The 69,738-nt window shown below is 49.6% G+C and overlaps 5 protein-coding genes and 3 pseudogenes across 7 annotated transcripts; 2 read left to right on the top strand and 6 right to left on the bottom strand.

Annotated features, from left to right (window-relative positions):
* Positions 1–491: 491 nt before the first annotated feature.
* Positions 492–3,442, top strand: LOC133927093 (uncharacterized). 3 transcript variants are annotated; one of them, XM_062373384.1, is made up of 5 exons: positions 492–913; positions 1,691–1,847; positions 2,156–2,379; positions 2,495–2,668; positions 3,242–3,442. In XM_062373384.1, exons 1-5 carry the CDS (start codon positions 707–709, stop codon positions 3,296–3,298), a joined length of 819 nt encoding a protein of 272 aa, XP_062229368.1. In that variant the 5' UTR covers positions 492–706; the 3' UTR covers positions 3,299–3,442. The 3 variants fall into 3 exon arrangements, with proteins under 3 accessions (XP_062229368.1, XP_062229369.1, XP_062229367.1); XM_062373385.1 differs by lacking the exon at positions 3,242–3,442 and adding an exon at positions 2,756–3,028 and having other exon boundaries at positions 1,691–1,814; XM_062373383.1 differs by lacking the exon at positions 3,242–3,442 and adding an exon at positions 2,756–3,028 and having other exon boundaries at positions 502–913.
* A 160-nt stretch (positions 3,443–3,602) lies between these two features.
* Positions 3,603–5,243, bottom strand: LOC133927751 (desmethyl-deoxy-podophyllotoxin synthase-like; annotated as a pseudogene).
* A 926-nt stretch (positions 5,244–6,169) lies between these two features.
* Positions 6,170–8,723, bottom strand: LOC133927750 (uncharacterized; annotated as a pseudogene).
* A 2,824-nt stretch (positions 8,724–11,547) lies between these two features.
* LOC133927749 (desmethyl-deoxy-podophyllotoxin synthase-like) lies at positions 11,548–16,582 on the top strand (annotated as a pseudogene).
* Positions 16,583–28,012: 11,430 nt separating this feature from the next.
* On the bottom strand, positions 28,013–30,127 carry LOC133927091 (desmethyl-deoxy-podophyllotoxin synthase-like). The gene is made up of 2 exons (XM_062373381.1): positions 29,143–30,127; positions 28,013–29,044 (listed from the first exon to the last, which is right to left on the bottom strand). The coding sequence occupies exons 1-2, from the start codon at positions 30,040–30,042 to the stop codon at positions 28,418–28,420; spliced, it is 1,527 nt and encodes a 508-aa protein (XP_062229365.1). The 5' UTR covers positions 30,043–30,127; the 3' UTR covers positions 28,013–28,417.
* A 12,775-nt stretch (positions 30,128–42,902) lies between these two features.
* On the bottom strand, positions 42,903–45,820 carry LOC133925968 (zealexin A1 synthase-like). The gene is made up of 2 exons (XM_062371703.1): positions 44,742–45,820; positions 42,903–43,752 (listed from the first exon to the last, which is right to left on the bottom strand). The coding sequence occupies exons 1-2, from the start codon at positions 45,633–45,635 to the stop codon at positions 43,117–43,119; spliced, it is 1,530 nt and encodes a 509-aa protein (XP_062227687.1). The 5' UTR covers positions 45,636–45,820; the 3' UTR covers positions 42,903–43,116.
* Positions 45,821–51,003: 5,183 nt separating this feature from the next.
* On the bottom strand, positions 51,004–52,430 carry LOC133927748 (uncharacterized). The gene is made up of 2 exons (XM_062374156.1): positions 52,195–52,430; positions 51,004–52,123 (listed from the first exon to the last, which is right to left on the bottom strand). Exons 1-2 carry the CDS (start codon positions 52,428–52,430, stop codon positions 51,004–51,006), a joined length of 1,356 nt encoding a protein of 451 aa, XP_062230140.1.
* Positions 52,431–55,006: 2,576 nt separating this feature from the next.
* Positions 55,007–57,998, bottom strand: LOC133925967 (zealexin A1 synthase-like). Its single transcript, XM_062371701.1, has 2 exons — positions 56,975–57,998; positions 55,007–55,917 (listed from the first exon to the last, which is right to left on the bottom strand). Exons 1-2 carry the CDS (start codon positions 57,866–57,868, stop codon positions 55,282–55,284), a joined length of 1,530 nt encoding a protein of 509 aa, XP_062227685.1. The 5' UTR covers positions 57,869–57,998; the 3' UTR covers positions 55,007–55,281.
* Positions 57,999–69,738: the final 11,740 nt, after the last annotated feature.

The raw sequence follows: 69,738 nt of genomic DNA, 5'->3' as shown, positions 1-69,738 counted from the left end.
TAAAGATGCTGGTCGCTACCAGAAAGATTTGAGGTCGTTTTCTCATACGTAGTATCATCTATCACCTCCTGGTCAAATAATGCTGAGCAAACGCATTGTACTGAAGTCCAGCTGCAGTACGTGACGAGCCAAAGCGTTGGAAAGGGCAGGGCGGTCTTTTTACAAATCACAGTTCCTGCTGCTCCAACAGCGGAACCTTTTCCACCCCAGAAATGGAATCGACCCTTGTCCCCGGCACGAGACCGAGACGGTCAGATAAAAGGCGCTCGTGGGCCCCACGTTGCCGCGGAAAAAGCTCCATCCGGGTCCACCTGTCCGCCAACAGCACGCAAGAAAGCTGCCGTGCGAGCGCACACACGTTCCAGTGCCAAAAAAGAAGAAGGCAACGAATCGCAATTCACGCGGCGAGAGATCAGAGGCAGGGAAAGAAAAATGACAGCCCAACGGAAACAAGAGGAGACGGCGAGGTAAATACCCTCACACGGCTCGGAGGTCGGAGCACGAAGGCGTCACGAACCCAACACACCAGGACCCGAGCCAATCCGGGCGGCGACCAGGACGCGGAGGAGGGTCGAAACCCAGCTGTGGACCGACAGGGGAGAGCGGCCGGAGCGCGTACCGGATGGCCGGCGGCGGCGGGGAGTAGGACGACGGCGGGGATCGGCTGCGGCGGCGCGAGGAGGCGGCGGCGGGGGAGGGCGACACCATGTCTGCGGTAGTCTGTGGCAAGAGGTCCTCCTCCATCTTCGCCGACGAGCTCCTCCCGCCGTCCCCTCCCTCCCCTCACTCCTCCCACCACCACCACCCGGCGGCCAAGAGGTCCCGCCGCTCCCCGCACCGCGCCTTCGACGGCCGCCGCCGGGAGGCGCTCCTGCATCAGCTCCTCACCCATTTCCCCGACATGGATCCCCAGGTTCGCCCCCCTTTATCTCTCTCCCCCCCCCCCCCCCACCCCCATGAGTTTTAAGGTGGTAGACGACGAGATGCGGTTTGGTCTCTCCATGATAAGCGATCATTTTGGGTGGGTTTGGTACTCCGATGAGGAGATGCGGTTTTCTTGTTGGTAAATTTTTGATCCCATCGATCTTATAAGTTGCTGATCTTGGGTGCGTAGAAGCTGAAATGCGGCTCCTTTGGTTGGATTAACATCTTTTACTTCCATACTTGTTATGAAACTATGAGATGATAAACTGAAGTCTCTGCGTTTTCGTTGGATTAATATATTTTACTGTCATGCTTATATGCTTGCTTAGATGTTTGTGATTCTGTGAATGGCCTGCCATTATTGCACATTTGATGGCTTTGGGGCATGTTGGCAATAAAAACAATTTGTTTGATAGGATTTTATCTACTGTTATCCTGTGTATGTTTTCTTCACAATGCTGATTTGCCGTAGTTAATGTATGTTGTGGGGTCAAATACATGGATCCACACTTTTAAAAAGTTCCGCAAAGTGTTTAGTGTAGCCGCACTCCAAGCCTGCGATGTCCCCAGCACACAAAATGAATTTCTTGAATCTGTAAGGCTTCCTTGATAGAAGAAAATTTACCCTCCTGCTGGCACCTGATAGGCTGAATTACTTCTGTGCAGTATGAGCTAGGTCTTATTTGTACTAGATATATAGTCATTTACTTTTCCTACTAGTATTATGTGCAACACAGCTGACTATGGTTGTGCGAAATAATTGTAGTTGCTTGAAAGAGCTCTAGAAGCATCTGGAGATGACTTGGATTCTGCAATAAAGAGTTTGAATGAGCTACGCTTGGAGTCAGCAGAGGCTATCTTGTCATCTACTGGTTTGAAATCCGAAAATGGTCAGCGTACAGCAATTCACTCATCTGTTGAAGGTTCATTTTCTACCAAAGACTGTTGTTTTCCTTTAATGCAATCATACAGCAATAGTTATACGTCCTCATTCATTTTTAGTTCTAGTTGTATTAACTTCACCTTGATATAGCTTCAAGCTGTCAAGCTCTTGTGTTGCATTTGGTGGTTAACATAATTTTGTATCAGCTATATGGTATTACTACCATAGTAGGTGAATTGGTTGTATCATACTTATTTTCTAATGCGTTTTATTAATTTCTGGAAAGCAATAGAGTGGTTTTCCAGATTGCATTGCTGACAGTAGAAGCAATTTTACATTCGTTGGCAGGTATTCCCAATGGTGGTGTGGATACAGCTACAGAACACCCACCTGCTGTAGATAATTACGAGACAAGTAATAATGGCTCCGAATGGGTTGAGCTATTTGTCAGAGAGATGACAAATGCTTCTGACATAAATGATGCACGGGCTCGTGCATCGAGAGCTCTGGAAGCTTTGGAGAAGTCAATTGTAGAGCGTGCAGGAGCTGAAGCCACACAAAACTTGCATACGGTACCCATGCGTGACTATAACTTCTAGTTGCCTGTAGTATGTGACTAATTTGTAGAAAACTTGATTAGTGAGGAAGGCTTGTTTAAAAGATATATATGTTTTCCTTGCTATATAGGAAAACATGGTGCTTAAGGAGCAATTGACAGTCGTTCTGAGAGAGAATGCTGTCTTGAAGCGGGCGGTTGCCATTCAACATGAGCGGCAAAAGGAGTTTGATGAGAGGTCTCAGGAAGTCCAAAGCTTGAAGCAACTTGTTTTGCAGTACCAGGAGCAAGTCAGAACTCTAGAGGTAATAATCCTAGTCCTTTTTTCAACTATGCTCCTTTTCTGTGTAACATATCAACTGAAAAAACTAGGGTTTCACCTTACATTGCAGATAAACAATTATGCTCTCACAATGCATCTCAAGCAGGCTCAGCAGAGCAACTCTATGCCTGGGCGTTATAATCCTGATGTATTTTAGCTTAAGCTCCAGGACGGCCCCCTGCCAATTAATAATCTAAGAATTATTTTACACTATTGCCCTGGGGATGGGGGTGTGGGATAGGTGGATTAACCACCCATAGGTCCAAATTTTTCATGTTATGTTGTTTGAAATGTGTTGCTCATACAATTTGCTATCTATTATATAATGTTCTTTTCCCTGTTATAGTGTATGGTTCATAAGATTTCAGAAATGGTCCATGATATGCGTATTTGTCGATGTGATATACACAAATGTTTCTGTGCATCATGGTAATTCAGATGAATCATTACTTCCGAAGTTTCAAAACTGGTAAGCGGTATTATTCGGTCACGCAGCTAGCAGTGATCAGGCAGTCAACTAGCCCTATGCAATCTAACCAGTGATTTTGTTGTATAGGCCGTGTTTTCGGGAAGCTTTCGTCAGGCTAAGTTCAAACTAAAGCTCCCGCAATAAGGGATTGCCTCTGCTTAAACTTTGTTTGGAACACTGGAATATTTGCAAACTTAATTGGTATTGAACTATTTCATGTGATTTTTGCAAACTGTATTCCAAACAAGTAATTAAAGGCGATGGAAATAGAAGGGATTTTTAATATTACGGTCTTGGTATGGGCTTTCTATTCTCCACAAATTAACAGGGACAACGTAATGAACTATACTTTTCTTTTTGAAAAATTGAAATTCAGTCAAAGAGCTCGTGGGTGGTCAACCCCTGGCTCGTTTTTCAGCAAGCCCCAAGCATGAAAGACATCTACACATCAGGAACAGGTACGTCGTACGTGCACGGTGGCGTGCAGCCACAAGTCGCTCTGCCTCCTCGCCGTGATCCCGAGCGCCTCGGCCATGTCCAGATCCTCCGGCACAGCGCCGCGGGGTTCCCAGTCGAAACGGAAGAGTAGACTTGTGAGGCTGAGAGCTATACCGGGACAAATCCTCCGGCCGCGTTGATACTTATTCATTTATTGATTTTTTTATCTATTTATAATTTTTTTACTTATCTCTTTAGTACAAATCACAATGTCAATAAATTGTTCTAATAAGCCATAAGTCATGGGTTCGCATGCTCTCATGGAATTTTTGTGTTTTCCGCCGCCCCACCAGCGCCGTCCTCGAACCGCTGGCCTGAACTCCTCGGCGTCGGGGCGCCAGCTCGCGGTGTCGCGGCCGATCGCCCACGCGTTGACGAGCACCATGACGATCCTTGGGCACGTCGAAGCCGAGGACGCCGCGCGTCTGCTCTTGGCACTCACGCGGGAGGAGCAGCGGCACCGCGTGCGTGCAGACGAAGCGTCTCCTTGATGACCTGCTGCAGGTAGCGCAGCTCCGGCAGCGCGTCCTCCGGCACGCGGCTCTGGCCGGAGAGCGCGCGCCGCACCTCGTCCTGCGCTCTGCGCAGCGCTGCCGGGTGACGGATGAGCTCCGCCATGGCCCACTGCAGCGTCGTCGCCGTCGTCGTCTCGCTCCCCCGCGCTGAAAGATCCTAAGTGCGCGACACAGCATGCGAAAAAATACTATCTCTCAGTGTCATCGAACACTTTGGAGAGAGCTGAGTGCTGAGTCTAATACGATGATCACGGCGCGGATTCTGCCCATGTCGAGCGGAACCTGCAGGCCGCCGTCCTTCTGGATCCTGAGCGGCACATCCAGGAGGTCCTTCTCCTCGTTGCCGCCTTGCCGACGCTGGCCACCCTCCTCTCCCTGTGCTCCTCCGCGCGGCGCGCCACCCCGCTGAACGACCGCGAGAGCCGGGACGACGGGAACACGTCGGCGAGGCTGAATCCGGCGGCCACCTTGACGCCCTCCTCCAGCCTCTCCAGGACGCAACGCGGTCCCTGATCCGGTCGCCCACCACGGCGCGCACGACCGCGTCGGTGACGTATGTGGCAAGGATGGCGCTGACGTTCACGGGCTCAGCCGGCGACAACGACGACAGCGACGCGACGGAGGCGACGAGGTTTGCGGCCTCGGCCTCCCGTCCCAGCCGTAGCGACCGGACGCGCCGCGCGCTGAGCATCTCGGTGACTCAGAGCTTGCGGAGCTCGCGCCAGTGGGCGCCCTGCAGCGCGAACGCAATGCCGACGCCGTCCCGTGTGAGCTCCCGGATGGTGGCGGTCCTGGGGCGCGTCGCGAACGCGGCGTCGTGGGTCCTCATCACCTCCCGGGCCGCGTCGGGGCGACGACGCCACGATGACGGGGAGCTCCCCGAGGCGGAGCATCATGAGCGGGCCGTGCCAGCGGCCGATGTCCCGCATATTGAGGTGAGGGAGCGCTCCCACGAGGTGGTGCAGGCTGCCGATCACCGGCAGTTGCCATGGCCCGGGAGGTGGGTTCTTGCCGTGGCTGCACGGCCGGAGTTTGACGAAGAGGAAATGGTAGGGGAATTCGAGTTCTTGGTCCATGGTTTGGCTGCAATCTCTGCACCTAAAATTTGAATGTTTTATTTATTTTTATTATTCATTCTCATTCTCGTCTTGTTAAAGGTTACGGATGAAACATGTTTTATTAATAAAAATAAATAAATTTTTTTGAGAGAAATTAGCGGATAATCTTTTCTTTTTTCGAATCTCATCTAAAATCAAATTACGATATCGCTCTCGACGTATTCATTCGACGGTATTTTTATAACGTATTCATATCTCCATACCTGAGTTTGTAGTTAATATTATCACGTTCAATATTTGCACGTCTAGAATAAAAAAATACACATTGTTTATTATGTGATCCCTGCAGTGTGGGTAGCAAAGGGGTGTATCATAAGTTCTATCAGCAGTACGAGTAGCAGAAAGGTCGGCTTTCAGAATTTATATCGCACCAATTTGCTAGCAAAGGAGTGGCATCGGTGCATCATCAAGTGTCGATGAGACAAGATAAGCACCTCCTCGATCGTACGTGGCAAAACTGCCAAGCACCCATCGAAGCATCTCTATCCTGATAATCACCGATTCCCAACAGGCATATCGAAGCTGACAGTGCCAATTCTCAACAAATCAGATCTGGAAGTAATAGTTTCACAGTAGGGAACATGGTACAGAACAACTTCAATTTGCTACCATAATTTAGAACAAAATGATTCATGAAGTTTTGAACTCACTCAAATTTTGCTCACTTTAACAAGAGGAAGTGAGCAACTATGGTTTACACAGAATCCAGATGAACACAAACTCATTGCAATAACGTATGAACATGTCCTTTCTTTGACTGTCTTTTTCTTTGGCTGAAAAAGGTTTCTCGTAGTTTCAGGGTCTGGTGGGTTCAACTCAAAGCTTGAACCATATAAATTGCAGCAGCAGTTCTCATTAGAGGTCTTTTACAACAACAGTACTGGTTAGAAGATGTCTGGATTGCGATGCCCGTAGATGTTGCTGTGTTGGTTCCCTTGCTGAAGATGGAATGACAAGACACATTCTTCTCCTGCATGACAATGGATGAGAGGGTCAGTACAGAATTAAAACTAAGCATTATAGCAATAGTTTCACAAACATACCTCTAGTGCCTTTATTTTCTCCTGATATTTCTCAACGATCTGCTTGATTTGAGACCGCTCCTGCTCCATCTCTTCATAATCCTTTAGTCGATTATGCTGTAAAAGGAATGCTCGCTTCCGAACGCCGTTTTGGTGAAGCAGGGCTCCCAAGTCCCAACAGCTGCTTCACTACCTTGTGCTCCTGGATTGACTTTGCATCATGGCTAATCTTCGGAGTAGATTTCTCAAACAATTCGAGTATCCTGAATGCACGTGTTTTGGCGTCTATCAAATCTGAAGCGGAGGAAATCTCCTTGATAACTAGCTCTGCCCATTCAGAGCCATTGGTGGGAATTGTTGCCACTGGCGCATCACTTGCAATGACCATTGACATATCAGAGGTAAGGTGATAAATGATTTAACGATATCAGAGGTAAGGTTAAAGTTAACGATAAATGATTTAACGACCACATGGTTAAACTAACACTTTGATACTGTGTTTCTATTTGCCAGGTGATCTTTGAATGCTCTGAGTGCAGCATCCAAGACATTTCCTGATGCTTCTAAATAGTTTCACAGAACCTGCAAATTCGGGGGGGGGGGGGGGGGGGGACATCAGGCGTACACACCTTAACCGGTACCCATTTGCTTGGTTAAATACGTGTGAACCTTCCACTGACAAATAGAGTACATTCAATGTTTTTTTGGGAATTGAAATTGGTACAGGTTAAGATGTGTATTGGTACCAATCAGTTAAGATACGTCCGAGGGAATTATGCTCGTTGGATGAACTGAAATCCAAAGACATCGAATAATCCGATGATGTGGCGCTCTCTCTTGTGCCTCCCTTTGCACTCAACTTTATTAGTGATCAAAGATTCCAGGCTAATTTCTGCGCTCCTTAATTGCACGAGTGTAATTAGATCGGGTTCGGGTACGAACGGATATAGCTTATTTTGTATTTTATCCTATATGTTTTTTAAGATAAAGTTGAATACGAATAGTATCATATAATTATTTCTTGATCATGTATTATATCCTATATATTTTTTAGTTAAAACAGATAGTGGCGCAAGCTTTCAGTTAGTCAGATAGATAATTTTTTTATTTCATTTGTATCTACACACAACATATTAAATAATATAAAGGTATAGTCAAAGTGAACATTAAGATAATGATTGTTAAGATATGAAAAAAAGAGTATTAAGTATTATCAATCTATAAATATGTAACAATCTACATATATGTTATTATGTTTTTAAGTAAAACCATAATAGACTTTCTTATAACATCTGACATTCGTATATTTCGGACGTATCAATCATTCTGTAACATATTTTTTTTATCCGAAATCAGACACGAATAGTATTGGATGTTCTTTTTACATCTTATATTTACTTTATAAGCCTTCGGTCGGTCGGATGAACGGAAAATATTCATTTTATTTTTACCTTTGGTAGCGGTTTCCCGGGTGTACCTTGAGCCCCTTTAATTTTTGACAGGGAAGAGGAAGAAAAAAAAGGACGAGGAGAAAGAGGGAGAGTACTCTGCTTAATACCGCTGGATTGGTCACTAATTAGACGCCGACTCGATCGCGACCGTCCTCGAGACCGGGTCCCAGCTCGGATTTGTAAGCCAAAATTGGACTCGCGCATAACAACGGTTCCGTCTCAGAATTTCTTTTCGGTCCAAAACTTGGCGCTCGTCTCGCGGAAAGCCCGTCGCTCCCTGGTGCGCAGCCCTCGGCTCGCTGGGCCATCCAGCCCTCAGCTCAAATTGATGCATATGGAGCCCGGCCCAAGTCCTACTAGCCGTGTATTCCCGTGTCTATGAACATGTTTAACTTTTTTTAAGAGGAGGTCTACAGCATATGAGTTGTACGAACGTCTTTGCGAGAAGCGTCGAGACTCGAACCCAGATCACTTCCCTAAGAACTGCCTTCAGGAACCAATGAACATGTCTAACTAGGAGATAAAAAGCTTACAAGGCGGAAGTCTCGCTTTCATGAACAATCACATAGTGATCAGAAGGAGAGTGGCCAAGCGAGGGAGAGGAATGATAAGGACGATTATATTCTTGCATGAGGCGATAAGAGAGATTAGAAGATGGGCTCAAAATAAAGAGGTAATTACAGTCCTCAACAAACACATTTCCAAATTTAAGAAAATATATAGAGTTAACGTAATTCATATGTCACCAATCATCTAGCAAATATATTTATTCTTTGCTCTGCAACTTCTTGCATCAGGAGAATAGGAGAATATTCTCGGTCATTAAGACATAAACTTTTTTTTTTGCTATTCTTTCTGTTCTCCATGCTCGTCTGCTCACCTCCACACCACTCGTCTCCACCATCTGCTACCATCTCCATAGCCAAATCTGTCACCACCGACCGCTCCCGCGCTAACCAGGCCATCTTTGTTGCCCCTGCCTGAACCCTTCTCAATTGGCGGTGCTACACCTCCCCGCACCTGATGGTGGCATCCACGCACACCCCACTGCCCTACCCTCGCATATGCTACCACCACTGGTTGTCATGCTACCCTAGACATCTCTCAGCCCGAGGAACTACACCATCGAACCTTGGCCCCAAACCCTCATCTCGAACTCAAATCGCAAAGAAACCTGCTGGAATATTCGTGGATGGTAAGGAATCGAATTTTCAGTCGCTTGGAAGACCGGAAGCATGAAGAAATATTTAGAATCTAGAGTTTTCTTAATTTGTTAAGATAGTTTACTGATTTTATTTGCTCTAGGTCATTGATATTTGCTTTTGCAATTTCCCTACAATTATATCTTCACAAGTATGCATTGCCGATTATTTATATAGGAGCGTTTTTATAAATGCCCGTGAAAACTCTGTTATCAGTTTTCTTTAAATGAACTCTGTTATCAGCTAGGAGATGATATTTGCAGCCTCAAAGAGTAGGACGCTCTACGTGCTCAAATGTGAAGGCAGGCAGGCAGCAAAACCTTGGTCTGCACACCTTCAGTAGATTTTATTTTCTCCATGTGCTCTTGAAGACTGCCCTTGGGCACACGTTTCTAAGTATCAAAGCTGGTCGAGTGGTTTCGGCCCGGTCCAAGCACACCACGCCACAATTAAACAGGTTGAGCTGGCACAGCACGATAAGTAGGGACATATCTGGATCGAGGCCTCAGCACGGTAGGTATATTACATGTTGCAAGAAAAGATATGAAATTCCTAGTGCTACTGTGTAATTTTTAAAGTATAGGTTGTATTTTTTTTTCCTTTTAGAGTTTTATGTATTTTCCATATTTTTTGTGATTTTTTTTTTTTGCATTTTTAAGCTATTGTTTTTGAATTTTTCTATTTTTGAGGAAAACTTTCAAATACAGGACGCACCAAGCCTGTCGTGCCCGAGTCAACTCGACATGGCATGATGCCTCACGGGTCGTGTCATGAGTGAACCTTTTAACATACGGGTCGATATGACATGACTGGTTACGTAGCCAAGCCTGATAGGCTATGCCTAGACGTCCCTATACCGATTTCAGTTGTGAGACCCACTTAATCATCACTAACTTCTAACACTCTGTTAGGCTTTGTCCAGATATTATACCCAATTCCAGCTCCATACACTTGGGTGAGCCCAGAATTTAGCTCAAATTCCTGGTCCATCGAGACAGTTCCAAATTGGCCCTTATAGTGGTATTGATTGATAATACGAAGGGATGTTGTACTGTTGTTTATGAATAGAGTGGCATAATAAACCACTTTTTGGTGTGGTGGTGGAGGCACATTAGAATTTAAATCCTGATGCCAATAATTTATACACACGTGAATGCTTTCAGCAGTATTTCTCGTAGACATGTGACAAAGACGCACTCGTTTACGTGTGAATATAGTGTAGGTGCATAGTGATGTGTCTACGTTTGAGTTGCCTTGTAATCGGAAAAAAAAAAAGAGAATAGAATAGTATAGACAGGGTGACTAAGTTTTGGTGTTATTTATTGGTACCAGCTCAAACTATGGGCCGACCGGTTCCAATTCTACCGATCTTAAGGCTACGGTCAACGGTTTTCCTTTGAGGATGAAAATCTCGTTGGGAAGGGATTTTCGTTCTCTTCGACGCTCTAACAGTTTCACTTTACGGTTCCCGTCACGAAGGGATTTTTAAGGTCATCCTCTTCAGGACGTGATTCTCTATTTTTTTCTCTTCACGATTCTCCTCAAGAAAATAAAAGAAATGAGAAAAAAAAAAGAGAATTTATAAGGAAATAAAATGAAATGAATATGATTGAAGATAATCTAATTTCGAGGGTAGCTAGCGAGTTTTCAACTCATCAGCTCCTGTAAGCATCGTGCCGTAATTCTTGGCGTCGTGCCACCTTCCAAGTACCCTCTTTGTGCTGCCCCCAGATCCACACTAGTCGTCGTCGGGCGCGCGTTCGCGAGAATCACGCGCACGTTCGGCCGTCCTGCACCCACGTTGATTGAGCCTAACTCCAGTTGACCAACGGAGGGTGCTTTGACCCTGTTTGGATACAAAATATTTCTGAAGTTTTTAAAAATGCTACAATTTTACAAAATACTTTGATTTTGAAAGGTGTTTGGAAGCAACAGATCTTAAAGTTTTGAAAGCCATAGTAGTGCCAAAACTATTATCTTTTTGAGTTTTAAAAACTCCACTCGAGACATCTTTTTTTCTCTAAACTATGATATTGTAGAGCTCTGATGTCTAAAAGATTAAAACTCCACTGAGACATCTTTTTTTCCCTAAACCATGATATTGTAGAGCTCTGATAGCTAAAACTGTAATTTATTAACATCATAGTTTTTTTTTAAAAGTACATCATCCAAACATAAATGAACACAATGATACTTTGTAGTCTATAGTAGGTAGATGGATAACATCATACGCTCTAATTGGTCGATTGTGATTGGTGAATTCAATAGGTATGAAGATAACGTCATACGCTCTAATTGGTCGATTGTGATCGGTGAATTCAATAGGTACGAAGATGACATCATACATTATAATTGGTCGATTGTGATTGGTGAATCAGACGTAGATAAATTACTCAAGCGATACGCGATACGACAAAAGACAACTAACAGAAAGGGATGCAATAATCTAACTAAAACCAGCAAAAATAACACTATAAACTATCTTGTCCTCAATGTTAAGTAGTACAACAAACTTGTCCTGTCTCAATGTTAGGTAGGTAGATATCATCGGCTAGTTGTTGACTTTTGGACTGCGATCGCGCAAAGCATGCAGAGGCACCCAAGAAACACATGCACGCTATCTGCAGTAGTTCACTTTGTGCCCTATTTTTTACTTCCATCGACTCACCGTGGCCGCAGCCATGGCGGCACTTCCGGTCTACTGCTCCTTGTCCCTCTCCTGGCCATTGTCCCCTTCCTGTGCCTCATCCGCGCGCCGACGTGCCGACGATATGCCAGTAGCGACGCCCGGCTGCCTCCGTCGCCGTGGGTGTTCCCGGTGATCGGCCACTTGCACCACTTCGTGGGCGTGCCCCTCACCACACCATGCATGACCTCGTGCGGCGCCACGGCCCGCTCATGCTGCTCCGTCTCCGTGGGCTCCCCGTCGTTGTGGCATCCTCCACGGACGCGTCCCGGGGGTGATGAGGACGTGAGACCTCGAGTTCGCGACGCGCCCCATCAGCCAGATGATCTGGCTGGCCATCCCCGAGGGTGCCGAGGGCATCATCTTTGTAATGAGTTCAGACCCGTCGGATAATACCACATTATACTCATATCTATCTTAAACAAACACGTCCGTTAAAATACTCATACTCACTCACATATACAATATTTACCTATATCCGTACCCGAGCGGATAACGGGTACCTGACAAATTACCCAAACCCACTTTAACAGACAGCAACACAATAACGCAAGGCAGCAGCACAATAACAATAACAGGTAAACAACATAAAAAAGAAGAACAGTTTTGACACTCTATTTTAAACCGGAGTGAGTTTGAAAGCCGGTACAACAGTTAGTCGAAAGAACAAAAAAATTATCCATACATCAAAATCTTGCTAGAATCAGTAAGTATGCTCTTGGCCAACTAGATTACACATTACTGCACAACATCTGCAAATTGACCCTACAAAAGATTTCAGCATGCAGTTCTAAGGCATGCCTAGAAGGCCTACATGACTGAACGATCATGATCTCAGTCAAACAAGGCAGCAGCTCCTAGTCATCTAATGGCAACTCACAATTCGCAAGCACCTTGCAAAGGCCAGATCCTCAAGAATATAGGCAAACCGTAAAATTGCAATCATCTATGACCAACAAAACACTGCACACGACTGGATCTGAAACATATGCACTCGACCAGATTAGACACCCAAACATCAAAGACATAGTGATGTGTCGTTGTGTCTACGTGTGCATTACCTTGTGATGAAAAAAAATGGTATAGACAGGGGTGACAAGTTTTGGTGTTATTTATTGGTACCACCTCAAGCTATGGGCCAACCTGGTTCCAATTCTACAGATCTTAATTTCCATTGCAGCTAGCGAGCTTGCCCAGTCGTCACATCTAATCGATCATCAACTCATCAGCTCCTGTAAGCATCGTGCCGTAATTCTTGGCGTCGTGCCATCTTCCAAGTCTCCTCTCACGCGCACGTTCTTAACTCCAGTTGACCAACGGAGGGCGCTTTGATCCTGTTTGGATACAAAATATTTCTAAAGTTTTAAAAAATACTACTATTTACAAAATACTTTGATTTTGAAAGGGGTTGTGAAGCTATAGATCTTGAAGTTTGGAAAACCATAGTATTGCCAAAACTATTATCTAAAAACTCCACTCGAGACATCTTTCCCCCCTAAACCATGATATTGTAGAGCTCTTATGTCTAAAACTCCACTCGAGACATCTTTTCCCCCTAAACCATGATATTTTAGAGCTCTAATATCTAAAACCGTAGTTTCTTAACATCATAGTTTTTTTTTAAAAAGTACAACATCCAAACATAAATAAACACAATGATACTTTGTAGTCTATAGTAGGTAGATAGATAATATCATACGCTCTAATTGGTCGATTTTGATTGGTGAATTCAATAGGTAAGAAGATGACGTCATACGCGATAATATTAGTCTATTGTGATTGGTGAATCAGACGTAGATAAATTATAACTTTGCAACCAATCTCCAACCAATCTCCAGCAGGAGAAAGTATAGATTCAAGCGATACGACAAAAGACAGCTAACAGAAATGGATGCAATAATCTAACTAAAACCAGCAAAAATAACACTATAAACTATCTTGTCTTCAATGTTAAGTAGTACAACAAACTTGTCCTGTCTCAATGTTAGGTAGGTAGATATCATCGGCTGGTTGTTGACTTTTGGACTGCATGCAGAGGCACCCCAAGAAACACATGCACGCTTATTAAAAAAGCTTAGGGTTTTTTCCTTAACTACAATAGCACATGTGCTTAAGCAGAAGAAAATATGTTTACTTAAACACTGCTGCTTATATTAATACTAGCTAGATAGTTAACTATTTTTAAGCATATGCGGTCTTTCTTTGCATTAGAAATTATAATTTTTAAACACTTGTAGTTTTTATTTGCATTGAAAATTATATTTTTTATAGGTACTTAATATTATCTTTTTTTAAACACCTAGTATTGTTCATGCCCTAACAGGAGCAAGCTAGGTCCTTTTTTAGATAATGGGAAACTTAGTTTCCAACCTTTGCAATGTACAGTGCGAACAACCTGGTTCCTTATTACAACTGAGCTGTATAACTCATGCATGATGGAATAAGCAAATAAGTGGTCAAACTACATAGAAACGAAGATATCATCCAATACATATTCTAGAATTAAATCACCACCCATTCTTGGCTCCCCTTTCCTCTCCTGCTCGCTCCTATTCTCCTCCCGAGCCTCCCCTGTTCTTCCCTAAATCTTCGGCCGCTGCACAAATTCGTTGTTGCTGGTAAACCTACGCCCTGCCCCTCTGTCCTGCTAACCTCGTGCTCACCCATGCGCCTCTCTTTGTAGCTCAAAGTGCACTGGAGGCAAAGTAGAGAAGATCGCCTGATGGAATGCGCTCAATGTCGCCTGATCCCATGCTTTTGCAGGATCAAGCGCCTGTTCTAGCATCAAGCGATTTGTGGGTAATGGAATGCTACTTTCCACCAAAATACTATAAATATATAATAGCCAGAATATACATGGAGATAGATAGACTTGTCATGTTTCTCGTATAAGCATGGGTAGATTTAAGGGGATCCAGCCCCCTACCGCTTTCCTGCTAATGGAGCCCCCTTGAGCCCCTCCTCCCTCTCTCCAATAATTTTTGGATGGACAGAGCCCCTCCTCTGTGCCTTGGTGTCGGCGCCGCCAGCCCAGGTGGTGAACCTGAGCGAGCTGCTAACAGTGTACGCCGCCGACTCGTCGATGCGCGCAATTATAGGGAGCCGATTCAAGAACCGGGACGCGTTCCTAGCATTGCTGGAGAGCAGCCTCAAGCTATTCGCCAAGATGAGCTTGCCAGACCTCTACCCATCATCCAGCCTCGCCATGCTCGTCAACCGAATGCCAGGGTGGATGAAGCGAAAATGACAAGAAGTGGTCGCGTTCATGGACGCCATCGTTCGGGAGCACGAGGAGAACAAAGGCGCTGGCGACGATAAGGAGGACTTGCTCGACGTTCTCTTGAGGATGCAAATGGAAGGTGATCTCCAGGTTCCCATCATGACTGACAACATCAAGACAGTGGTCGGAGTAAGCACTATGCAGCTGAATCCAAAAAAGAGTTACCACATTGTGTTTTCCATTATGTACATTAGAGTAACGATAATTTGAATATCTATCATTGTTGTGGGAAAATAGACTAGCTTAAGCACAATAGTTGAAGATTGCTATCAAAAGTCCCTTCAGAGCCTTCAGTCTCCGAACCCTCAGCAGGAGGCCTGACTTTCGGAGGCTGCAGGCCCCTTCGGGCCACCTCTCCGGTACGTACGAGACCTTCTCCAAAACTCGGAGCTACAGCAAGATCCTCCGGAGCCTTCAGCCTCTGGACTCTCAGCAGGAGGCCTGCCCCCAGAGGCTACGGACCCCTTCGAGCCACCCTTCCGGTGCCTATGCGGCCTTCTGAAGCTTGAAGATGCAGCAAGTCTCTGGAGACAATATCAAGGAAGAAATAACACCCATTGCAACCAATTTGATGTGAGGTGATGGGCGATTAATGCTGGTGCAAGTGGTGCTTATCCTGACACCTCTGACAGAGCAGCACCAGGCCACAATTGGCGACTGGCTCACCCCTCAGCGGGTAAACACAACAATAGTTACCACGGTAGATATTTATCTTCTATGTAGGGTAAAAAGTAGTTATCCAGGATAAATCCCAATAATTCGACCAGGTCTTAAATATTTGTACATCATGATAACTTATACACTAAGCTACATATCACCCTATAAATAGGTGGTCGTAGTTGTCTCGGCAAGAGAGAGGGGACAAGGAGAACGCTCAACATAACACACAGGACACAGAGGTGCACAAACACAAAGTCACGCTGTGATACCCCCAGACCGATCCATTTTTCTACTATCAATAGATTTGTAGTGTTCCTTCCTCTCAAACTTCCTCTTCAAGTTTAAGTCTCCTACTTAGAAGAAATTCTCGCCGTACTTGCTAGATAAGATGATCTCTTACGCTAACAGTCATACAGGACATGTTCGGCATGGGCAGCGAGACGGCGGCAACGACGCTGCAATGGACCATGGCCGAGCTAATGAGGAATCCGAGAGTGATGCAAAAGGCACAGGACGAGGTCGGGCGTGTGCTCGCTGGGCAGCACAAAGTAACAGAGTGCTCCGGCTACACCCGCCCGCACCGCTTCTATTTCCACGGGAGTGCCAAAGCACGTGCCAAGTATTAGGATTCGATGTGCCGAAGGGCGCCATGGTTGTCGTGAACGCATGGGCTATCAGCAGAGACTCCAAGTACCAGGACATGCCCGAGGAGTTCGTGCCAGAAAGGTTTGAGCACTCCAAGCTTGATTTCAAGGGAACCGACTTTGAGCACACACTGTTCGGAGTAGGGCGACGGATGTGTGCCCGGGCATGGCGTTCGCGCTAGTGAACATGGAGCTCGTACTAGCTAGCATCCTGTACCATTTTGACTGGGAGCTGACGCGCGGGAGGGAGGCCGCGGATCTAGATAGGACATAGTAAATGAGGGTCACTGCCAGGCGGCTCCAAGACCTACTGCTTCTTCCTGTCCTCCGAGTTCCCTTGCCGGTGGACTAGCATGCTTCGTATTCATGGTGCAACACATCATCATTTTTGGGGAGCTTGTACTTCTTATGTATTTTGATATGTACAAAGCACAAACATGTATACTAATAAATCCGTTCAAAATAAAATTGTGTTACGTATGCACAAACATAATGGCCTAGCACGACGGTAGTGATAAACGACCGTAATGAGGGAGATAGAGCTTTGATCCGAAACCTAGAATCTCATCCATATTAGGTGTAGAACGCTCTGACTGTCCGCTCCAAGTGCAGGCATGCCTCCGCTTATATAAAATCAAGACCTTGTATTCTGGCATGGGGAGTGCGGGAGCTTTTTGCAAGTGCCCACCGTCATGTCATCTGTTGGTGCGTCCAAATTTCTTGCTGTCGCGCGTCGCATCACCTGCGCCATAGAGTCATAATTCGCTGCCAAGGTCCCATCTGACTTGAGCATCGCATTGCAGCGATCACTTCGACGGGGACTGTCCAACCCTTTGGTCAGAGTAACCAACCCCAAGGGCTTTTCCTCTCGAACGCCGTTCCCTTCGTGATGGGAAAACGAGCTTAACGGGAACCAAAATCGCGTTCCCATCATGGTGCAGCGCGGGAACCTCTCTCTTTTCCCTTCGTGAAGAGACGGGTGGGGAAGGATTCGGACGTTGGGCTCGCATGCTCGGGCGGAAGATGAGGAAATGAGGGGTGGCGGCAGAAGGTTGGCGGCGAAGGGCGGATGGCTCCCGGAGGATAGATCTTGCGCGCATGGAGGGAAGCGGGGACTTGCCCTGCGGCGGCGACGGCTGTAGGCGACGGGAGATACAAATTTCTCGGCACACTCTTGCGGATCTGAGCGTGTGGAAGTGCAAACACGAATCTGGTGAAAGGTGGGGCGGCGACTTGTCGTGCGAGGTAGCGGGGTCGTGCGTCACCGGCAGTGAGGGGGGGGGGGTACGGAGATGAGGGGTCCATTGGCATCGCCTTCCACCCAGTTTTGTCATCGTCTTGGGTAGGGAATGGTTGGTCGGCCTGGGCCGGCTGGGTGGGCGTCGCCACCGTGCGACGACAGCCTCGGCAAGTAGGGTCACTTGGCTTGCATGCTCATGGAATCCCTTGCTCCATGTTGTAGATGGACGTTGTAGCGCTTGCCGCGCTTGTGTCGATGATGCAGGACCATGTGCAGGAGGCGGCTACCGCGTTGAAGAAGGTTGCGAATCAATTTGAGTCCAGACAACACCCCTGTTGAAGGAATCGAGGACGTCCTAAGAAGGGGATAAATTAGGACACTTAAAACTATTGGCTCCAAAACTTTCACAAGATAAGTCTATCTCAATTTCTATCTAAATGTGCTATAGGCTTATCTAATGTGTCTACTTCTACCGCTAATAAGGATTGCAAGGTAAATTGCAAGAATGTAAATACGGAAACGTAAATGAGGTAGAGAAATAAACTCGGCACGAGGGATTTTTATCCTGTGGTATCGGTAGCACACAAGCCACCTCTAGTCCACGTTGGAGCTCCACAAAGGATATGCTCCCAGTAGTCAAGTCTCTTCCGGTCACGACTCTTGAGATACCAAGTCACCAAGACAAGGTCTCAAGCACGATGAGCCTCCAAACCACCAAGGCGAGATCTCACCACTAACCTCTCTTCCGATCACTTGTACGTTGTCTTCACTTCGGAGCTTTAGTCACAAAGATAAGGGCCTCCGCATCCCCGCACAATCCTCTTTGTCACCGCTCCACACTAAGTCGGAGGGTCAACAAGTTACCAGCAAATCACAAAGACTCCAAGGCACCGGCATACCTCTCGGTACAGTTTTGGATCACTCCTTGATCCACACTCTAGGTTGCAACACCTAGCAACTATTCTCTCTAAGCCTATAAGCACTAATCACTCACTAATGATGTGCTTAATCGCCTTGGATGAACACTTTATGCTCTTGGATGGCTTGGATGTCTTTTTAGGTGTACAAGGATTTCTTTGGACTCTAGCAACTCCAAATGAATGAGTGGAGGGGTATATATAGCCTCAACCCCGTGAACTAGCCGTTATTCCAACGGCTCAAATTTTCTGTGAACACCAGATGATCCGGCGTTAACAGAGGTACAAACACCGGACCATCCAGTGTGTACATTCTCAAAAACTAGTCGTTGGAACTCCACTCAAAGTTCTTTTGAACACTGGATACTCCGGTGTATATATATCCTCTTCATCACCGAACAATCCAGTGAGTTATCCTGAGCCAGACCACACTAAACTTCTCCTCTGCACAAAATACTCCGGTGTGCATCACTTCTGGTCACCGGACCATCAGTGGCTTATAATCTATTTCCTTTAAAAATACCAAGGTTCTGTTAAATAGTCTGGTGATAACTTCTTTAAGTCACCGGACAATCCAGTCAGTTCAACTCAGATTTTCTCTAGAGAAATAGTCATTCTGTTAAATAGTCTGATGAGTACAATTTCCTTAACACCGAACCATCCGGTGAAAACAAATCTCCTGGGACTTCTTCAATTCAATCAAAGTTTGTCCTGACTGCGGTGGCTTCTTAATGTATTACATCTATGAGGCATACTAACATATAGTTTTGACAAAACATGTTAGTCCCATTGAGTATGTTGTCATTAATCACCAAAATCATAATCATGGCCTAATAGGACCATTTTCGCTACACTTGCTGCTGTGGACCTGCACATGACGCTACTAGAGGTTGACGCCATTGCGGCAAATTTGGGGCAGCTTGTTTCCCAAGTGGAGGATGCACTGCGCGTTACTGTCGTGCCCAACCATGTTGGTTTGGCGGACAGTAGCAGCGTGGCTGTTGAAGATGAAGCATCGAGATCCAATGACAGTGACGACGATGACGTCCTTCTTTTTGAATGGAGCTCGGATGAGGTTCTATGTTCCAGTACGGAGGATGCCGTGTCGATTGAATCGGATCGTTCGTGGAGGCTGTAATCGGGTCGAGTGTTTGTTATTACAAGTGTGAAATGGTGTCGATTAGTGGAGAAGAGGCAGTTTGATATTTTGGGAGTGCAGCTGTAGTGTGAAATGGTGTTGATTAGTGGAGAACATGCCTTTTGATTTGTTGATGCGATGCTTGTATGCTGTTTTTGGTTAATGTAGTTTGTTTAGTATGCAATGTATGAGTTGGTTTAGTATGCAATGTATGAACTATGAAGCTGCATGCAATGTATGAACTATGAACTATGAACTATAAAGCTGCATGCAATGTATGAACTATGAACTAGGCATGTGTTATGATTTTGTCATATGTTACAAACCAAAACTGATCTAGTGTAGGTATCCTGTTGTTATCAGTTTGAAAGGGGCACACAAGTGTTAAGACCATATTGCAGTGTAGTATCATGTTACAAATGTATAGATATCTTTGGAGGGCAGTGTTTTTAGATAGCTTCATCATGAAAGTATGTAGATAGCTTTAAAGAGCAGTGTATATAAGAATGTTTTCAGTTTGAAAGTTGCATTGAACTATATGAAAAAACATGAGGGGCATATATGTACCACAGATACACAGCTATATTGTGCAGGGTCGTGGTAGTTATTAGGAAATGATAGAATATTAGAAGTATGTTAGAGAAGGGAATGAGGAAGAGAATACTATTGAAGTGCAGGAAAGTGTAGAGAATGAATGAATCCTTGCGAGAGGGAATTTTGGTTGGAAAATGAAGGAAACGATTAGGGATAATGGCAGCAGTCGAAGGACACGGCGATCAACGCATAACGTTGGGAGGTCCCTGGTTTTGCACAAGGGTCGATGTAGCGGACTGAGGCAGACTCGATGGAGAGGATACCATGTGTAGGACAGGGCCTGTAACAGCTTTCCATCCAACATCGCTACCTAGATGCGTACAATGCCATGTTGCCGAACGCAATATCAGGGGCAGACTTAGGTCATGGTAGGCTGGATTTTAATCTGGGCTATAGGTCTAAATTATTTTTATATTTATTTTAGAAATAATACTTTTAAATTTAACTTAAATTTGAATGAGTCAACCTGAGACTTAGCCTAGAACTAGTTTCACCCTTGCAATACATATCGATCTATTGAGGGGCATCGAGAGCACACTCACCTCAGATCATCCCTAACCGATTTCCGTCAAGGTTCAGAATATCTTTACGAAGGAATTTTCATTCCTTTTCAGTGTTTTAACAGTTTTCTTTCACGGTTCTCTTTACGATAGGATTCTCAATATCATTCTCTTCAGGATAAGATTTTCTCTCTTTTTCTTTCACGAATATCTTTGAAGAGAAACTGTTGGAGATAAGAGAAAATAAAAAAAATAAAAACGAGAAAGAAAATCAGAAAAGAAACAAAATAAAAGAAATATAGTTGAAAATGATGTTAAGTAGGGTTGGCCAATTCCACTCTATCCTGCCTCGGAATGTACCATTTGTGCTGTTCTACTCCCAAAAGGCACTCTAGATAATTTGGACAAGATGTGACGCGTTTGTTTGTTTTTTTGACAGGACAGGGCGCTGGCTGCAAGGTGGACTGACCGGAGGTTTGCAAGTCTAAATGATTAGGTTGGCCTAGGATAATTGAACCGGACGCGCGCGGTGCTCAACTGCATCCTGTACCAACCGAGCAAGCAAAAGCAAGCTCCATTGAACTTGAATATCAATGTAGAGTAAACTTTTGCTCCTCTGTTCTGTTTTCCCCTTACCCTTCTTTCCCGCCACTTGTAATTTCTTACAGAACTGTACCCGTTATCCTTTGCGCTAGTTTATAGAGTACATGTAGGCTGCTTGCCTACCGTGGTGTTCCTTCTTCAAATAGCTACTACGCATGTGATTAGCAACAATAGAACGTATATGCAGTGGTGGACATAGAGGATAGTCCAGTTGATCTTGGAACTACTTTGGGATTTGGCTTAAGTTTGTATCAGTAGGTGGCCTAGCGCACGGTTCGTCTAAAAAACGAAAAAAAAGGAAATGTCTAATCGGTTACTTATCTAATGCTCTGGCGCTAGATCTGCCACTACATACAGAGAGAATACGTGGTTATGAGTGTGTTGTGCAACCATATTCTTTTATTGGAATCAGGTGGTTTCTCTTTCACTAGGCTGGAAAATTCTTCCCAGGTTGATCATGTTGGGTAAGACTGGACTGACCTTTGTTGTGGATGTCCTGCTCGCATTGCCACTACTTAACCGTGTAAACCATGGCAAGCTTTTAGTGAATGTAGTTGAAATATTGATGTTATGAAAGATCAATCTTCATATACCAAAGAAATGTCATTTTAGGCATTAGTGTCTAAAAAGATATTTGACTATTAATTTTGACTGAAATGTTTTGATAAAATATAATAATATTATGATGTTATATGAGTTCTCAATACCAATTTACCCATATGGTTTTCATGTGATCGACAAAGATATACAACTTGAGTAAGTAAAATTAAATTGGCTGTGTGACTTCTAGAACAACAGCTATGTTTGATTGGAAGTGTGTAAAATTTGAACGCAGGGAAATCGAACAGAATCTATCAGAAATCTCATAGCAAGAGATAATTACTTCCTCTAATCCTAAATATAAGTCCATTAGTACATTGACACGGTCACCAATATAGCACTTTAACTAATAATATTTATAAAGGTATATTATTTCAAATGAAAAAAAAGTTATATATCATTAAAGTATTTTTTATGATGAATCTAATAATAGCATGCCTTATGTTATCGCTTTATATGATTTTTTAACTATTGATGATCAAAGCTAAAAAGATTTAACTTAGGACAAACATAAATAAACTTATATTAGGGATCAGATGTAGTAATTAGGCTTGGACTTTGAGTAATTGTAGACAAAATTGCAAGGACCGGATCTCTTTTTTTTTTTTCAGAAAATTGAGGTGAACACATCTTCTAATATACGCTAACTGTAAGTGAAGTCCATATGGTTTATGTACACAAATCAATCGTATATCGTTTTGTCAATATGTCCATTAACCGTGAAGATGGCTTTTCCCGAAATCTATTCGTCAGTTGGCTGAAATTTTCCCAGTTTCAGTCATTTTCTTCTCATGACATGCAGATGACAGCTGAGCAACGTTTGCGGGTCCATTAATCACATAAAGCGTAACCACACACACATATCTTGGCAAATATCAAATGACCTACAATTTGACTTGCTGGAACACAAGAAATTTTCAAGCGCATGACAATAGCAAATCCGATAAAACAAAATCATATTAGATCACAGAGTCCTGTTCGTTGTCAAATAGTCAAACACGTGGAGTATAGATTTTCGATATTTTCCTTTTCTGGAGGTAATAGCAAGAGAGCTGCTGGTGTTTAATTTACATGTGGAAAAAATTACAAGAGCTTGTAAAAACAGAAATGCATAGCTCCACAGGGCACAGGGCACGTAAAGCTCCTGCTTCAATCCATGCTCTCACATGCATCTTTCTGCACACAAAGAAAGACTCGTTTACTTGGTCGGCCTGAACCGTGGGGCACGGCATCGTCCTGCGCCGTGCATGCACCGGCTGCAATTTCCCAGCCTCTTCTTAGCTAGGCACTTACTCTGTCTCAAAATAGTTTTTTCTATAATATTTAAAATATATAATATTCTATTATTTTAATGTAACTTTAGTCAAGTTTTTCAGTATGATCCTTCTATTAAGTAATTTACTTTTCAATACAAATCGCATTTCGTATGCAATGAATAGTATTAAAATATAGTAACATGATCGTTTTATCTTTAATCTTAATACTAATACTTAATTTTAAAACGTTGTCTATTTTGAAATAGAGGAAGTGTATGCTAGTATCTATCTGTCTGTCGACGCGCCGAAATTTGTTGACCAGCGCACGCACTACCGTGTGCTGCGATAGATTTTGATCGATCATGTGACGACGGTGCTAACCAGGTGCATGCATGGTTGACGCTACGTCAACTTCTCCATGGTGCGGTGCAAGGCTCGATCGATCCCGGCCGGCCTCGTCCTGAAGAACTGCCCGTCTCACACCGGTCGGCCCGATCGATCTCCACCTCCGGCGCCACCCGTTCAAACCACCGGTTTTTTCGATGGTTTTCACGCGCATCACAGCAGCTTTTCTGCCATCGGAATGCATGGCGGCCGGCAGGCGACGTCGTCTCCACCGGGCCAGTGCCCACGATCTCTCCTCCTGATCCCCACCAGTATGCCGCGTCATCCTCCACCATATCATGCACCACTAGCCAGCGGCCACCCTCATGATGTCCGGCATCCCACACCCAGGATCTATTTGCTCCTGAGATGATTTATACCACCAGTTCGTAGCTAATTTTCAGGACACTTTCACGCGCCCCAGCCTGGAGTACGACCTCCATGCCGTTAAGCAGCGAGAGGGGGAGACGCTAAGATGATTTATACAGCGTTTCAGCCAGGTCCGCAACACCATTCCGCGGATCACCCCCCACGTCATCATTGTCGCCTTCCGGCAGGGCGTCCGCGACGGTCGGATACTCGAAAAGCTAGGTACGCACGAGGTCGAGACCACCGCGGAGTTCTTCGCGTTGGCTGACAAGTGTGCCAAGGGGGCGGAAGCTCGGGCGTGGCACGTCTCGAGCCTTGAGCAACCCGCTGCCGACAAAGCAGGTCCTTCCCGCTCCGACAAGTGGGAAAAGAAAAATAGGAAGAAGTGCGACGCTGCCCCCGTCCTGCTGGCAGAAGGCGCTGCCCGCAGGCCGGCGTGCCGGGCGGCTGTCGACAAAAGCCCGCTCCCGCGAGGCCCGAGCCGGAAAAGTGGTGTGAAATCCACCAAACCGACTGGCATGACCTCACCGAGTGCCGGTCGGTCAAGGATCTCGTGGAACGGCGCCAGAAGGAGCGCGAGGAGCGCCGTAGGGGTGGCGATGACAAAGCCACCCCCGAAAATCAAGAGCTCGGGTTTCAGGAGCCCGAGCACACCATCGCCTTCATCGACGGAGGCACGTACACGCCCTACTCTCGCCGTTGCGTCAAGACAATGCGGCATGAGGTGTGCTCGGCAACCCCGGGTGCTGCGGCCGCAAGGCCTCTCAAGTGGTCGGAGACCCCGATCACCTTCAGTCAGGCGGAGGTCAGCCTAGTGCTGATCGACGGGGGTGCAAGCCTTAATCTCCTGTCTCAGGAAGCGTTCAAGAAGCTGCAGGTGCCTCCAAAGCGCCTAAAGTCGTCCCTCCCCTTTTATGGGGTGACGTCGGGACACACACAGTAATGATAACTTGCCAACTTTTAGAGGAGCGTTTCCTGCCGTATTCCTGTAGCTCTGAAAAAGAACCCGAAGCTGATTCTGTTGGAGACCATATGTGAGAGAGGAGAGCGGCAAAAGGACAGAGATTCCATTGGTACAGTGATTTACGGTCGGAAGCCGATTGGGTTGGAGATAACCTTACACATGTAACTACTATGAATAAGTACAACAAGCAGCCAACTAAGTATCTACAAAGAGATATTTGCATTGGAGAACTAAGCATCTATCAAGAGATACTTGTATTGGAGAGAGGTGTTTTTATATAAGCTGTTTGATGACGTGTCTCTACTCAAACGCTCTTTGCACTAGATACGCCAGCTGGCAGCCTAGCAACGATGCTTTAGACATCTGCTTCATGTCATTTCGGTTAATTTTGGCTTACTCGTGGATAGGCTATGGCTTTTCCACGGCAGAATATACTCTTTCTTCTTTTTTGCAGATTAGGTAAAGAACTTTCCCGGCATATATGTGGTTTTTTTTTAGAAAGGGTCTTTTTTTGACCCAGCCTTCTTTGGAAGCTTTTGCAGGAGTCGGGCTTCGAGCCCCGGCCGGCCGGCTCCTCCCTTGAAGCCTTAACCAACTGCACTACGGTATATATGTGGTTTTGATCACAGCGCGCGTCTAACTAGATTAAAATTGTCCAAAACTATCAGACATAAAGTATATGTTGGCAAATCAATTGCCGATAGGTGGCCTACCGACATGTACTATTTTTTCAATTTTCCAAAAATGCATAATATTCTTGTAATTTTTCATTAAATTAATATTATTTAAAAATCAACAAAAGATCAGCCTGCGACCGCGTGGTGACCCAATTACTTCAGTCATGTCTAGTCCAGGTTTACAGTAGGGACGGTAATTTATCCTGATTATTCGTTTACCCACGGATAAATACCCAAATAAGGTAAGGTATGGGTAGAATTTGGTACCCACGGGTACATTTGTGGGTGGAAAATACTATCTGATGGGTAAACGGGTATGGATATAGGTAAGACGTACACATACACACGAAACTCATATATCCATATAGTTTCTCTGATAGGTGGGTCTAAACCCTCCAAACCCTAGCTTCCCTCCTTATCCACTCAACCTATCACCCACTCATTCGGCTCAACTACTCAGTCCCTGCCCCCAGCAGACTGTGCCACGCCGCGCTGCTCGCTACCTCGCTCTACGGGTGACGGGTTTGGCACTGACTCTTCGCTCGTGGTCATTCATGAGTATACCAACAGGTGAGTAAAAAACTAACAGATACATATATGGGTGAGCACTACTCATACCCACCAAACCCGATTGTCATCCCTAGTCTACAGCTACCGTTCCGTGCGGCAGCTCCCAGCCGATGTGATACAAAAGGCTAGCAAGGGCCTGCTCCATGTTTACTAGCCCGAACATCATCCCCAAGCAAATCCACTGGCCCGCTCCGAATGGTATGTACTCAAAGTTCGTGCCTTTCAAGTTATTAGTTGAATATCCATGTGTTGCTATGGAAACACAAATTTTTCACTCAACTTAAGCACATCTATATATTTTTGAGCACAAAAATTTGAAACTTGAATGGAGAACAAATCAAAAAGCTAGTCATCGAAAAAAGCAACTCTTCAAATTGATGATCTATAGATAAGTGGATTCAAAACTCTCTCAAATACATAAGTATATGAACGTTTATGCCTCTAGCAACAAGAAGAAGAACAACTTTTCAAGGTTGAAAAATGGTAGCTCAAAGATAAAAACGAAAATCAATAAGAAAATCACAACCGAAAAAGAAAAACTTGCAAACTTTTAAGGGAATTAATAGAGAGAAATTAGAAGAGGAGAATTCAAGCATATGCAAAAATATAAACTTTAGTATTTAAAGATATCAGCTCTATTTTAGACGGATTATAAGGATTTTTCTCTTAAAAACTCTCACCTATTACATAGGCTAAGCATTCATCTTCCTCTCGTCTAAAACCCTAACACTAGACTCTCAAATAGGTGGCACAAGAGACTTAAGTGGCTAGTTTAAGTCCTTCTATAGTCATATCCCTCTATTTATAGACTTAAAAAAACTGTCCTAAGTTTCTTAATTTTTTTCCTAAAATACTCCTCTCATGTAGTATACTTCTAACTATCATCGAGGATCAATTTTCTTCTCCATTCATCGGATGGTCGCGGCGCCTTCAGGACTTAGCTTTGACGCAAGTTTCGTGATGGTGCCACATACTCCTCCAGTCCTCCCACAATTTTGAGGCAAAACCGCGAAACCTTAGCATGCTTCTCAAAGCGTGACTAGTCGCCACTTACTTCCACCTGAAGCAAGCGTTCCGATGATGGTGTGTGTCCTCCGTCTTGCGATCTTGACCGCCGGCAAGTCTCTCCCGCTCCTGATCCCTCGGACCGTCTTGTCACTTGCACCGACATCCTCTTTGCTTGACTTTGTCAACATGTCATCTTCATCCTATATTTTATGTTTTGCTTGACCTCCACATGTACAACTAGGATCACCCTTGACTTCGTCCGGCCTCCTTGATCGTCCAGCACCAAGCCTCCCGCTTGGCCCCGATCATCCTACCGTCGATCGCCAAGTTGCATCCATCACTTGCACACCATAAGAAAAGCAAACATGTTTCTCTAACTCCAAACCAATTTAGGTCAAAACAAAAATCATAAATCCTCAGTTCAAAATACATTGTACTGAAAACGTAAACACCGGATGATCTGACGTGTTTTGCCTCTGAACATCGGACCATCCTGTGAGTATAGCACTATCTGTTCTAAGAATATTTTGCTCTCTGCAACAAACGATCCGGTGGAAGCTTCCGGTGATCTCATACCCATTGCCGGATAATCCGCATGTGCAAATTCACCGAACCACCCTTTTACAATCTCTTTGTAACAAAAGGTCCGGCAATATCCTTCGGTGTTCACACTAAAAAATCGGACTATCCAATGTTTGCTTTCATTTCTGTTTCAGCACTGAAAATGCTTCGGTGCTCACTTCACCATAACACACGGACTATCCGGTGTGGTAAAAAATCCACACACTAGATATTCCAGTGAGGTATTTTTTTTTAACTCTGTAACAGTCTTCTCCAGCTCAAACTTTAGTTACCTATAAATAAGATCACGCACAAACAAGCTCATAGCAACTATAATTCAACAATATCAATGACACATTATACGCAAACCAATATACATTTCAATTTGGTATATCAAAATCTCATTAAATATTTTGACTTATAATAATTATCAAAGTTTGATTATACACAATATATTTTAGACAATTGCTGGTAATACATAGTCTCACCCGTAAAAAAAGAGCAATGTTTTGGACTTCGGCATGGTCATCAAAAGACTACTTTGACTACTGATTATTAATATAAAATATATACAAAATATTATAAACCTATAATATTATGAAATTAATTTTCAAGACAAATTAATTTTTAGTATATTTAAAAGTCCAACCGAAGTATTAAAAAGATATTGATAATTAAGGTTTAAACATGTTAATGGTACGCAATTTAAAACGACACTAGTTTGTGACCCACGGACCGGGAGCACGGAATATGTAGGAGTTCCTACAACGATGCTGCACAGAACCAAGAAACACAAAGTGCTGCTACTAATAGTCTTTCGGTAATGGCACACGGGCAACAGGAACAAGCAGGAGTTCCTGGAGCCGACGGACAGTGACCCCCATTTCCTCTGTCATATCCAGATCGGCAGGCTCCATCCCGCATGGCAGCTCCCAATCAAAATGGTAAAGGAGGTTAGCAAGTGCGAGCTCAATATGCGCTAGCCCAAATGCCATTCCTGGGCACATCCGCCGCCCCGCCCCGAAAGGTGTATACTCGAAGTCTGTCCCCTTGAAATCAATCTTGCAATCTTCAAATCTTTCCGGCACAAACTCCTCTGGCATATCCCAATACCTGGGGTCCCTGCTGATAGCCCATGCATTCACAAGCACCATAGTGCCCGCCGGCACGTCGAATCCTAAGACCTGGCACGCTCTGCGGCACTCTCGTGGGAGCAGGAGTGGTGCAGGTGGGTGTAGCCGGAGTGCTTCTTTGATTACTAGGTGCATGTACTGCAGGTTGCCTAAATCGTCCTCCGTCACTTTGTGCCGTCCGGCAAGTACACGCCGGACTTCATCCTGTGCCTTCTGCATCACTCTCGGGTTCCGCACGAGCTCGGCCATAATCCATTGCAGCGTCGTCGCCGCCGTCTCGCTGCCGCCGGCGAACATGTCCTGCACGGGCACGTAGCCAAATTTCGTTACCGTCCGTACATCGGTGAAAACACCGTGGTGGCGTGGTCACGTTTGTGATTCAAATGCGCAGTGCTTACTCCGACCACTGACTTGATGTTGTCAGTAGTGATGGGGAACTGGAGATCACCTTCCCTCTGGATCCTCAAGAGCACGTCGAGCAAGTCCTCCTTGTCGCCGGCGGCGGCTCTGTCCGCCTCGTGCTCCCGGACGATGGCGTCCAAGAACGCGACCACTTCCTGCCGGTGCCGCTCCATCCGGCCGGGCATTCGGCTGACGAGCATGGAGAGGCGCGATGACGGGTAGAGGTCCGGCAGGCTAATCTTGGCAAACAGCTTGATCCCGCGCTCCAGAATCGTCAGGAACGTGTCCCGGTCCCTGAATCGGCTCCCAATGATGGCGCGCACCGACGAGTCGGCGGCGTACACGGACAGCAGTTCGCTCAGGTTCGTCGCCTTCGCCGGCGGCGCCGACGCCACGGCGCGGAGGAGCCGGGCGGCCTCCTCCTCGCGGACCGACCTGAAGGACTGGACGCGCCGGGCGCTGAGCAGCTCGACGGTGCAGACCTTGCGGATCTGCCTCCACCCGTCGCCGTACGGCGCAAAGATGATACCCTCAGCGCCCTCGGGGATGGCAAGCCGCACCATCCGGCTGACGGGGCGCGTCGCGAAGTCGAGGTCGCGCGTCCTCATCACCTCGCGGGCGGCGTCCGCGGAGGAGGCGACGATGACGGGGAGCCCGCCGAGGCGGAGCAGCATGAGCGGGCCGTGGCGCGCCGCAAGGTCACGCATGGCGCGGTGCGGGAGCGCCCCAGCGAGGTGGTGCAGGTGGCCGATCACTGGGAGCGCCCACGGCGACGGGGGCAGCCGCGCGCCGCCGTCTCGCCGGTGCGACGCCTCACGGCTGAGCCATATGAAGGGAACGACGGCCAGGACTGGGAGGAGGAGGAGCAGATAGAGTGGAAGCGCCGCCATGGGCATGACCTTGGTGGTTTGGTGCTCGAGTAATGAGTGTATGGAACTATGGAAGTAGCAGAGCAGCTTCCTCTGCTTTGTGAGGTTGCAAATCCAGGTTGATTCATAGTCTGATGTTGACCTTATTTATTATTTTTCTTTCGACGAACAAGCAGAATGCTTAATCATACAATAGAAAGAGTACACGAATAAAAATGAATGCTTAACGTTGATGACAAATTCGCTTCGTAGATTATTTAAACTGAAAATTCTCTAGGTGTTTTGACTGGTTACATTTGTAATGCCTCCATTTCTTTAATTTATCGTTTAGGTTGTAGAAGTTTGGTTGCAAAACCCCACTGTGGTCATTTTCTGTGTCTGTCTGGCAAAGTGATCGATTGATTAGGGAGCAAGAAACAAAATTGATAAAGTTATTTGAGGCTGTAACGCTGCCCTTTCTGAAGTCATGGCATGGTAGCTTGTCATTGTACATGACAATAATACAGATTAGTGCGCAGGAAACTAGCACTCCTGCAAAATTCAGCCGCACAAATCTTTCGATGCGTGCTTTGATTTCTACTATTTCAGCAAACCATTGGATCCAACAGATGACACAAGCGCAACCATTATGTACTTTTATTACATAAACAGGAAAAAATTAGAGAGATGAAACATCATTCAGCAACATGACAGGTAAACATGCGCATGGACACTGAATTAAGGAAGAGCCGGCAACGTCGACCATCGGCAGTCAACTAGTCACACGGCCACGCACACCACCGGAACAAGCAGAAGCAGAAGATGAGTTTTTAAAAATAATATTAATTTAATGAAAATTGCAAAAATATGTATTTTCAAAAAATTATAAAAATACTACCCTGTTAGCAAATTAATTATCGATAGGTTGCTTATCGGCAGTTGGCCTACCGAACAAGCACCTGTTGGTATTGGCCTACCAATAGGTGGTGAGACACAGGTAGGGAGCCTGTCGGGTAGCGCTATCAACGAGCTAAGTTTGAGCGAGCCTGTTATCTTAAGTTTGAGTTTGATAGAAACTCGAGTTGAGTTTGATCCGAGTCAAAGATCTGGCTGAGCCTATAGCTAAGTTTAAGCTTGGCTTGTTAGGGTCTCAAGTCGAGCTCGAATCGAGTCTAGAGCGAGTCGAGTTTGAGTAGCTTGTGAGTCCCGATCTTTTTTAATAGTCATATCTATGAGCCACATGTGTATGTATTCACATGGCCTTGAGATTGGGCGATTGGATTTTAGGTTGGATGGTGAGGTTGAAAAAATAAACTTGGCTAAAGTGAATGGATATCGGCTTTACCTTGATGAAAATTAGTTGGAGTTAGCCAAGTTTTTGACGAGGTATTCTAGCTTGAGCTAGACAGGCTTGCAAGCTTATGGCTAGACTTGAGCTTAGCTTATTAGGGTCTTGAGCCGAGCTCGAATTGAGCCTAGATCGAGTCGAATCGAGCCTATAGCGAGTCGAATTCAAGTAGTTCACAAGCCTCAAACTTTTTTTATAGCCCTACTATCAGACATAAAGTATATGTTGGCAAATCAATTGCCGATAGGTGGCCTACCGACATGTACTATTTTTTCAATTTTCCAAAAATGCATAATATTCTTGTAATTTTTCATTAAATTAATATTATTTAAAAATCAACAAAAGATCAGCCTGCGACCGCGTGGTGACCCAATTACTTCAGTCATGTCTAGTCCAGGTTTACAGTAGGGACGGTAATTTATCCTGATTATTCGTTTACCCACGGATAAATACCCAAATAAGGTAAGGTATGGGTAGAATTTGGTACCCACGGGTACGTTTGTGGGTGGAAAATACTATCTGATGGGTAAACGGGTATGGATATAGGTAAGACGTACACATACACACGAAACTCATATATCCATATAGTTTCTCTGATAGGTGGGTCTAAACCCTCCAAACCCTAGCTTCCCTCCTTATCCACTCAACCTATCACCCACTCATTCGGCTCAACTACTCAGTCCCTGCCCCCAGCAGACTGTGCCACGCCGCGCTGCTCGCTACCTCGCTCTACGGGTGACGGGTTTGGCACTGACTCTTCGCTCGTGGTCATTCATGAGTATACCAACAGGTGAGTAAAAAACTAACAGATACATATATGGGTGAGCACTACTCATACCCACCAAACCCGATTGTCATCCCTAGTCTACAGCTACCGTTCCATGCGGCAGCTCCCAGCCGATGTGATACAAAAGGCTAGCAAGGGCCTGCTCCATGTTTACTAGCCCGAACATCATCCCCAAGCAAATCCACTGGCCCGCTCCGAATGGTATGTACTCAAAGTTCGTGCCTTTCAAGTTATTAGTTGAATATCCATGTGTTGCTATGGAAACACAAATTTTTCACTCAACTTAAGCACATCTATTGGTATGCTGATGCCATGCATGTGTTTGTAAGAATGTGCACTTGGATATCAAAAGAACAAGGAAACATATACTTTGAAAACATGAATAGGGGGACAATACTTAAGTGCATTAATATAAACGCCCTACAATTATGTATGTGATTTTCTTGTAAAATGGTAGAACAAATAACTATTTGATTGTTCTTCCATAATAGATTGATCTTTTCTATTCTGGCTACTACCAAAACACAGGCCTTCAGTAGTCCATCCCTCGATGTAGGCACTTAATATCATTAGGTGTCATTCTTGCTTAGCCACAATAATTTTCACATCTGCAAGAGAAAGATACATATAAATATTAAACTTACTATAGCATCTACATTCAACATTAAGAAAGGTTATTAGGAAAAAAAAGAAATGATGTTTCGCTCGCCTGAAGTGAGCCTAATTTCAAGTACATATATGAAAAAAAAATATTCTCATCTGCTTGCTCATAATGTAATTATGTGGTTGTATCCTATCAGCATCGAAGCAGTAAAGACAGGGGAAATGATGATTTTTTACTATTTGCATCCATTCTTGAATGGAAAATGGTTGACACCACTAAATAAAGGGCAAATTTGGAAAATAACATCACAAAGATCATCTAAGTTAGAAAATATCATCGGTATCTCTATGACATGTGGTCCCAGGGTCCACATATCATCCTCACAGCTATTGGTGTTTCCAATATAGACATGTTTGCAATGGTATGCACCTAATTTTTCCCTGAATAAAACATACAGACAAAAGCAGACATAAAAGAAAGTGGAAAAAGATTTTAAATACGAACGGAGATTTTAAGTCCACCTTCACACCTATGTCGTACATGCATACACACACCACCTCCTCGAACTCGCGTGCATCATTGCACGTGGTAGTGGGCATCCCTTACCACCTCTTAGGGGGCTCGGAATGCAAGTAGTTGACGTTGTGCATGTCATGATCCTTGGCGTGCCACCCGAAACAACTGAACATCATGGCGACATATAGCATCGGTGATGTGACCCTAGGTACCTCCTCCAGCATGCACCACAACAGCAAGTCAGTGCTTCGGGCCACATCGTCTGGCCCAAATTCATCTGCATCGTAGCCGTTGCAGGCAACAATGGACTTCTGCTTTGGGTGGCTAAGCCGAGGTGCCGTACAAAGTGTGATTGAACATGCAACCATGAGCTTTAAGTATTGTATCTATTCAGCACCAAAGCTCCTCCAAGACATCAGAGGAAGAACTGATGCTCCAGAGCAGCTGCCCAAGTGATGATTGTCCAATTATCTAACTTCACATCCAACATGTCGATGTTGTCTAGGGACTTGAGCACTGAAATCCATGATTTCAGGCAAATCTAAATGACCGAGTATTGTTCATATTTCAGATAGGGCACAAAGATGCCAATGGAGAGACAAATGGGAAAAAGAAAAATGACAAAGCTAAATTGTTTTGAAAGTAAATATGCTACTAAAGTACACGAAAATTAAGTTTATACCCAAGGAAATAGTATTCTGAAGTAATTTGCTAGCACTTGCAGCACGTGCATCTCCAACTGTGGCAGTTGGAGCATTGCCACAAACATGCAAAGTTTGTCGTGCACTTTTAAGGCCATGGCCGCTACAGCCTAAATACCATCAGCCATGCATGTCAACAAAGTCTTATGCAAAGCAAGCATCAGTAGAGGGCTTACCCACATTTTATCGAACATGTATGGGGCACCTCCGGTGCATGTGGTGCGGTAGCATGTAGGCCGACAACAGTCTCAGCATCTACGAGCATCTTTGATGTGACAACCGCATAGGTGTTCCAGTGTGTTAATGTGAAGGATGTGCCAGCATGTGGGCGCACACCTCCTCCTCCGTGAAGGGAGCCACCTAGCTCTCCTATGCCTTGAGTATAAACTAGTTGCAGCCATCGACGCATCCACTGAAAGAATCTGGTTGTGCTTCACATCTACATCGGCAGCCACAATGATGGAGGCGGTTGAGCTATAGCGGTGGTGGGAGAGGGGTGCCACTAGCACTCGCACCGAAAAATATGAACTCTAAAAGGAAATTTCTCAATTTTTAGTAACACAAAAGGGGGCTTGCGCGCAAACTTCATGAACTGTAAGCAAATCTCACCCCGAAAATAGGATCTGAAAATTGCTCGATTCCTCCACTGGGCTCCTTGCTCCAACATGACCCTAACCTAATCAACAAAAATTAGACACGGAATCAGAAAATAATGCAAAAAAAATCAAGAAAATACAAACGCGATGCATTTAAACTCACCTAAATGTAGAAGCAATATGTATTCCTCACCCCAGGCCTCGATCCTCCCTCACAAATCAAAACACTAACGGAGAGGAAAACAAAAAACAATTAGATAAAGCAACAAAACATCATAATCTAATAAATCAAACCTTTGAATTGCTGGTTACAAAAGGGGATTAGGGGCTGGTTGAGTGGCAGTGGTAGGAGAGGGGTGTCACTAAGCGGTCGCACCAGCGCACCGTGTTCACACTCTCCATCGAGCTGGTAGTGTTGCTCCCCAACCACCGTCCAAATCAGGTGATTCCATTATCTCGATGCTCCTCCTCCTCCTCTGTTCTTGATGTGGCCGGTTCTTGGCTGGCGATGCGGCGCATGCCGTTCCACAAGGTAAGAACTTTGCTTGATGAAGAGGAAATCATGAAGGGCGTTGGGCTGTTGGAACCTGGGGGCATGTCAGGCGGTAACGCCGGAGGCCTTGGTTGGTAGAGCAGTAGGCAGAGGGCGATGACGTGGGAGGTCCAAAGCGGTGGTGCAGGAGGATGACGACGACACCAGTATCTTCCAGCTAGTAACGGAAGCGGGGACGGGTGGGCTAGGCAGGTGGTCGTCGGCAACATGGAGAGAGGCGGGGAGGTACAGGAGAGGGAGCAATGTTAGAGGTTGAGGGGGCATCAGTGAATCGAGGGGAGCGGGGGTGGCGCCTGGTTTTTTTGTGGTTTCTCTGGGTTTTAGGGTGGATGGAGAATTAAGTCAGCGTGATTTGAGGGGAGTGGGATTGAGAGGGGCGACAGGAAAGAACGAGGACCAACTTTGACATTGAGCCATTAGTTCGACTATGATTAACCGTGGATATCGTTCGGATCTACCACAACTGGTGAATTATATAGGAGTATAGAAATTATGTTATGTTTAAACCTCCAAGTTAGTGGCTGATCCAGAATAAAAATGACTGGGTGTCCAACTTGTTGGGCTAGGGGTCCGGATGTCCTACTTGTTAGGCTAGGGATCCGGATGTCCTACTTGTTAGGCTAAGGGTTGTCATATAGGCTGTTGCATATGATAAATTACTAAAAAATAAAAAATTTAACTGGTGTCATATGCACCTTGTAGTTGTATCGTGGATCCGCCCTGCTCCCAGTGCATCGAGTGGATCCCACCGATCGCCCATACATTCACAAACATGCCCCATGGCCTTGGCAGGTGGTGCAGGTGGTTGATCGCCGGCAGTGCCCACGCCGGATCCTAAGCTGGAGTCGCCACATCAGCGTCCAAGAAGGCCACTTGCACCACCTGCCATGATGCAGGTCGAGGAATGAATGATGCAAGCCAAGGGAATAACTATCAAAAGGGGAAGAAAGAGTAGATGGAGAGGGAATTCGGCCATGATTTCTGACCTTTTGGCGCTATCCATGGTTTTGGTGCATCTAAAAAGAAAATATCCATTATCAGAAGGCGATTTTAAGCTTTGATTTATGCTGAGCAGAGTTGAGATTTGACGATGCTTATTGTCGTTTCAATAAACTTGTCAAATCTTTCTTTTGTGAACCAACTTGTTGAATCTTAAACTTCCTTGAACTCTAATGTGTTACCCTTGTCCATGCGAATGACGAAGGAATTACTTATTTCTTTAGTTTGCAACCGGTATTCGCTTGAACGAGACCTCTCATTTTGTTACATCGTATTGGTTTTCATTTGGTTACTATTATATCTCTACTATATAAAACACAAGTTGGTTCCCACGTCATCTGTCGGAGGATCAACTCCTATCGCAGGGATCCCGAGAGACCCCTTTTTAGAGATTCGGCGGGGGGTATGATCCTGAATAAGTTCGTTGGAGAAATAAATGGAAGTGGAAGTAAATACAACGGCCGGTGGTGGGGGATGATCGACCTAGTGCAAAGGGAAGTAAATGCACCGGAGTTTAGATAGGTTCGGGCCGCACGGGGACGTAATACCCTACTCCTGTATGGATGCAATAACTTATCCTGAGGGGGATCCCTCAAGGATGTATCTGGTTATAAGAATATAGTGTCTAACTAAGAGCTTGAGGCTCCTTATTCTCCGGCAGGAGCTCTGCTCAGGCTTGCTTGCAATGTCTTCGTCCGTTGGCTTGGTTCGTTGTGGGGTTCGTCTTCTTCGTCTGAGTGTGTCACGGTTGACTGCTTGGGCTTTTTCTTCCTTCCAATCCTTCAATGTTTTCTTCTCTCTGTATGCCGATCCTTTTATGCACTCACCGGCCGCGACACACCCCGAACGGGAAGGAAGGGGCACAAGTTCCAAGACGCCACGACTGAGAAAGGCGTCATCATTTCCTTTGGGCGAAGTGACTGGGGCGGTGGAAAAAAGCGGCGCGCGTCCGGTCGCTTGTCACTGTGGACGCCCTGGCGACGGGCGCCGTTGAGAGGGCCCACCGGGCAGCCACAGAGGCACCCGGCGTGCCCGCCCTGTCTTGTTCCTCTGCCACGGCAGGGCGGCAGGCGGAACGCCTTGATCCTAGCGACGTTATCCCGAGATACACCGGATGATACGGGACGGGACCTGTGCAATTAATGGCCCCACGCCTCTCTGCCAAAGCATGGCAGGGACTGACACTGTGGCGGGAGCAGTTGGGGATGTCAGGCCGCGCACACCCATTAAATGCGGCCTCGGACCTCTGACTGGTTGACACCTTATCGGCGGGCCCCTCGGGGGCCCTTCTGGGTCGTCGGGGCACTGAGTGCTCGGGGGTACTATTCACCTCCCCGAGCACCCTCTCCCGAGAATGCCTACCCTTGCCCTCGGGGTACCGGGTGCTCGGGGGCACTGTTTACCTCCCCGAGTACTCTCTCCCGAGCACTCTCGCACGAACCTTCGGGGAACCGAGTGCTCGGGGGCTGCCACGTGCGACCCCGAGCACTCTCTCCGGAGCGCTTTTGCACTAACCCTCGGGGAACCGGGCGCTCGGGGGCTGCCGCACGCAGCCCCCCGAGCACTTTCTCCCGGAACTTAGCTCTTCTGATCGTCGGGGGACTAGGGTGCTCGGGGGCAACCGGGCACCTCCCCAAGCACTTTCTTCCCGGTACTTGGACTATGTGGGTCATCGGGGAACTGGGGTGCTCGGGGACCAGAGGCTGTGGCCCCGAGAACCTTCTCCCGGAACTTAGATTTTCCTTATCCCGCAGGAGGGACCTCGCGGGATGGTGACACGTGGCGGACGGCTGGTCTGGCCTCGGGACTCAGGGACCCCTGGTTCCTGATACACCGACATCATCACTTCCCGCTACTCTCCTATCATCTAATTAATAAACCCTAAAATTCAAATAATTTAACCACTTTTGCCATCCACTCTCATCCTCTAGCCTTCTTGCCTTGTCATTGGTTACGGATATGAGACTCATTTTACTAATGAAAACAAATAAAGAAATTAAGAGGGAAATTAGCAGAGAATCTCCTCCTCTTTTTTTGGATCTCGTCTGAAATTAAACTACGACATCACTCCCGATGTATTCGTTCGACGATGCTCCTATGATGTATCCATATCTCCAAACCTTGAGTTTGTGTTTGATGTTACCATGTCCAATATTTGTGTTTTCGTAACAATGTACGGGCAGCTAGTGTTCATTGAACAATAGAAGATTCTATAATAACATAATAAATATTTGGAATGTTGAGATGATTATCTCCACAAGCTTCCTTCCCTGCCACGACTTACTCATTTTGTTCCCCACACCTTTCTCTCCCTCCTCCCTCCATAACTGTCTGTGATGGATGCACAAGGCAAGAAAAAAATTGTGCTTGGCAGCAGATTTGTGGCGGTGCATGAGGTCCAGGTCGAAGAGTCTAGCAATAGATCTTGAGTTGATGGTTGTGGTGCTCGGAGATGTGCGCAGCGTCTCTTAGAGGGAGCTCTAGGAAGGCAATGATGGCATCGAACTCCAAGAGTAGAGGAGCTCAAGGTGGCAACAACAGTGGTTGAGGAGGCACAGTGACAAAGACACCAATTTTGAAGGAAAGCTTGAGGAAGGCGATGACGACGTCCACCTCCAGAGGCGAAGGATGTCGAGACAACGGTGGGTGAAGAGGAGGAGCATAACATGTGCACCAGTCACTGAGGGAGCTTGAGGAAGGCGATGATGGTGTGGGCTCTAGGAGCAGAAGACCTCGAGGCAGCCACAGTGGTGGTAGTTGAGGAGGAGGCGATAATGCCCAATCGTGATCTAGATTCGGGGCTGGCCAGTGCGGCCCTAGATCCGTGCATCTTAGATCTAATGTTGGGTGAGGAGGAGTAGGCGGAGGCAGCAAGCTTGGGGTCATAGTGAGAGGTCCACATCTCAGCCTTGGCATGCTGCTCCACTCTACATCTCTACCTCGGCGTGTGGGAAGGTGAGGGTGGCAACGAGTAGGCGTAGGTGGAGGCGATGGACAAGGTGGAGGCGATGGAGGTGAGCTCAAGGTCGAAGCTCCACACCTAGGGCAGTGGAGGCGAAGGTGTTGGAAGTGGAGTGGTAGCCGGTACGATTGGGATATATTTGTGTTTCCGAGAGTTGGGTATGTTTGGGCTAGAAGGTAATATGCATGTATCATAGACAGGTTTAAAAAAGACTGTGATAATACAAAATTATGAACAATATTTAAAATATTTGTGTGTGATAAGTAAAGGCACATTCATAATTTAGTGTCATATATAGTTTTGAATTTCTCAATTATTGCCTTGTAAAAATGTTTGTGACACCTTTATCACAGCGCTATCTGCCATATCCCGTCTGGGACAGCCCTCTCTCTAGTAGTGGCCTAGTGGATGCTCCTACTAGAGATGCAAGTTTTGTATTTTTTTGGTCATTGAGTCGATCCAAAATTCAAAAAAATAAACTAAAGATTCACTCTCAACTAGCTAACCTAAGAAAAAAATGAACAAATAGTGACCCAAAACTTAGGTGTTCACTTATATCCCTACCTCCTACCCTTCCCTCCATCTATCTTCTCTCTCACTGTGCTCCTCAGTCCACACTGCCCTTCTCACACACGCACAAGCTCCTATTTATGGAGGACCACCATTCCCTCTTGCACAACGACATGAGTACAATGTTGGGATTCCTTTCCCTCTCCGCAAAGTTACAAGTGTTACTGCTATAGATCGTCAGAGTAGGCGAGCAACTTCTGGTCATTGGCCGTGTTTGTTGTTAATGCAACAAGAAAACAAATTCTTGTTTGTTGCTGTTAATGCTACTTTTGATCATGCTGATTGCTGCGCTTCTTGACAACTAGTGTTCCTGCTAATTGTTGTAGGAGTTTCAAATTTTTGTTGCATTAAATTTGTGTTTGTTGAAGTGAGTTTCATATTTATCACGATCAGTGGCAGACATAGAATTGACTGCTCGAAGCTCTTCTTCTTCTTTCTTCCCTAGCCGCCATCGCCCTCTTCTTCATCTTCCTCTTCTTCCTCTCTCCTATCTCTCATTCCTCTCCATGGAGCACCAGAGGATAGGGGGCTTCACCCCCATGCCTCCTGAAGATCCGTCCCTGTTTACTTGCTGCAATATATATTTTAGCGTCAAGTTGTGGTGTGCAGATTTGCTTTATTTTTAAAACTTTCATGCTCTTTTCTGGAGCTACAATGAGGATCTATGATCTTTTGAGGGGCTTTCGGGACCCCTTGATTTGTGGGGCTCACACACTATTATAAAACTGGTCATAAATGTCAGCTCATAACTGCCGGTTATACAAGAACTGACAGTGCAAATATATCACTGCCGGTTCTTAAAATCAGCACTGATACATCAGTACCGGTTTGTAACCGACACTGATAGTTGCTACATTTTCAGGCCCAAATTTTATTTTTAATGCAACTTTGGGTCTCGATCCTAACATCCAGCTCAGCTCACAGATGCTCTCTCTCTCTCTCTCTCTCTCTCTCTCTCTCTCTCTCTCTCTCTGCCATATCTCTTCTAGGTGCTCTCAAGCGTCTCTCTTTCCTTTCCTTCAAAAGAGGACTCTGAGCGACACACAGTGCGGGCACGAGTGCAGCCTCTGAACAGCACAGGTGTGGGGCGCGACAGCCTCCAAGCGGTGCGGGCGAGGTCGACCATGGCGGGGCCTCTAAGCGGTGCGGGCGTGACCTCTGAGCAGCGCGATGCGGGACTCCACCGTCGTCTCCCTCTCGCCCTACGTTGCTCGGAGAAGAGAGGCCCGCCTCGCGGCCACGACCTCGGCGACCTCCAAGGTCCTCGACTCCACCAATGGTGTCGTCCCCACCGCAAGGAGCGGAGTGACACATGGGTATGGGAGGGAGTACTTCCCCATTGGCTGTTGTAGCAACAAGGGCGCGGAGCGCACTGGTGGTATCGGTAGCTAAGCCGGTTCAATTTCGAGCCGATTTCTTCTCTCCTTTTTCTCGCTCCCGGTCCACCTATCACTGCTGGTTTGTTGCTCGAACCAGCAGTGGTGGTGAGTTTTTGCCAGATCCAAAAATAGCAGTGATTATTTAAGAGATTTAATTTTTTTTTCATTTTTTTAATTGCGGATACACTTGTCCAGACGATGAATCATTTTGTCGCAATGGTGTTGCGCCAATGTTGCAGCGGACCATCAGCGGCCTTAAATAATCAATTGAATAGTCATCTTGCGTCCAGTTTGTAACATTGCAAATTTGAATGCTTTCAAAACGACAAAAGTTTATACATGGAATGATGGCAAATTTGGGATTTTAGACAACAGACACCGCCGTATTTGAGAAAATAGACAACATGTTGGCGTATTTACAAATTTAGCATCCGTATTCGGAACCTCAAACGCCGAAAACTGACTTTCGATAACTCAAAATCCGAAAACAGCCCGGACCCACAATTTTCGGCAACTCAGTTACCGAATACGGCACTGTTCACCGTATTCGGCAACTCAGTTGCCGAAAACACTGTAAACAGTGCCGTATTCGGCAACTGAGTTACCGAATACGGCCTCTGCATGCATGCGCCGGCGCCCGGGAGCTACAGTAAACAGCTAGCAAGCAAAAGTGTATAAAAGTGCATGTTTTTTATTTAATTCACGATTTTTTTAAAATATAAAAATAGTCCAAAAATTCTAAATGTTTTCATGATCAAACTAGAGATCACCAGCAACCCATTTTAATTAGTTTGGTCCAAAAAGCCTGAGCCAATATTTAATTAGAATTCTCCAAATAAATCAACTTTTATAAATTCTAGCAATGTTTAATGCCTCAAATAATTTCTAAAAATCTAGAAAAATTCACTAATATTGTTATAATGTGATATACTAATTTATAAAAATATTTCTATCCCTATGTTATTTGGTGAAAAAGTGAGTTCCTTTGTAATGCTTCGTTTATATGCATTTTTATCATTTAATGTGATATTCTCTTTTTAATTCAATTTGAATAAAAATAATGCAACAAAAAAATGCATATAAATAGAGCATTACAAAGGCTTTAATATTAATCTGAGAACCAAAGTTTTGTGCATGTTTGAATTTTTTATTCAAATTGAATTAAAAAGATAATTTGGCATGAAATGATAAAAAATATATATAAATGGAGCATTACAAAGGCTTAATATTAATATGAGAACCAAAATTTTGTGCATGTTGCATTATTTTTATTCAAATTGAATTAAAAAGAGAACATCACATGAAATGATAAAAATGCATATAAACGAAGTATTACAAAGGAACTCATTTTTTCACCAAATAACATAGGGATGGAAATATTTTTATAAATTAGTATATCACATTATAACAATATTAGTGAATTTTTCTAGATTTTTAGAAATTATTTGAGGCATTAAATATTGCTAGAATTTATAAAAGTTGACTTATTTGGAGAATTCTAATTAAATATTGGCTCAGGCTTTTTGGACCAAACTAATTAAAATGGGTTGCTGGTGATCTCTAGTTTGATCATGAAAACATTTAGAATTTTTGGACTATTTTTGTATTTTCAAAAAAAAATCGTGAATTAAATAAAAAACATGCACTTTTATACACTTTTGCTTGCTAGCTGTTTACTGTAGCTTCCGCCGCCGGCGCATGCATGCAGAGGCCGTATTCGGTAACTGAGTTGTCGAAAATTGTGGAACCGGGCTGTTTTTGGATTTTGAGTTACCGAAAGTCAGTTTTCGGCGTTTGAGGTTCCGAATACGGATGCTAAATTTGCAAATACGCCAACATGTTGTCTATTTTCTCAAATACGACGGTGTCTGTTGTCTAAAATCCCAAATTTGCCTGGAATGATCGATACATGTCTTCCCATACAAGCCAATAAAAGAAACGAAATACAAGTAACCTGTACTCCTGTAGTGTACATATGTCAGCACTGAAGAGGCAGAACGCTGTGCATACGTTGCTATTGCCGTAGAACAGTGCACACTGACGACCAACGAGCAATCCTTCGGCGGCGGCGCGGCGGCTCTAAGCACACGTGCGTCGGTGGCATCGACTAGACGCCGGGCACGGGCACCCGGAGGATGGGGCAGAGCAGGAGGTTGGCCTTCCGGCGCGCGGTGATGCCGAACGCCTCGGTCATGTCGAGCCCGGCCGGGTCGACCACGACGGGCACCTCCCAGTCGAAGTGGAACAGGAGGCTGGCGAGCGCGAGCTCGAGGTTGGCGAGCCCGAACGCCATCCCGGGGCACATCCTCCGGCCTGCGCCGAAAGGCAGGAGCTCGAAGTCGGTGCCCTTGAAGTCCACCGCTGCGGCCTCGCCGACCTCGAACCGCTCCGGCCGGAACTCCTCGGGGTCGTCGGGCCAGTACCGCTCGTCGCGGCCCAGCGCCCAGACGTTCACCAGCACCGTGGTGCCCCGCGGCACGTCGTACCCGAGCACGCGACACGGCTCCTGAGACTCCCGCGGGAGCAGCAGCGGCACGGGCGTGTGCAGCCGGAACGTCTCCCGGATGACGAGGTGCAGGTACGGGAGCTCTCCGAGCTCGTGCTCGCGCACCGATCCGTGCGCCCCGAAGGCGCGCCGCACCTCGGCCGTCGCACGCTGCATGGCCTTCGGGTTCCGGATGAGCTCCGCCATGGCCCACTCCAGCGTCGTCGCCGACGTCTCGCTGCCGGCACCGAAGATGTCCTGCGTTGCAGAGAAGCTGATCAGCACAAGTTGGCAGCATGGCGGGAACGTGAGATTCTAGTGTTACATCTTGTTTTGTTTCACTTGACGGATTCAGATAGAAGAAAAGCCAGCAACCGCTGCCTGATTTTTAGAGATTAAGTGAAAATTTCAAGGTAAAATTGTAAAAATTTATATGTAACTTTGAGGTTTCTCAAAACATGCCTACAACTGTTTTTTGTCGTTCAATGGTCATAAGACATCCTCAACTGATTTCTATCAAGGTCCAGAATCTCTTCAGCTTTTTAATGGTTTTCATTACGGTTTTCGTTATGAATGGATTTATAAGATCATTCCCTTCAGTACGAAATTCACTCTGCTTTCTATACACGAATCTCTTTCGAAAGGAAGCCGTTGAAGATGGAAAAGAACTAAATGAAAGGAATATAGTTGGGGTGTTCTAAGGGGATTTTTTTTTACCACCCCCAGTTACAGCGGAAGTCTGGAGAAAAAGTAGTTGCAAGTTTTTTTAACGAACTCTCAAACGTGCTGGTGGGTTTTTACGATTCTCCCAAATTTCAGTTACTGGTTCAACATCCGACACATGAAAACATATGTATCTAGCTCAGAGTAAATCTAACAGGCAGAAAATTCAGCAAACATGTAAGAATAAAATAAAATCAAGCGCATGATAATTATCAATCTGGAGCTTGCCCCGAAACACACTATATGATTATTTTCTACACTCAATAACTTATATGATCGCTACTTATTGTTGCTGGTCTCATTTTTTTTAGGGAAAAAGTTTGAAGGAAAAGATGAGCCGATAAGAACAAATCCTTGTGTGCTTCTGCCGTATGCTACACCCAAAGTTCCAAACTCCTAAAGTCAACAGATGAACAGAAGCCAAGACACATGACCATAACGTCAGCAATCACGACTATGAAGTGTTTTATCAATGGAGTAATGACTGGTTAGAACGACTAAACGAGCAAGTAATGAGAACTTACAAAGATGACGGCTTTGATGACGTCCATGTCGAGCGGGATCTGCAGCCCGCCGTCCTTCTGTATCTTCAGCAGCACGTCGAGAAGGTCTTCGGCCTCGCCGGCACCGCCTTTGTCCATCCTCTCCAGATGCTCCATGATGATGCCGTCGAGGATCTCGTAAACCGTGTCACGGCACTTCTCGGCGTGGCGCACGGCGCCGCTGAGCCGGACAACGAGCCAGGAGGACGGCCACAGGTCGGCCGGGTTGAACCCGGCCGAGAGCTGGATGGAGCGGTCGAGCGCCCGCAGGAACACGTCGCGGTCCTTGCAACGGTCGCCGATCACGGCGCGCACCGTGGCGTCCGCCACGAGCGCGGACAGCCGCGCGCGCATCTCCACGGGGCGCGTGCCCGCCGCGGCCGCGGCGCACGCGCGCAGCATGGTGGCGACCTCCTCCTCGCGGATGGCGCGGAAGGAGAGCACCCGACGCGCGCTGAGGAGCTCCGTGACGGCGATCTTGCGGAGCTGGCGCCAGTGGTCCCCGTAGGGCGCGAAGGCGATGTCCCGGCCGCCGCTGGTGAGCACGCGCACCGTGGCGCTTAGCGGCCGCGACGCGAACGCTGTGTCGTGCGTCTTCATCACCTCTCGCGCCGCCTCCCGGGACGACACCACCAGCGTGGGCACCTCGCCGATCCGGAGCAGCATCACCGGCCCGTGGCGCCGCGCCAGGTCCCGCATGGCGCGGTGCGGGAGCTGGCCGGCGATGTGGTGCAGGCTGCCGATGACCGGCAGCTGCCACGGCCCCGGCAGCAGCCGCAGCCCGTGCCCGTGCACCGGGGACCGCCGGCGCCTGGCGAGCACGACGAGCAGCGACACCAGAGCCAAGCCGAGAGAGATGAAGTAGTGGTCTTCCATTGGTGTTGCGCACGAAGCTTCCAAGCCCAACTATGGCGTTGCCACCTTAAGCTTGGTAACTTATGGCTGGTATGTATAAGACATCTTGCTACGATATGGACCTATCCATGGCGAGAACTATTCTTCCCCAAGGGGGCTAAATTATTGGTGCTGGCGAGGTCGTTTTTTAGTGGGAGTACCAGAAAACCTGGACGATGCACAGATGCGGTGTGGAACAAGACAAGGCTCGCACATGTTTATATACTGTGACAATTACGAAGAAACTACTATTTTTAATATTATTGTAAACATGTTATAAAAAATTAAAAAATACCATTAAAACTGTCATTCGAGGGGCATCCTTGCAAAAAATAAAAAGTCATGGAGATATTTGCAAATGCCCCTTACATATTTGGTTGACTTCACGTCCAAAAATACATAATTACTACACGAGAAGCTAACATTGTGAGTTACAACTTGTTATTCGCACAGCGCACATCCCCTAGTTATAACCCGAAACACTATACGTTACAACTTATTAGGTAGACTAGTTACAACTTCACGTCCAGAAATGTATAATTGCAACACGAGAAGCTGACACTGTGAGTTACAACTTGTTAGGTAAATCAGTTACAACTTCACGTCCAATGCATAATTGCAAAACAAGAAGCTAACACTGTGAGTTATAACTTGTTATTCGCACTACGCACACCCCCCAATTACAACTCAAAACATTGTGAGTTACAATCCAAAACACTGTGAGTTACAACTGTGGGGTGTGCGCAGACATGAACTATAGTGAGCATACCTGCAGAATATACAGTAATATATATATATAGCATATTTGGTACTCTTGGGAGTATGTACTCCCACATACATATCTCATTATATAGAAGTATCTCGTGTGACAAAAGGTATGTATATGGAGCATACGAGTATATAAGATAATCTAAGTGGTATGTATAGTTTTTTAGTGGTTTGCACATATTTTTTTTTGAGCGTATTACATTTTATGTACAAATACAAAAGTATTATAAAAATCTAATAAAATTGATGGACTTCTTTTATATTTTTTTTCATGTAGTTCATATTGGAGTATCTTAGAATGAGTATATAAGTATACTTACAGTGACAAAAGAGTATATCCAATTCATTTATGTGTTATATCATAGTAAGAAGTATGTACTCTCGGGAGTACGAACTAGTTTATATATATATATATATATATATATATATATATATATATATATATATATATATATATATATATATATATATATATATATATATATATATATATATATATATATGAAACATATTTGGTACTTCCTAAAGTATATACTCCTACATACGTATCTCATTACATAGAGAATATCTCTTGTGATAAATGGTATGTATACGGAGCATATGAGTATATAAGATCACCCAAGTGGTATGTATAGCTTTTTAGGTGGTTTTTGCACATATAATTTTTTGAGTATATTACATTTTATATACAAATACAGAGGTATTATTAAAATCTAATAAAATTGATGAACTTTTTTTTTCTATTTTTTCATGTAGTTCACATTAGAATATCTTAGAATGAGTATATAAATATACTTATAGTGATAAATAAATATATCCAGTTCATTTATGTGGTATATCATAGTAGGAGTACGTGGTTTGCACATATTTTTTGAGTGTATTATATTTTATATACAAATATAGAGGTATTATCAAAATCTAATAAAATTGTTGGACTTTTTTTCTATTTTTTTATGTAATTCACATTGGAGTATTTTAAGAATGAATATATAAATATACTCATAGTGATAAATAAGTATGTCTAGTTTATTTATATGGTATATCATAGTAGGAGTCTAATCGAGCCTATAACGAGCCGAGTTTAAATAGTTCGCGAGCCTCAAACTTTTTTGATAGCCTTACTGTCAGGCATAAAGTATATGTTAGCAAAATCAATTGTCGATAGGTGGCATGCCGACAAGTACTATTATTTCAATTTTCCAAAAATACATAATATTTCTGTAATTTTTTATTAAATTAATATTATTTAAAAATCAACAAAAGATCAGCTTGCGACCGCGCGGTGACCCAATTACTTTAGTCATGTCTAGTCCAGGTTTACAGTAGGGACAACAATTTATCCCGATTATCTATTTACCCACGGATAAATACCCAAATAAGGTAAGTTATGGGTAGCATTTGGTACCCATGGATACGTTTGTGGATAAAAAAATACTATATGTTGAATGTTCATACTGAATGTTGTAGGAGTTTCAAATTTTTGTCGTCAGTAGGAACACTAGTTGTCAAGAAGCGGACATAGAATGGACTGCTTGAAGCTCATCTTCTTTTTTTCTTCCCTAGCTGCCATCTCCCTCTTCTTCATGTCCCTTTTCTTCCTCTCTCCTATCTCTCATTCCTCTCCATGGAGCACCAGAGGGTAGGCGGCTTGAGCCCCATGCCCCTTGAAGATCCGTCCCTGTTTACTTGCTGCAATAGATATTTTAGCATCAAAGTTGTGGTGTGCAAGTTTGCTTTCTTTTTAAAACTTTCATGCTCTTTTTTGAAGCTACAATGAGGATCTATGATCTATTGAGGGGCTTTCGGGACCCCCTCGATTTGTGGGGCTCACACACTACTATAAAATTGGTTATAAATGGCAGCTCATCGCTGCCAGTTATGCAAGAACTGGCAGTGCCAATGTATCACTGCCGGTTCTTAAAATCGGTACTGATACATCAGTGCCGGTTTGTAACACGAACCGACACTGATTGTTGATATAGTGCCAGACCTGAATTTTATTTTTAATGCAACTTTGGCTCTTGATCCTAACATCCTGCTCAGCTCATAGATGCGCTCTCTCTCTACCATATCTCTTCCAGGTGCTCTCAAGCGCCTCTCTCCCCCTTATCTCTTTCCTTTCCTCCAAAAGAGGACTCTGAGCGGCACGCAGTGCAGGCACAAGTGTGGCCTCTGAGCGGCACAGGCGCGGGGGGAGGCAGCCTCCCAGCGGTGCGGGCGAGGTCGAACATGGCTGTCGGTGACATGGGAACCAGGGGTCCCCGAGGCCCGAGAAGAGGACAGCAAATGCCATGTGGCATTTTCCCTCGGGGACCATCTCCCCGAGGACCGAGAAGACTTCCGGGAGGGGTGCTCGGGGCCATGAACAGTGGTCCCCGAGTACCCGTAGTTCCTCGAGGACTCGAGAAGAGCCATATCCGGGAGAGGGCGCTCGGGGCTATGAACAGTAGTCCCCAAGCACCCAGAGTTCCCCGAGGACCTGAGAAGCCCCTTGCCGGTGGACCCCACAAGGGCTCAGCGGTGAGGTGTCAATTGGTGAGAGGCCCGATGCTGCATTTAAGAGGGAGCGTAGCCTGTCACTTCCAACCACCCCCCACGCCTGTCATACCGAGTGCGTCAGTCCCTACCACCGCGTGGTAGGAAGGCGTGGGGACATTTAATGCAACGTGTCCCATCGCACGTCACCCTGCGGGGCCCATAAGGGGAACGGCTCGGAGATATCGTTGCTGGGCTCAAGGCATATCGCCTGCCGCCTGCTGTGTTAGACCTGCTCTGACCGAGCGGGCATGTGGGGCTGTTCAGCGGCTGCCCGGTGGGCCCCCCACTGCACCTGCTAAAGTTGGCGTAATGGGCAACAGGACCGGCCGAGGGTGCATTTTCAACCCCCTGTAACGTCAAACAACAGTCCCATGATGGTTGTTTTCCATTTATAGCTCATGGGAACTCGTGCCCTCCTTTCTGGGCACGTCAAGCCTCCCTGAACAGGATAAAAGGGGGGTGCAATCCAGAGAATGACAAGCTTTGACGAATAGAAGAAGAACAAGCTCAAGCACGAGTCTGAGAAGCTGAGCAGAGGTTCACCAAGCTCGAAGCAAGATCGAAGCTCTAGACTTAGATAAAAAAAACCTTGTAACAGAAGAGATCCAGAGAGAGGCATTCCAAGAGCATTAATAGCATACACACAGGAGTAGGGTATTACGTTCCGTGAGGCCAGAACCTCTCTAAAATCCCTCGAGCATTTACTCCCACTAGCAGCCGATCATCCGTCCCGCCTACATCTCACATACTCGCATTAAATTCACGTACGAGGTATATTCAGAATCATCCCCCGGCCGAATCTCAAATGAGCTGCCAGCTGTGTTATGGGCCAACCGGACCACGCCAAGCCGGGCGACCAGGAAGACGTCGTTCTTCCTCCTTTACAGCGTCGAGGCGGTCCTCCCCTTCGAGCTCACGCTCGGCTCCCCTTGGGTGAGTGCCTACTCAGAGGGCGAACAGGAACAGTGAAGACGCGACGACGTCAATCACTTGGAGGAGTGTCGGTGACGAGCCACCGTCTGAGCCGCCAGGTACCAGCAGAGCCTGTGGCGCTACCATCAGCGCCACATCCGGGCCCAGTCACTCGAGGTTGGGGATCTAGTTCTCCGACGCGCCCAAATGCGCGAAGGAAAGAATAAACTCTCCCCTGTGTGAGAAGGCCCTTCATCGTGACCGGCGCCCCGCGGCAAGGCTCATTTCAGCTGGCCACAGAAGATGGACAGCCTCTCCCAAACGTGTGGAACATCGAGCATCTGCGCAAGTTTTACCCATAAGTCGGCATATTTGTGCTCAGGCCAACCAGGACAGGGGTCTTCCCCCTGCCCAAATTGGCCGGGGGCTGCCACCAACCATGTAAGTCAGCACTTCTGTACAAATCGTCAATATACGCTCACATTACTCTTATTCTAAGTTTTATCTCTGGAATCCATATGTTTAATCTGTTTGGTGAGATGCTTGATTTGTGCGAGAAAAACACACTCTCTCATTTTTCCCGCTGATAAAAATGGATCTCGATCGGTATGCGCGCAGGCAGTGACTGCTGACTTAAGTCTGTTGTGGTAGGCTGTGGTGCCCGGCTGCATGGCAGTACCCCGAGCACTACCGAGCCTCTGGGGTTCTCGGGTAATCCTACTGCTCGAACATGAGTGGTCGGGACCGCCTAGACCCCAGGGGCGGGCTATCGGTGCTCAGCCTGATCAGTCCTACCCTGGGTACCACCGAACCATTGGACCTCTTGGTCATGCCTCTGTCTGTACACATCGCCGCTTTGGGTATTCGAGAGGTCCCGGGCAAAAAATGAGAGCAGTCTATAATGAGTACGTCACTAATAGAGCGCACCAAGCAAATAATCTTTGCATATTTTTCAAGCTTACAGATAAATGCTCGAGAACCAAGCGGTAGGAAGGGCCACGAGGCGTCGGAAGATCTTTGCGAACCCGAGGGCGATGTGGCCTATCGTCTCATTGTCCAGCGACTGGTCACCCACGGACACGCGCCCAAGCCCGGCTACCTCCACGGAGTCCCGTGCCTGCTGAAGGATGTCTCACATCATCAGCTTCACGTTCGTCCGCTCTGAGAGGACGATCTCAAGCTCGTCCTTGGCGTTCTTCAGCCGGGCCTCGAGGCTGGTGCCGTCGACGGCGCCGATAAGGATGCCCCTCGCGAACAGGACCTCCCAGCATTGGGTGTCCGCGTCGGTCTGGGCTCGCTCCAGCTGCTCGTCCCGGGCCTTGACAGCCTGCTCTTGGGTAGCCAGGTCGGCATCCCGCTTGGCGACCAGCTCCTCCCGGGTGGTGAGTGCTGACGATGCCAAGTCGGCATCCACCTCCCGTCGCGCGATCTGCTGCTTCCGGGCGTCAAGTGCCAGCGATGTTATGTCGACGTCTGTCTCGCGCGCCACGACCTGCTCCTCCCGGCGAAGGATGTCGGCGTGGCCGCCCTCGAGCTTGTCGTTCTGGCAGGACAAGTTCGCCTGGGTAGACCGCACGGCCTCCTCCCTTTTGCTGGTCGCCTCCTCTTGAGAAACCACCTGCCGCTCATGAGCGAGCAGCTCTGTGGCGCGCCTCCTCGACCCCTGGTCTCGCTCCGCCATGAGCCGCTCCAAGCGGCCTGCCTTCTCCTGCGCGACGACGGCCTCGTCGTGGGCCTCCTCCAGTGCCTCCCGCTCCTCGGCCACCTCGCGCATGGACTTCTCGTAGACCGTGCGGGCCGAGGCAATGCGGGTCTTCAGCAGCTTTCGGGCCTCCTCCAACCGGTCCCTCTCATCGACTAGGGCGGCGCGCTCTTGTCCGAGCTCGGATCGCTCTGCCGCAACGGCCGCTTCGAGCCGCCAGATGACCTCCTGGGCGCTTCCCAGCACCTCAGGGAGGGGTTCTGGGGCCTGGCCAGAAGATGGCTGGGGGCTGGGTCCCCTACGAGCCCTCTCTGCAGAGGCGCTCGGGGACCCCGACGGCGACCGCACCGGCACCGCCCTTATCACGACCACCTCCCCTGCGGCCGTTCGCTCCTTCCTCGGAGGGCTCGAGGCATGGTCGGCCGGGGCTCTCTGCTCAGGACCGGCCGGGGCTCTCTGCTTAGGACCGGTCGGTGCGCTCGGCCGAGGGCTAGGGGCTGGCCTCGGCTGCTCCGGGGGCTTCTGGCCTCCTACAGAGTCCTTGGGCGGCCTGAAACGAAAATAGGTTAGTAACTAGCCAAAATCTGGGGAAAATGTGGTTGAGACAGAAAGGGATCTTACATGGTTTTGGGCCTGCGGTACCGCCATCGGGACCGCGGGATCCGAAAATCTGGGCCCTGCGGCTTCGGCTCAGGCCCGGGCTCTGCCCTCCTCCTTTTCGGGGGAGGGCTCTGGCCCTCGGGCCGTCGTGGGCCGTCCCCAACGGCCGCCCCCGAGCTTGCCACCGAAGGCTGGTCAGTCCGGTCGCCAACCGTTGCACCGCCAGCCGTTGCACCGTTGCCCCGGAGCTTCCCCATGTCGCCTCAGATCGCTGGCCTGCTGTCTTCGGCGGCAGCGCCCCGCCCTCCGTTGTTATCCGCCCCCGGGATGTGTATAGTTCCGGGGTCCCGGCGCCCCGGATGGTCCACCAGCCCCTGGGTGTCGAAGGCTGGCATTGACGCCTGCAGAACCGCCCGGCCTGGGTCTGCGCAAAGCGCCAGCTCCTCGCATGGCAGGTCCACCTGGGCGGGGTCGTCGACGCCGGTCACCACCTTCAGTAGGGTCACTAGGGCCCCCTCGTCGAGGTCCCCCTCCTCGCCTATGCAGGTCCTCGTCAAGTTGCCAGGACTGGTGTACATCCAGACGAAGCGGGCGCGCTCCCGCAGAGGGGCCAGACGGTGGCGCAGGTAATCGATGACCACCATGACTGAGGTAAGCCCCGCTCGGCACAGGTCTTCGATGCGGTTCAGCACCGGGCACAGGTGCTCATCCTATGCAGGGGCCGCTTCCTAGATCGGCCTGTGGGGCTCCGCCGGCATTTGGGGCAGCGAGAGGCGGTCATGGGGACTGACGTCGACGTAGACCCATTCCCGGCGCCAGTCGTCCCATTTTCCACGCAACACAGGCGGAAGTTGCAGCAGTCGACAACCTCCACCTCGTCAGATCCCTTCTTCTTCCCGGCCGCTCGAAGGATGAAGAAGTTTCGAAACAGCGCGACTGACGGCGGCACTCCCACGAACATCTCACAGAAGTGGGCGAAGATCGCCAGGATGACCACCGAGTTCGGACTCAGGTGGGCCAGCTGGACGCCAAACGTGTCTAGCGCTTGCAAGAGGAACGTCGAGAACAGCGGCACCAGCCCGGCGGCAACGAAGGAGACACGTGGAGGGAGGAAAGTTGGCCGGTGTCACCACCGATGCCTCCCGCTGACCGACGGGGACCATCAACTTGCAGACCTTCTCTGCCCCCTCCTCATTCAGGAGGCGGGACTTCGGCAGGACGCTGTTGGTGCTTGATGCGTCCCGGCGGCCGCTTCCTACCCTCAGCATTTTGGGGGGGGGGGTGGGGAGTGTGCTGGAAGAGGCTAGAAGCAAGGTGCACCGCGGGCTGAAGAAAGAGCTCCCGGTGCGCAAGGAAGACGAAGGCAAAGGATGGCAACCGCAAGAATGGCGTCGGGGGTAACGGTTCGTTGCCCCTCTCCTTTTTGTATCTTGGGGAATTCAAACGGCACATTCCTCAGTGCAATCTATGAGGCGCATCTCCCTCGATCCGCGCGGTTGCTAGGGGCACCACCCTCGATCAGCGCGGTTGCCACACGCGCCTCCCGCCTCGTTATCACTCCCCTCGAAAGTCAGAAGGGCACGCGTCCTTTCGGTTGCCCACCTGGGCCGTACCAAGAGACTGGGCCAAAAAGACTGCAAATACCGCAAGATTTTGGCGCCTGATGACAAGCCACGTGGCATCGATGCTGTGATCGGCCTCGAAGAAATAGGGGCCCATCCGCAGTCTCTGGGCCATCGCCTGCCGATGGGCCCGAGGGCTGCTGTCGGTGACATGGGAACCAGGGGTCCCCGAGTCCCGAGGCCAGGACAGCAAATGCCACATGGCATTTTCCCTCGGGGTCCATCTCCCCGAGGCCCAAGAAGACCCAATTACGGGAGGGGTGCTCGGGGCCATGAACAGTGGTCCCCGAGTACCCGTAGTTCCCCGAGGACTACTCCCACTAGCAGCCGATCATCCGTCCCGCCTATATCTCACATACTAGCATTAAATCCACGTACGAGGTAGATTCAGAATCATCCCCTAGTCGAATCTCAAAGGAGGTCCCTCAGGATCCTCGCTTGAGGAGTTCATCCTCCGACAATGGCGGGGCCTCTAAGCGGAATGGGATCCTCTGACGTTCATGGAGCAAAGTCAGAGAGCTACAGTGCCTCTGACTTTGCTCCATCTCAGTCGTGTGTTTGCGAAGCGACGGATCAAATTTCAAGCTACAGTATATAAATGAACAGTAAATATATACATTATGTTGGTGAACAGTAACATCAGATGCCCTGTAACAGTAGACTCATTTTACTGTTTGCCTCTGACGTTGAAGCATAATGTCAGACGATTCCATTCCCCTCTGAGCAGCACGAGCATGGCCTCTGAGCGGCGTGATGTGGGCCTTCACCATCGTCTCCCTCTTGCCCTGCGCTGCTCGGAGGAGAGAGGCCCGCCTCGCGGCCACGACCTCGACTCCACCAATGGTGTCATCCCCGCCGCGAAGAGCGGCGCAACGCATGGGTATGGGAGGGAGTACCTCCCCATTGGCTGTTGTAGCAGCAAGGGCGCAGAGCGCGCCGGTGGTACCAGTAGCCAAGCTGGCTCGTTCCCCTTTTTTTGGCTCCCGATCCACCTATCACTGCTGGTTTGTGGCGCGAACCAGTAGTGATGGTGAGTTTTTTTGTCAGTTCCAGAAACAACAATGATTATTTAAAAGATTAAAATCTTTTTCTTTTTTTAGATTGCAGATATACTTGTCCAGATGATGAATCATTTTGTCGCAATGGTGTTGCGCCAATATTGTAGCGGACCATCATCGGCCTTAAATAATCAATTGAATAGTCATCTTGCGTCCAGTTTGTAACATTGCAAGTTTGAATGCTTTCAAAACGACAAAAGTATATACATGGAATGATCGATACATGTCTTCCCATACAAGCCAATAAAAGAAACGAAATACAAGTGACCTGTACTCCTGTATTGTGCATATGTCAGCACTGAAGAGGCAGTGGGCAGAACGCTGTGCATACGTTGCTATTGCCGTAGAACAGTGCACACTGACGACCAACGAGCAATGCTTCGGCGGCGGCGCTGCGGCTCTAAGCACACGTGCGTCGGTGGCATCGACTAGACGCCGGGCACGGGCACCCGGAGGATGGGACAGAGCAGGAGGTTGGCCTTCCGGCGCGCGGTGATGCCGAACGCCTCGGTCATGTCGAGCCCGGCCGGGTCGACCACGACGGGCACCTCCCAGTCGAAGTGGAACAGGAGGCTGGCGAGCGCGAGCTCGAGGTTGGCGAGGCCGAACGCCATCCCGGGGCACATCCTCCGGCCAGCGCCGAAAGGCAGGAGCTCGAAGTCGGTGCCCTTGAAATCCACCGCTGCGGCCTCGCCGACCTCGAACCGCTCCGGCCGGAACTCCTCGGGGTCGTCGGGCCAGTACCGCTCGTCGCGGCCCAGCGCCCAGACGTTCACCAGCACCGTCGTGCCCCGCGGCACGTCGTACCCGAGCACGCGACACGGCTCCTGAGACTCCCGCGGGAGCAGCAGCGGCAGGGGCGTGTGCAGCCGGAACGTCTCCCGGATGACGAGGTGCAGGTACGGGAGCTCTCCGAGCTCGTGCTCGCGCACCGATCCGTGCGCCCTGAAGGCGCGCCGCACCTCGGCCGTCGCACGCTGCATGGCCTTCGGGTTCCGGATGAGCTCCGCCATGGCCCACTCCAGCGTCGTCGCCGACGTCTCGCTGCCGGCACCGAAGATGTCCTGCGTTGCAGAGAAGCTGATCAGCACGACAAGTTGACAGCATGGCGGGAACGTGATATTCTTGTGTTACATCTTGTTTTGTTTCACTTGACGGATTCAGATAGAAGAAAAGCCATCAACCGAAAACACAGCTGCCTGATTTTTAGAGATTAAGTGAAAATTTCAAGGCAAAATTGTAAAAACTTATATGTAACTTTGAGGTTTCTCAAAACATGCCTACAACTTTTTTTTCCGTTCAATGGTCATAAGACATCCTCAACCGATTTCTGTCAGGCCCAAAATCCCTTCACAAAGGGATCTTCGTTCCCTTCAGCGTTCTAACGGTTTTCTTTCACGGTTCTCGTCACGAAGGGATTTATAAGGTTATTCCCTTCAGTACGTGATTCTCTCTCATTTCTATACACAAATCCCTTTCGAAAGGAAGCTGTTGGAGATGAGAAAAAAAAGAATAGAAATAGAAACGAAATCCGGAAGGAAACAAAATAAAAGGAATATAATTAGGATGTTCTAAGGGGATTTGTTTTATCACCCCAAAGTTACAGTGGAAGTCGGGAGAAAAAGTAGTTGCAAGTTTTTTTAACGAACTCTCAAACGTGCTGGTGGGTTTTTACATTTCTCCCAAATTTCAGTTACTGGTTCAACATCCGACACATGAAAACATATGTATCTAGCTCAGAGTAAATCTAACAGGCAGAAAATTCAGCAAACATGTAAGAATAAAATGAAATCAAGCGCATGAAAATTATTAATCTGGAGCTTGCCCCGAAACGCACTATATATGATCGCTACTTATATGATCGCTACTTATTGTTGCTTGTCTCATTTTTTTAGGGAAAAAGTTTGAAGGAAAAGATGAGCCGATAAGAACAAATCCTTGTGTGCTTCTGCCGTATGCTACACCCAAAGTTCCAAACTCCTAAAGTCAACAGATGAACAGAAGCCAAGACACATGACCATAACGCCAGCAATCACGACTATGAAGACTAACAAATTGGTATTTCATCAATGGAGTAATGACTGGTTAGAACGACTAAACGAGCAAGTAATGAGAACTTACAAAGATAACGGCTTTGATGACGTCCATGTCGAGCGGGATCTGCAGGCCGCCGTCCTTCTGTATCTTCAGCAGCACGTCGAGAAGGTCCTCGGCCTCGCCGGCACCGCCTTTGTTCATCCTCTCCAGATGCTCCATGATGATGCCGTCGAGGATCTCGTAAACCGTGTCACGGCACTTCTCGGCGTGGCGCACGGCGCCGCTGAGCCGGACAACGAGCCAGGAGGACGGCCACAGGTCGGCCGGGTTGAACCCGGCCGAGAGCTGGATGGAGCGGTCGAGCGCCCGCAGGAACACGTCGCGGTCCTTGCAACGGTCGCCGATCACGGCGCGCACCGTGGCGTCCGCCACGAGCGCGGACAGCCGCGCGCGCATCTCCACGGGGCGCGTGCCCGCCGCGGCAGCGGCGCACGCGCGCAGCATGGTGGCGACCTCCTCCTCGCGGATGGCGCGGAAGGAGAGCACCCGGCGCGCGCTGAGGAGCTCCGTGATGGCGATCTTGCGGAGCTGGCGCCAGTGGTCCCCGTAGGGCGCGAAGATGATGTCCCGGCCGCCGCTGGTGAGCACGCGCACCGTGGCGCTCAGCGGCCGCGACGCGAACGCGGTGTCATGTGTCTTCATCACCTCTCGCGCCGCCTCCCGGGACGACACCACCAGCGTGGGCACCTCGCCGATCCGGAGCAGCATCACCGGCCCGTGGCGCCGCGCCAGGTCCCGCATCGCGCGGTGCGGGAGCTGGCCGGCGATGTGGTGCAGGCTGCCGATGACCGGCAGCTGCCACGGCCCCGGCGGCAGCCGCAGCCCGTGCCCGTGCACCGGGGACCGCCGGCGCCTGGCGAGCACGACGAGCAGCGACACCAGAGCCAAGCCGAGAGAGATGAAGTAGTGGTCTTCCATTGGTGTTGCGCACGAAGCTTCCAAGCCCAACTATGGCGTTGCCACCTTAAGCTTGGTAACTTATAGCTGGTATGTATAAGACATCTTGCTACGATGGACCTATCCATGGCGAGAACTATTCTTCCCCAAGTGCTACATGGGGGCTAAATTATTGGTGCTCGCGATGTCGTTTTTTAGTGGGAGCACCAGAAAACATGGACGATGCACAGATGCGGTGTGGAACAAGACAAGGCTTGCACATGTTTACATATTTGATGGCGCCATGCGATCAGATTCCATATATATATATATATATATATATATATATATATATATATATATATATATATATATATATATATATATATATATATATATATATATATATATATATATATATATATATGATACCTATTCTATACTCCTAAGAGTATGTACTCCCACATGCAATATACCACCTAAACAAACACTTTATACTCTTTTATCATTTTTAGTATACTCTAATACTAATTCTAAGATACTCCAATATGAGTTGTATGAAAAAAAATTCAATGTTAGCCTTTCAGTTTTGCTATATACTCTTTTTTTTATTAAAAAAAGAAGTATATATGCAAATTATGATAAAAAAATCATGGAATTTCATAAAAAAAATTGTGGGCTTTGTATTGTAGTATCTTATAATTACTAATGAAGTATATTTAAAGTGATAAAGAAGTATAACACACATATAAAAGTGGTATATGAGAGGTGGGAGTACATACACCCAGAGTACATACTTGTCGGTGTATCAGGAACCGGGGGTCCCCAAATCCCGAGGCCGAGCCAGCCATCCGTCACATGGCGCCATCCGCGGGATCTCTCCTGCAAGATGAGAAAAGATTAAGTCCCGGAAGAAGGCGCTCGGGGCCACAGTCAGTGGTCCTCGAGCACCCCAGTTCCCCGATGATCCACGGAATCCAAGTACCGGGAATAGGGTGCTCGGAGAGATGTACGGTCACCCCCAAGCACCCTAGTACCCCGACGCCTAGAAAAGACAAGTTTCGGGAGAGAGTGCTCAGGGCTGCGAGCGGCAGCCCCCGAGCACTCGGTTCCCCGAAGGTCCGTGCAAGAGTGCTCGGGGCTGCGAGCGGCAGCCCCCGAGCACTCGGTTCCCCAAACGTCCGTGCAAGAGTGCTCGGGAGAGAGTGCTCGGGGCTGCGTGCGACAGCCTCCGAGCACTCGGTTCCCCGAAGGTCCGTACAAGAGTGCTCGGGGAGGTGAACAGTGCCCCCAAGCACTCGGTCCCCTGAGGACAAGGAAAGGTATTCTCGGGAGAGAGTGCTCGGGGAGGTGAACGGTACCCCCGAGCACTCGGTACCCCGACGACCCAGAAAGACCCCCGAGGGGCCTACCAGTGAGGTGTCGACCAGTCAAAGGCCCGAGGCCGCATTTAATAAGCATGCGTGGCCTGACGCCTCCAACTGCTCCCGCCGCGCTCAGCGTCAGTCCCTGCTATGTTTTGGCAGAGAGGCGTGGGGTTATTAATTGCACGGGTCTCGTCCCGTGCCATCCGGCTTGTCTCGGGATAACGTCGTAAGGATCAAGGCGTTCGGTCTGCCGCATTGCTGTGGCAGGGGAACAAGGCAGGGCAAGCACGCCGGGTTGCTCTGCGGCTGCCTGGTGGGCCCTCTCCACGGCGCCCGTTGCCAGGGCATTTATGGTGATGGGTGATCGGGCGTACGACGCATTTTCCACCCCCGGTCACTTCGCCCAGAGGAAATGATGACGCCCTTTCCATTTATGGCGTCTCGGAACTCGAGCCCCCCTCCTTCCGTTCGGGGCATGTCACGGCCGACGAGTACTTAAAACAGCCGGCGGCACAGAAGCAGGGACAGACCAGCAACGAGAAAAGAGAGACAGAACAAGAGACCGAGAGCAGACACGAAGAACAAAGCGCAAAAGAATACCGTGAGGAAGGCTGAGCCCAGTTCCAGCCGAAGAACAAGGAGCCCCAAGCTCTTAGATAGATTAATATTCTTGTAACTAGCAACATCCTTGAGGGACTTCCTCAGGACAGTTATAGCATACATACAGGAGTAGGGTATTACGCCCCCGTGCGGCCCGAACCTGTCTAAATTCCGGTGTATTTACTTCTTCTTGCACTAGGTCAACACACCCCCACCACCGACCGTTGCATTTACTCCCATTTATTTCTCCGACGAACTTATTCAGGATCATCCCCCCGTCCGAATCTCTAAAAAGGGGTCTCTCGGGATCCCTGCGACTGGAGTTAATCCTCCGACAGCTGGCGCGCCAGGTAGGGGGGAAGCATCCCTGAATCCGTTTGTTTTGTTTTCTTCCACAGGAAAAATGGCCGGTGGTCACCGCCTCCAGTGTTCCGGCTCCAGTTCCAGCGGGGAAATGCAACCCCTCGCACAGGAGGCCCCAGCCGCTGCTGCGTCCCAGCAGCAGCCGCGATCTGCACGCGCGGCGTTCCCCTCCCAAGAGGACCAGGGCGCTGTGCCTAGCCGGGCCGCCACCACCGTCGTCGGTGCACCATCCGACCCCCAGCCGGTGGTTGACACTCCTACCGCCAGATCCGTATCTGGACAACGCCGGGCGCCTCTCCGGCGTAGGCTCGCCTTTGGCGAGGCCAGCCCCGGGAGCGCGCTGCTTGCGGCGCACGCTCTCCTCAGGCATCCGCCCGTCCAGGCGACGGCGGAAACCCCAGAGGGCCGCTGGCTCCAAGAAGTCGCCACCCTGGTCGGCACTTCTCGCCGCCAGGTGCTGGCGAAGAGTTCTCGCGCCACCACCCAGCGTGGCACAGCCAGAACCGGCCCATCGACGGGTAACGTTCGCACAGGCCGGGGGGGCTCCAGGCGGAGCGCCCCCCCCTGGCCGCGTCCGGAGCCCAAGACCTCCGCTTGCGTCTCAACGAGCGGAGGGGCCTCGAAGACGCCCGCGTCACTCTCGAGCGCCAGCGGGAAATCCGGCAGGAGGCTGAAGCTGAGGACCAGGCCTCCTCATTGCCGGCCTATGATCGCCGTGGCTCCCCAACTCCCTGACGTTCACCGCCCAAGAACACCAACCGCGCCTCAGGGTACGGCACCGGCTGCCGTGCCTTTACTAGTGAGCTCTGCCGGGTCAAATGGCCCTCCAAGTTCCGCCTCGAGCTGCCGGAGAAGTACGACGGGTCCATCGAACCCGTCGAGTTCCTCCAGATATACACCACCGCTGTCCAGGTGGCTGGTGGCACGAAAAGGTGATGGCTAATTATTTTCATTTTGCCTTGAGGGGCTCTGCCCGTTCTTGGCTCATGAACTTACCCCCAGGAACCATTGGCTCCTGGGATGATCTTTGCCACCAGTTCGTGGCTAATTTTCAGGGCACATTCACGCGCCCCGGCTTGGAGTGCGACCTCCACGCCATCAAGCAGCAGGAGGGGGAGACGCTGCGGCGCTTTATCCAGTGCTTCAGCCAGGTCCGCAACACCATCCCGCGGATAACCCCCAACGCTGTCATCGTTGCTTTCCAGCAGGGCGTCCGTGACGAGCGGATGCTCGAGAAGCTAGGTACGCACGAGGTCGAGACCACTGCGGAACTTTTTGCGCTGGCCGACAAGTGCGCCAAGGCGGCGGAAGCTCGGGCTTGGCACGCTCCGTGCCCCGAGCGCCCCGCCGCCGATCAACCAAGTTCTTCCCGCTCCGACAGGAGGGAAAAGAAAAAGAGAAGGAGGCGCGAGGCCACCCCTGTCGAGCCGGCCCAGGGCCCCGCCCATAGGACGGCCCAAGAGCCCGACCGCCGGCAAGAACGCCGGGCGGCCGCCGACAGAATGCATGTGCCCACGAGAGCCCCGGCCCGGGCCCCTCCTAGGGCTCCAGCTCCCGCAAGGGCTCCGGCTCCCGCAAGGGCTCCGGCCCCCGCCCGGGCTCCCGCTCCAGAAAGGGTCCCCGCTCCTACGGGGCCCGAGCTAGGCAAATGGTGCCCAATCCACCAGACCAGATGGCATGACCTCACGGAGTGTCGTACAGTCAAGGGCCTCGTCGAGCAGCGCCAAAGGGAGCACGACGAGTCCTACGGGGGAGGCGACACTGAGGCCGCCCCCAGTAACATAGAGCTCTGCTTTCAGGAACCCAAGCATACCATCGCCTTCATCGACGGAGGCGCCTACACGCCTTCCTCGCGCCGCGGCATCAAGACCATGCGGCGCGAAGTATGCTCGGCAACCCCGAGCGAAGAGGCCACCAGGCCCCTGAGATGGTCGGACGCCCCGATCACGTTTAGTATAGCAGATCACCCCGCCAGTACCACAGGCGTGGGGCGGCTACCCTTGGTAGTGTCTCCCACCATCTGCAATGTAAAGGTCGGCAGAGTGCTGATCGACGGGGGCGCAGGCCTCAACCTCCTCTCCAAGGAGGCCTTCGAGAAGCTGCAGGTGCCCTCCAGGCGCCTAAAGCCATCGCTTCCGTTCTGCGGAGTAACACCCGGGCACTCCCTGCCCCTCGGGCAGGTCGAGCTACCCGTGACCTTCGGGAGTCGGGATAACTTCCGCACGGAGAACGTCCTCTTCGACGTCGTGGAGCTCCCCCTCCCCTACAACGCCATCATCAGGCGTCCGGCGCTTGCTAAGTTCATGATGGCTGCGCACTATGCGTATCTCACGGTCAAGATGCCGGGCCCAGCAGGCCCCATCTCCGTGACCACCGACTCCAGCGGTGCCGTCTCCTGCGCCGAGCAGCCATACCTGGTCTTGGTCTCAGCTCAGGTCGAGGTCGAAGGCTGCCAAGGGGGCCCGGGACCGTCTTCATCCAAACCCCGACTCGCCGCCGACACCTCCGTTCCTACGAAGGAGGTCGTGGTGGGCGAAGACGCCTCCCAGGTCATCCGAATCGGCGGTGACTTGGACGGCAAATAGGAAAGCGCGCTCATCACCTTCCTCCTGGCTAACTCCGACGTGTTTGCATGGCAGCCGTCCGACATGCCCGGGATCCCTAGGGAGGTGATTGAGCACCACTTGGCTATGCGCCCGGACGCACGCCCGGTGAAGCAGAAGGTCCGATGGCAGGCGCCTGAGCGCCAGGAGTTCATCCGGGAGCAAGTCAGTAAGCTCCTTGACGCCGGATTTATCCGAGAAGTCATCCACCCCGAGTGGCTGGCGAACCCAGTTATCGTCCCGAAGGCCAACGGCAAGCTCCGCATGTGTGTGGACTACACCGATCTAAACAAGGCTTGCCCTAAAGATCCTTTTCCTTTGCCCCGCATAGATCAAATTGTAGATGCAACCGCGGGATGTGATCTTCTATGTTTTTTAGATGCAAACTCTGGTTATCACCAGATTCGCATGGCCGTAGAGGATGAAGAAAAAACTGCTTTCACCACCCCTGTGGGGACTTATTGTTATATGTCGATGCCTTTTGGTTTGCGCAACGCTGGATCTTCTTTCCAGCGCGCTATCCGCATCACCCTTGATTCACAGGTTGGCCGCAATGTCGAGGCCTACATCGACGATCTCGTGGTCAAGTCCCGAGACCGTGCCACCCTGCTCGAAGACCTTGCCGAGACTTTCAACAGTCTCCGCACTACCCGCCTAAAGCTCAACCCTGAGAAGTGTGTCTTTGGGGTACCCGCGGGCAAGCTCCTCGGTTTCTTGGTTTCCAGCCGAGGAATTGAGGCCAATCCAGAGAAGATCCGGGCCATCGAGCAGATGCGACCCCCGGCTCAGCTCAAGGAGGTTCAGCGTCTCGCCGGCTGCATGGCGGCCCTCGGGCGCTTCATCTCCAAACTTGGGGAGCGGGGGCTCTCCCTCTTCAAGCTTCTGAAGAAGACTGGTCGTTTCGATTGGACGCCAGAGGCCGAGCAGGCCTTCCGCGATCTGAAGAAGTATCTCACCTCACCACCCGTGCTGGTGTCCCCGTCCGAAAGCGAGCCACTGCTACTCTACGTATCGGCCACCCCTCAGTTCGTAAGCATAGTACTGGTGGTGGAGCGTGATGAGTGCACGGGGTCAGGTGCTGGGTCCCAGCTCCCGGCCGCCCCCGAGCACTCCCCGGTCCTCGCGGCTCCCCCCAAGCAGGGGGTTGAGCCCGAGCACTTGGCTCCTCCCGAGCAGGGAGTCGAGCCCGAGCACTTGGCTCCTCCCGAGTGGGGAGTCGAGTCCGAGCACTTGGCTCTCCCCGGCCAGGGAGTAGAGCCCCAGCACCCGGTCGGCCCCGACCACGTTGCCAAGCCTAGGGGCTGTAGCAGGCCCTCGGGCGAGGCCGCAATCCGGGCCCACCGGGTACAGCGACCGGTGTACTTCATTAGCGAAGTCCTCCGGGAGGCAAAAACAAGGTACCCCCAGGCTCAGAAGCTGCTCTACGCCGTGCTTATCGCTTCCCGGAAGCTGCGCCACTACTTCCAAGCGCACAAGGTCTCGGTGGTTACCACGTACCCACTGGGGCCCATCCTCCGGAACCGAGAAGGCACTGGGCGTGTAGTCAAGTGGGCGGTGGAGCTCGCGGAGTTCGACCTACACTTTGCCAGCCGCCAGGCGATCAAAAGCCAGGCACTCTCCGACTTCGTGGCAGAGTGGACGCCCGTCCCTGAGGTCGTCCAAGAAGAGATCTCTACATATCCCGGGCACAATGCGCCCGGGTACTGGATCATGCATTTCGACGGTTCCCTCTTGCTAAAAGGCGCGGGGGCCGGAGTGGTTCTCACCTCCCCAACGGGTGAAGAACTCCGGTACGTCGTGCAGCTGCAGTTCCGCGCATCCAACAACATGGTGGAATATGAGGCTCTCATCACTGGCCTCCGAGCCGCAGTGGGCCTCGGGATTTGTCGCCTCCTGGTCAAGGGAGACTCCCAGCTGGTAGTCAACCAGGTATCTAAAGAGTACCAGTGCACGGATCCTCAAATGGCCGCGTACGTGGCGGCAGTCAGGAAGTTGGAGAAGCGCTTCGACGGCCTGGAGCTACGGTACATCCCGCGCCGCGACAACGCTCTGGCCGACGACCTCTCCCGCCTGGCCTCCTCCCGTGCACGCGTCCCTGCCAGAGTCTTTGAAGAAAGACTCACACGGCCTTCCGTCCTGCCTACCGAACAGGACGAAGGGGAAACCTCGAACTCAATTCAGGGGACCCCAGCGGCGCCCTCAGTGGGAAGTCCCATCAGGGTGCCGCCGTCCGGCGAGTGCGCTGCGCTTGCTGATTGTTCTCAAGATGCCTCGTGGATGGACGACATCCGAGGATACTTGAAGGAAAAGTCCCTTCCCAGAGATGAGGCGTCTGCCGAAAGAGTTGCTCGGCAGTCCAGACGCTATGCCATAGTAGATGGGGATCTCTACCAGTGTAGCGCAGGCGGCATCCTCCTGAAATGCATCACCCGGGCAGAAGGTGGCGAGCTTCTGGCTGAGATCCATGAGGGCGAGTGCGATGGCCATGCATTGTTCCGCACGCTGGTCGGGAAGGCCATCTGGCAAGGTTTCTACTGGCCTACAGCCCTCCAGGATGCTTCCGAGCTGGTTCGGCGCTGTAGGACGTGCTAGTTCCACGCAAAGCAGATTCACCATCCAGCTCAGGCTCTTCAAACCATCCCCCTGTCATGGCCTTTCGCGGTCTGGGGGCTGGACATTCTGGGTCCATTCCCCCGAGCAATCGGGGGCTACGAGTACCTCTACGTCGCCATCGACAAGTTCACCAAGTGGCCGGAGGCAATCCCAGTCATCAAGGTAACCAAGAACACGGTGCTCCAGTTCATCCGCGGCATCACCAGTCGCTTTGGTGTCCCGAACCGGATCATCACCGACAACAGCACTTAGTTCACAAGTGCCCTGTTTGGGGACTACTGCGAAGACCTCGGCATCAAGCTCTGCTTCGCCTCCGTCGCTCACCCTCGGAGCAACGGGCAGGTTGAGCGCGCCAACGTGGAGATACTAAAGGGGCTCAAAACCCGGACCTACGACGTGCTCGCAAAGCACTGGAAAGGGTGGGTCGACGAGCTGCCTGCCGTGCTATGGGCCAACCGGACCACGCCGAGTCGCGCTACCAGGGAGACTCCTTTCTTCCTCGTGTACGGCGCTGAGGCGGTCCTCCCCTCCGAGCTCACTCTAGGCTCCCCTCGGGTGCATGCCTACTCTGAGGGCGAGCAGGAGCAGTAGAGGCGCGACGACGTCGATTACTTGGAAGAGCACCGGCGGCGAGCCGCAGTCCGAACAGCCCGCTACCAGCAAAGCCTGCAGCGCTACCACCAGCGCCACGTCCGGGCCCGGTCTCTCGAGGTGGGGGATCTAGTTCTCCGACGCGTCGAGTCGCGCGAAGGAAGGAATAAGCTGTCCCCTATGTGGGAAGGTCCCTTTACAGTGATCGGTGTCCCGCGAGAAGGTTCTTTCCAGTTGGCGGCAGAGGATGGGTAGCCGCTCCCCAACCCGTGGAACATCGAGCACCTGCGCAAGTTCTACCCGTAGATGACCATGCTCGCAGCTCAGGTCAACCAGGCCGGGGGCTTCCCCCCGCCCAAGTTGACCGGGGGCTACCACTAACTGGGTAAGTCACCCAACCTTGTAAAAAAATTATCAATACAGTATGTATATCAATGTGCAATCATGTGTCAATTTCACTTTTCTGGATTCCATATGTTTAATCTGTCTGGTGAGATGCTCGATTGTGCGAGAAAAGTTCGCTCTCTCATTTTCCCCGCTGATAAAAGAATCCCAATCGGTATCCGCGCGGGCAGTTGCCGCTGGCTTACGTCTGTTGTGGTAGGCTGTGGTGTTCGGTGTCATGGCAGGCTCCCGGGCACTACCGAGTCCCTGGGCGCCCTGGGTAATCCTATCGCTCGAGCTGCTCGAGTAGTCCGGAGCCTAGACCCCAGGGGCGGGCTATCGGTGCTCGGTCTGGTCTGTCATACCCAGCGCCACCGAACCATAGGACCTCTGCGTTATGCCTCTACCTGCTCTTGTCCGCCGGTCTGGGTATTCGAGAGGTCTCAGGTCGAGAACGAGAGCAGTCTATAACGAGTACCGCACTAACAGAGCGCACCAAGCAAAAAATTTCTCTATTTTTTCTCAAGTCACAGATCAACAATCAAAAGCAAAAGCAGCTCGACCGCGAGGGCCTTAGTGCCTAGGTCGCTGCTCGGCCCTCAGGGTCCTCGGGTGGTCCTACCGCTCAGGCTTGAGTGGTTGAGATCACCTGACCCCAGGCTCCTCATGCGCCCCTTGATGCTCGGGCGCCCCGGCTGCGGGAACCAAGTTCCCGGGCACCCCGAGCTCGGAGCGCATGCCCTTCCTGGATCGGTTGGCCGAAAGGCTGACAGCTGTCTGGTGAGTGGTTAAATTCAGACGAAATTACATTCAATAATATTTCGTTCCCGAGTCGTCCTCGGGGGCCCTCGTTTTCTAATCTGCTCGGTGAGATGGTCTCCTCGCGCACAAAACCCTACCGTGTCTCCACTTTTTTCCTAGAACGACAGAACAGTTCGTAGAAAGGTGTACCGTACGTGCGGTGATGTCCGATCGAAGTCTTTCATGGTGGTCATGGTGTTCGGTCCGCTTTTAGGGCCCCGAGCACTACCGAGTCCCTGGGCGCCCTGGGTAATCCTATCGCTCGAGCCGCTCGAGTAGTCCGGAGCTTAGGCCCCAGGGACGGGCTGTCGGTGCTCAGTCCGGTCCATCCTAAGCCCGGGCACCACCGAACCATGGGGACTTTTGGTTGCATTCATGTCCGCGCGTGTCTCCAGTCTGCTGGCTGAGTGGTCGCAAGGTGGAAAAGTGTTCACCGGTCACGGCGTGCTCCGTGCTGGATCGATCTATCTCCCGAGCAAGGAAGTTCGTGCCTTTGTCTTTTGACTTAGCCGTTGCGGACTCACGAGGGCTCAGGGGCTGAACGCACCGAGAAGGACGATCGGGACAACATCGTTCTCGGGGAAGGAAAGGTCGGGATTGGTCCGACTGAGTACTCCTCGGGGCACCAGGAGAAAACATCAGAAACAACATCAAGCACTCAGGAGAATACCGGAGTTGCGAACCCAAAGAAAGGCTTCCATTATATTCACAAAAGAAGGACAAGCGTTTCTGAGGGATCACTCCCATATTTACATCAAGTCAAAAAGAAAAGAAGAAGGAATAAGCTACTACAAAAGCCTAGTCGGAGTCAGAGTCGGAGCCTTCGTGGCCGCTCCTCAGGACTGGCGGCGGCGGCACCTCCCGCTTGAAACCGGCCGCCACCGCGGCGGCGGTGCTCCGAACCGCCTCCCGAGCGGCCTCCTCCTCGGCTTCAACCACCCCTTCCTGAGCCGGCTCCAGCGGGAAGTTCGGGTTTCGGCTCCGGTAGCAAGCCAGGACGTGTTCGGCCACTGCCTAGGCCAAGCCACGCCCCTCTCGGGCAGCGAGTTCCTGGAGGACCCAGGGCATCGCCTCCAGGCGCTCGCAGACCTGCTGGAAGCCTAGGGCGTACCGGCCAGGGCCTCCCACCTTCGTCTCCACGATAAGTTGCCCGAGTTCGGCCGCCACCACGGACCGATGCATCCACCGGAGGATGTCATCCAGCATCAGCTGCAGGCTGGCCCGCGCGACCGAGGCGGCCTCGAGCTCCTCCTTCGCGATCCGCAGCTGTTCCTTGAGCCCCTGGCCCCCGACCGTGCCAGAAGAGCCGGCGTCGGTGCATGGCCGGCGGCCAGCTTTACCTGCCCCGCCAGGACGGACAAGGCCTGCTCGCGGGCGGCCAGCTCCGCCTCGGACTTGGCGATCTGCTCCTCTCTAGCAGCAGCGGCCGTCGTTGCCCCGGCAGCCTCCGCCTCCCGGTGGGCCAGCAGGTCCTCCCGGGCGCCCAAGTCCGTCACCGTTATCTCGGCGTCGGTCTCCCGGAGCGCAACGTCCTCCTCCCGGCGTTGAAGATCCCCATCGACGTCCTGGAGTTCCGTCGCCCAGTGCTGGAGCTCGGTGCGGGTCCAGTCGACTTTGCCTTTCTGGCAAGCTAGATCGGCCTGGAGGGCCTCCGCTGCCCTCTCGCGGTTCCCCGCCGCATCCTCCCGCTCCTGCGCCTGCCTCTCCCTGGCAAGGGCCTCGGCAGCTTGCTGCCGCGATGCCTCGGCCAAGCGGGCGGCGTCTTCCCGCTCCAGCGCAACCTCCGCGCGGGCGTCCTCCAGAACCTTCTGCTCCCGTGCGACCTCCGCGCGGGCCTCCTCTAAGGCCTTCCATCCTGCCTCCGTGGCGCGCCGCTCGTCCTCGTTAGCGGCGCGCGCCGCGGCAAGCTACGCTCTTTCCGCGGCCAGGGCGGCGTGCTCCGCCTCTCGCCGCACCATCTCTTCCGCTACGGCCGCCTCCAGCCGCCCGATCACCTCCCAGGCACTCCTCAGCACGACCGGGAGAGGTTCGGTGGGTTGGCTGGGCGGCGGCTGGGCGTTGGGTCCCCTGTGAGCCTCCCCCGGGGGGCTCGGGGTCCCCGAAAATTGCCACGCGGTCGCCAGGCTCCCGCTCGGCACGCTTGAGGCGGGCTCGGATGGCGCCGGACGCTCGGGCGGCGGCTGCGTCTCTGTCTCGGCCACAGCGTCCGCCGGCCCCAGCACCGCCGCCGCGTCCGCTGGCTCCGTCTCCGCCGCCGCGTCCATCGGCCCTGGCACCGCCGCTGCGTCCGTCGGCCCCATCTCCGCCGCCGTGTCCGCTGCCCCCGGCTTCGCCGGTGCGCTCGGCTCGGGCGCGCTCGGCTCGGGGGCTGGCGCCGGCCTCGGCGCCTCCGGCCGCCCCTAGCCCTCAGCGGTGCCCGTAGGCGGCCTGCAGGAGAAGGACAAAGATCAAAATCGAAATCCAGAACTTAGTTCGGGCGAAGCACGCCCAAGAAAGAATGAAGCACAAGACTTACGCGGTTGTGGGTCTTCGGTACCGCCATCGTGCTGCCGGAATCCTGAACTCCGGGCTCGATGGCGCCGGCCCGGAA

Source organism: Phragmites australis, chromosome 8 (genome assembly GCF_958298935.1).
Source record: "Phragmites australis chromosome 8, lpPhrAust1.1, whole genome shotgun sequence".
In the NCBI taxonomy this organism is placed as follows: domain Eukaryota; kingdom Viridiplantae; phylum Streptophyta; class Magnoliopsida; order Poales; family Poaceae; genus Phragmites; species Phragmites australis.
The sequence above is the reverse complement of the archived record's forward strand: the minus strand, read 5'-3'. Positions and strand labels throughout refer to the sequence as shown.

Coding starts and splice junctions, on each gene's coding strand:
- LOC133927093 (XM_062373383.1), top strand. CDS start 707: ATGTCTGCGGTAGTCTGTGGCAAGAGGTCCTCCTCCATCTTCGCCGAC. Junction 1,848..2,155: donor AATTCACTCATCTGTTGAAG/GTTCATTTTCTA, acceptor ATTCGTTGGCAG/GTATTCCCAATGGTGGTGTG. Junction 2,380..2,494: donor CCACACAAAACTTGCATACG/GTACCCATGCGT, acceptor CTTGCTATATAG/GAAAACATGGTGCTTAAGGA.
- LOC133927091 (XM_062373381.1), bottom strand. CDS start 30,042: ATGCCCATGGCGGCGCTTCCACTCTATCTGCTCCTCCTCCTCCCAGTC. Junction 29,045..29,142: donor ACATCAAGTCAGTGGTCGGA/GTAAGCACTGCG, acceptor GTGCCCGTGCAG/GACATGTTCGCCGGCGGCAG.
- LOC133925968 (XM_062371703.1), bottom strand. CDS start 45,635: ATGGAAGACCACTACTTCATCTCTCTCGGCTTGGCTCTGGTGTCGCTG. Junction 43,753..44,741: donor TCATCAAAGCCGTCATCTTT/GTAAGTTCTCAT, acceptor TCTGCAACGCAG/GACATCTTCGGTGCCGGCAG.
- LOC133927748 (XM_062374156.1), bottom strand. CDS start 52,430: ATGGGGAAGCTCCGGGGCAACGGTGCAACGGCTGGCGGTGCAACGGTT. Junction 52,124..52,194: donor TACCGCAGGCCCAAAACCAT/GTAAGATCCCTT, acceptor TTTTCGTTTCAG/GCCGCCCAAGGACTCTGTAG.
- LOC133925967 (XM_062371701.1), bottom strand. CDS start 57,868: ATGGAAGACCACTACTTCATCTCTCTCGGCTTGGCTCTGGTGTCGCTG. Junction 55,918..56,974: donor TCATCAAAGCCGTTATCTTT/GTAAGTTCTCAT, acceptor TCTGCAACGCAG/GACATCTTCGGTGCCGGCAG.